Consider the following 72,089-nt stretch of genomic DNA (forward strand, 5'->3'; position numbering starts at 1 on the left):
TACCCCTGCCCATTTGATCGAGTGGCACTAGTGACATGTGATTGGACTCGATATAGTCTGACATGAATTCGCGATATTGAGTGTATAATTCATTGTCACGAGATAGTCTTTTTTCAATCGCATGAAACCGTCGTAACGCCACCTCGCGAGAACCTTGAAACATAGGATCAGAATCATCCTTGAACGGATATTTAACGATATATCTACCGGAAGTGTCACGCTCGTGCTCGGTGACAAACTTATTTTCGCATAACTGTTCTTCCGGTGTCAATGAAGTTGCTTTAGGTACGTTATCTAGTTCCCAAAACCGTTTCACTAACGAGTTTAACTCGTGATCGATACTGAATGATAATGTATGTGTGAGTAATGCCGTGCTATGATTCAAATACGTTTTACCAAGGAGAAGCCAACCGAAAATCGAATTAAAAGCCGTAGGTTGATTTTGACTTCCCTTGATTTGCTGTCCTAACAGCGATTCGGCAAAAACATCAGCAGCAAACAATATATCAATCGGTCCGGGAATATCGAAACTAGGATCCGCTAAAGTAATCGATTTAATGTGCGACCATCGAGATGTATTTAATTGAGCTATAGGTTGATCGCTACATATTTTAGAAATTACATGCATGTTCAATGTGTAAACAATTTTATTGTTTGTGCCTACGCAACAAGTGACGTCACCGTTAATAGGTGCACAAGCATCTCCGAGTCCGCTAACACTAACTGAAGTTTGAGTAGGTACCAATTGCAAACGCTTAACAGCCGATTCCGTTATAAAGTTACTTTGGCTTCCCGTGTCAAAAAGTGCACGAAAAGATTGCAAGTCGCCGTGAGCGTCCTTCACCTGCACAATAGCGGTGGCTAGTAGAACAGTAGGCTTCGACTGCGATCTTGTAAATAAAGATGATGACACACTGGGCGCATCGGACTTATCGCGGTGAAGCAATGTGTGATGTTTGCGTTTACAAAACCGGCAAGTAAAGAAAGAATTACAATTTTTAATTTGATGAGATGACTTTAAGCAATTATAGCACCACTTCTTTTCTTCAGCTATTTTTATACGTTCATCGATAGATTTTTTACGAAACTCAGAACACGATGAGATTGAATGTGTATCATTGCAATATGAACACTTCTGAATGGGTTTTACGTTATCACTCGAAGTTGCAGGCCGCCTATCGTTCGCAGCCACTAAGGTGTGCGACACACTAGGGCGTTTTATAGAATTTTGAATAGGCTTCGATTTTGATGTATCCAAAAAATGTGAATCACGTATTAAAGCTTCACATTTAGATTGCAAGAATAGTTTCAATTGGTCATACGTTGGAAACTCGATATCACAATACTTTTCTTCAAAGCTACGACGCATGGTTGTATCTAATTTCGATAATAAATGATAGACCAAAACAAAGTTCCAATTTTGAACCGGTAAGTTAATAGTTTTCAAAATACTTAAGTTTTCGTCTACTATGTCAAGCGATTTACGAAATTCCCTTGCATCTTTAGATTTAAACTCAATATTAAGGATTTCGCGCCAACAAGTAAAAGCAAGATCGCGTTTATTTTTATACCTGCCGCATAAGGCTTGGTACGCATCATTATAATGCTCGTGAGTTAATGGGAATGCTTTAACTATGGACAATGCGTCGCCGCTAAGAGATGATACCAAATAGTGAAACCTTTCCGTGTCGGTGAGTGAGGATGAATTGTGAATTAAAGCGTTAAATGTATCAAAGTACTCCGGCCATTGTTTGATGTTACCAGAAAAAGTAGGAAGCGTTATTTTTGGCAACCGAATATTAAACGATGACGAGACGTTTTTCGATTGCTTTAATTCAGCATCCTCACTCCGAGTTAAAGTACGATAAATAGATTCGATTTTGTAATAAGTGTCATCAAATTGCTCCTGCATACAAGAATCCAGGTCGTCCGTATCATCCAAAAGTTCTAATATGTTGAAGTGTGCGTCTTCAAATGTTTCTGCTATTTGTTTAATGTCTTGGTGATAAGAAAAGAACAAATCGCTCTGAGAAGGGTCACTTGTCGCTAATTGACCAATTTCCAAAGCTTTGTTCAATCGTTTAATAGAAATTGTTCGCTTTCGGCGCAAAGACGGTAAATCTTGCATAGAATATTCATGTTCGATTGATTTAGATTTAGATTTTCTTAACGTTTTTCGCGTCGAACGTTTGCTTAAAAGTGACATTTTAGTTTATAAATACTAAATGTAAAAGTGTAAAATGAAATATGAAGTTAATAAAAAATATTAATTTTACTCAGTGTGTTACCACCCTAACGCTCGACTAGACAAAAAACGTGCGGCCGCTGTGGAATGCAGCTGCGAGTTGAATTGATGATGCACACACGCATACAGGTTACGCACAATAATGATAACAAGTGGCCGATATTTAAATGATACGTTACGCTAAACGTTACAGGTACGATTACAAGATACAAATTGACGACTGTAAATATTACAAGTTAGCGTATTCAAAATACGAAATATAAAAATTGTTTACGTTAATTTGAACTGAACTACGATAAAATATTTTACTTTTAAAATGTTGTTCGTAGTTGCTTGGCGCTGGATCGGTGCGATAAGTACGAGAGATCACCGGTGGGCGCGGAACAATGCAACTACCCGAAAGTAAAAATAAAAATGTAGGAATGTAGTTTCGATATTTAAACGATATTACAATATGTTTTAGATATTGCACGATAAATAAAACGATTACAACAAATGTACTAGATGAATGTGGATAAATGTAGTGTCTATAAATAGAATTAATGTAAGCCGATGAATAAATTAAGCACCGATTAATGATGAAAGATTGCTTAATTTGATCCTACAATAATTCAAGACAATACTTAACGATGTTTAACGATAAGAATTCGGATAAATACGATATTACTGATGTGACCCGTAAGCACTGATACCGCACGATGTTGGATTAAGTAAATACTGATTAAATAGATTAACTCTGCAACCAATAACCGATGAATGAAATGAATAGATTTTACTAATTGCCGAGTATTTTAACCAGAAATACCACGATATTCGGAACGCGATACAGTACAATTTACAGGTGCTAGGTGGAAACTGTCCCGGGTTTCGGCACCAAAAAGGATGTAGCAAACGCACCACGATTAAAAGGCGATTGGTGGCTTCCTGCTACACCTGGATCAAACCGTAGAAGGCTTGCCGGTAAAAAGGGATCGATGTTCTGTACGAGCAGTACGCAATGACAAAATACTATGCACTCACGTACCTTGAGCAGATCGTTGACAGTTCCACCTCGAGTATGGGCAGCAGCAGTTGGGAATTCCTTCGGTTTCTAGCACATTTGGGCGTGTAGATGATGAGGTAAGTTGAGATCACATGGGAGGGTGACTAGCACACGCGTCGACGGGCCCGTTCGATACGAATAGAAGATGGCGATGTGACCGGTGCGGCCTCCAAAGCGTGACTGCCCTCAAGTTGTCAATAAAAATCCAACTCGAAGGACGGAGCGCATAAGCAGCCTAGTTTGACTGCGTTTTGTCACTACATCGATACTTATGCAGAGACATCGATACCCGCGATTATTATGAAAATTAAACGAAAAGTTACGATGACGGAACAATAGTGTTATTGATATAACTCGTAAGGGTACTCCTAATTTGAATAGTCTTAATGAACTATATTGTAAAGATAAAATTTTATTTAATTGTTTTTATCATGACAAGTATTGTGCGTTACGAAATGTTTTAAGTTTAAAGAAATGGTGTGTAGATAACAATGTGTTTAATTAATAAATATTCACTTTACTGTAATAAATAATTGAAATATGGAATTAAACTTTGTGTTTATTTTTATACCTAAATATGTATTCCTAGGGAACTGAGTAAAAACATCGTTTTTGCATAATAATTTATTTCATTACATTTACAACTATATTAAAAAACATAATCAATTAAAAGTTAGAACCAGTTAACTTTTTTGATATCTTCTTAATTACACATTCTGTCATATCCATTATTTCGTCCACTGCGTCATGGACTACGTATTGGGCACTAAGTAACACGCACTCGCTGTCAGCATCTGACGTAGATGATGATGAGTTCGAATTTGCTCGGTCACGCTCGCAGACCAGGTCCACCACCTTTATCTGGATCATTTTGAAGCCTTTCTGTTCGTTACACACCACAAAAGATTTTGGAGTTATCCGCTTATTATTTTTTGGAGAAACTCGTTTTTTACGTTTTTGATCAATTTGCGTCGATTCCACCCCAAATAAATCTTTGTATTGCTGAGTGAACTGTTGTAACGGGTCTTGAGCGTATTGAGGAAAATCATCATATACGTCAGTCATTTTCTGTAAAGAATAAAGAGAATAAATTGTAATAAAGTTGCTTTAACTAATAATTAGGTAAATAGTTAACCACACAATAAAACACTTAAAAATACTAAAATACTACATACCTGATTGATAATTAATTATTTCCCACTCACAAGGTAGGTCTTTCGTTGCGGTCTCGCAGTTTGGAACTGATGTGCGACATCAGTTGCAGCGCGCTAAAATATACATCATCACAATTTTCGTACACAATGTATTGAGTTTTTGCACGACTTTGAATGTCCACTTCATCGTTTGACACTTCCACTGCTTCCATAATTTCAATTTTAATTACGTGCTTGGGGACTCTACTATCGATTGAAAGAACGTAGCTGGCTTGTGGTGAGGTAAGATGACTGTGACTACGTTGAGCCATTTTAACTTTTAACCCAAACAAGTTTGAACGCAACAAAGTCGAATTGATAACTAAATAAAATCTATTGGTTGCTTATATCAAATAGGTAACATGAGACGCACCGGCTATGCCACGTGCTATTAATTAACTTCATGTCCAAACCTGTAAAAGTTTCCTCAGCGTTGCAAAATAAATGTAGTAAATTGATTCCTAACGTGTGATCGATGTCATATTACGATCTCACCGTTTCTATGCGATGATTAATATCACACTTTAAAACATGTCTGAACATGATCTTATTGAGTTAACGTGAACCAATGTCTTTACGTATAAGAAATAAAACCCAAGTAAATAATTTGTCATCATTTATTTATAGGTAGGTACCTTATTAATTAATTACATTTATTTGAAACTTAATATTATCTTAATTAGCTTAGGTTATCTATTATAATAAAGAAAATCGTACAACTAAGGAAAGTATTATAATTTAATTTTAATTACCTAATTCTTGGTTCAATGTTATGCTTAGTTAAATGTTTAGAATGGGTGTATGCCCCCAAGCTCTTGTTGACACCTTGTCAGCCGAAACAAAACGTTTATCATCATTACTGGATAGCGCTACTTTGTTGAGACTGCGAGTAAAAATGTTGTGTTTGATTGACTTAAATAAAATATTTGTTTTCCGCACTATATTGCCGTGATACAAAGTTTTTTTATAGTCTGATATTTGTATATCGCGAACAACACTCTTCTTTACTCCCTTTGCTTTTTTAATTGTAGTATTAATGGTCTTTACACAATACAACTTTGAACGTAATCCAACAAACTCTGTTATAATGTTTCCTCCCATTTCGTCTTTGAAAAGTCCAGGAATCTTTTTATTTAGAAGCGGTAAGCCATATACATTTTCTTTGAAAAAATTGCTTGTGTCGAAATAATGTAAGAAGGTTTCTTTTAAATCTTTGTAAAAGTTTTCGGTTTCAATTTGGTAAACGAAACTATCCGTATCCGTGTAACACATTTGTAATTTGTTTTTATACGATGGTTCAAAAACTGAATAATGAAAGTCATACATGTGGCTTTTAGATAACTCTAACACCGTAAACCCTATGTATATTGGCTTATCCAAAATCACCCGTTCAGGTTTTGTTTGTATTGCGACTAAATTTTCAGTGAAAATTGAAACACTGTGAAAACTAGAGCTTGCAATTAATTTATTGGCAGTTATTTTCTTTTTTGTTACATTATTGTGGTCACTCCATTCGTTAACTAAATGTACATTAACTCTTTTTTCGCTGTTTTCTAAGGTTTTACCAAAAATGCTGTTATTGAGCAACTTAAAAAAGTCTTGTTCAAATGTAGATTGAGCCTGTTGTCTTAAACTCGTATTTAGATCGATATATTGTTTTAAGTAAGGACTTTGTTGAAACGTTATGACTCGATGTATTTTTTTTAATATCAGCCCATGTTTCAAACATGTTTTCAAGTGAACATAGTGGATGACGTAGAAGTACTTGTCGTAAAGATTAGGCACGAGCTTAAAAGTCTTACCCCCCGGTGGAATGCATTTCTCAGGACAAAATGGTAAATCATTGTGCCTGTCATGTAACTCTTTCGGATAGCTTAAGTCAACCTCAAGAATGAAACCATACTCTGCATCAGCAGGAACATTAACAATATCGAGACATTCAATTTCTGTCTGGTTTAAAAATCTAAAATTCGACAGCGGTAGAGATTGACACATACTGAATCCGTATAAGTTATTGCAATCTATGTAAACTACAAAGGTATCTGGTTTTAAGGGATCGTATTCGTTCATGTATTTGTTATTGGCGTTGGCATGCCTGTGCGAACACATGCATACTCCTCCTCTGATGCCTGATTGAATCATACGCACTATGGCAAGGTCATCTATGAGCTCCAACTCGACTCCAGTTTTGTAAAGCATTGCATCGAATGATAAACTAGGAGCGGTTACATAGAAAGCAGGATCTAATTGATAATGAAATTTGCAAGTTTTTCTAAACTTTTCAAAAATATCAGTTAACAAGAGAACGTCTGTTTTCAAATACAATTTAGTGTATTGACCCAGATTTTTGATGTTAAATTGTGACCAAACTGATTGAGCATGTTCATAATCTTCATCAGTAATATGCTCATTTGTAAGGGAGCTGTAAAACTCTTTTTTTTCTGGTAAACATCGCTCTTTAAACCGATCCCAGTTATCCATGTATTCGTAGGGATATATACCTTTGCGAGTAAGTAAATTAAATTGGGTAGGTATTGGAAAATGCGTGCGTAAATGATCAAACTCTTCTTTTTTAATAGTTTTTGCTAATTTATCTAAGCTAGTGCCAAGAAATTTAAATGAATCTACGAAGCGCAATTGCATAAATTCTTGATCAGAAATCGGAACAAATTTCGTAAATGACACATAATTTTCTTTAGTTTTAGGTATAATCTTAATATTTCCAGGCATTTCACCTAATTGTTTTATGAACAAATGACAGTCATAACCTGCCAAGTTGTGGAAAAATACAGGAATAAACTTAGGTATTTTGTATTGTAAATTACAATATCTGTGGGCTGCACCACGATATAATCCTGTTATGTGGCAGTGATCGCGCACTTTGTCTGAAAATAAAAAGTTATCACATATATGACAGCGAGTGGCTTGCAAAAATTCGGATGCATCTTTTTCGGTAAAAATCATAGGCAAATTTTTAGATAAGATTGCATGAATTTCACGAACATCACGGTAAAGAGATTCTATAAATTTTGAAACACAGTCAGAACCGAGATATGATACATACCGATTATAGCTACTGTTTACAGTACAGACTATATTGTACGCAAACGCTGAGGGTATATGGTGCTGCAGCGTTTTTGTATTTTGCGTATCAGATTTGTCTTTGTGCACTTCTAAAATTGTCTCAAAATCTGCATAAATGACGAATGGAACATTTTGTTTACGGTCATAATTATTAAATTTTATGACGGTCCCCTTTTCAGGTAATACAGTGACGATCCCGCTACATAAATGATTTTCTAGTTCATCAAAAGTAGTAAAAAACACTAAGCATGTATCACAGAAATAAATTTTACCATGATGAGCTGTTATTTGATTTCTGACAAGCCGCGACAAGTCCTTGATAAGACAATAATGTGACGTCGCGTCATTTTCTAACATTAGCAAATGAATAGTTTTTTTGTTTTTGGTATTTTCAGATTTATATACGGGGCCAATAATGGTTTTAGAATTTTTTAGACCATAAATGATAAAACTTAACTTAGGATTGTTTTTCTCAAAAATCCTAATATCTGAGAATGTGACGGGATAAGATATCCCATTGATATTTAGAACATCTTTAAAATTGGGATAAGACGAGACTCGTTCAGGATGATTTCGAGCAGGGTAAAGAGCTGCTGTTACGCTCCATAAAAAGCAACACTGGTCTTTATTTTGAATATTTATACATGCTTTCTTATTTTGAATAAATTTAGGTAATTTTAAATAAGATGACCCACCTAATGGTTGGTACTTATTGACATTTATTTCTAAATGTGAATTACTTAAAAAAGCCCAACCACTATCGCTTTCCTCAAACTCTTCCATTTTCTTTTTCAATATACTCACTAGTTTAGAAAATAAACTATCAAAATCATAGTTGTGGTAAAGTATAAAATTCTTTGTAACAAAAGATTTCATTTCCTGCATATTATTTTTGAATAACAGGAAAATGCTAAATAATTCAAAATTCACTTTGATGCAAGTATGTACTCTTAAAGCATCATCTAAAAGTGATTTTATTTTGTTATGAATAGAATTAAAGAAAATATCTATAGAAGTTTGGTCAAGTTCACTTGCAACTAATCGGTAAGAAATGATTCGAGAGCGAAATGCAGAACCTACGATTTCCACACCATCACTGTGTGGTTGGGTGGAGTTCTTTTGTTTGTGCAAGCGACTCCGCAAGTGTCCTACCCAAGAGGTTGAACCTATGGACACGTTACAAATAGTACAGAAAGGCATTTTAGAACCAAGAATTAGTTAATAAACAATAAAGTCTCTATACCTACCTACTAGAAATAATGTTGAATAATTCGAATGTAAAAAATAATATTAAAACTGTGTAATAAGTAGGGTAATTCAAGTGCAATCTGTCATTTCAATCTATTCTATTTGTCATTTAGCTTGTTTAATCTGTGCTGAATAAAGTGCACAATATTTAAGCAGGATATGGTTGCACGCGGATTTTTAGAGAGTTAAATCTTTTGGCCAATAGAAAACGTCATAATAGTTATTATAAGAACTGGGATTGGTCAATGACTTTTGAAATTAAAATCCGATGGCCTGAAAAAATCGGTTTTCCAACAAACGTCAGTTACGCGCAAGGAGGTTTAGCTATTTATCCATCGAAGTTAATAAGGGAGAAGACATAAGACTAATTTTATTATTTGCCTGCCGCGACCCGGTTTTTACGAACAATGACGATGACGAACGATGAACCAGTAACGAGGAGCACACTTAGCAATGCTTCCAGGTTGCGCCTCGGTATCAATTAAGTAACATTTTCCGTTAAGTTTACTTTATGGCCAACTAAAGGACTTTTGCCGTCTCCATGGACAAACTCGAAGTATGATAACTACAGTCATTGTCAAAATTTTGCACTGCCATTGCCGCTGGATACCATATATCGCTACTATATTCATAGATAATAGACTTTCAGTTAATCGTCAAAATTGACATTGTTTTTTAAATAACAACAAATGGTATGAATTTTTAAATGTGATATTTTTATAAAGGTAAGTCCCCAAAACAACATTTGATAGCCTATTTTCTTTCGTTGGCATCTAAGTTCCTGTTTTCTACATATATGTTACTACTACCTATTGGATAAGTAACTAAGAACTTTGTCGTTTATTCCATGTGAACAAAATCCCTAAAAGCCCATTTGTAATAATATTCTTACTAAACACTGCTGAAAAAGGACTAAACTTCTGAGCTATGAACGTATAATCCAGTAGCATTAAGTAGGTAGGTACGTATAGCGACGTTGGAACTTGATAATTATAGAAGTTAGCTGTTTTATTTTTTTTTTCACAGCAGAAATCTTTATCTTTGATCTTAATATCTGATCGTACGTATTGTCTTTTAAAATATTACATTTGCCTAAATAAAAATAACCGACCTGCTGCTTATGTAAATTATAATTATTTATAACCCTACTTACAATGCATAACAATCATAATTAGGTATTATAACCCTACTTAACAATGCATAACAATCATAAGATAGTTTGGCGTATAAGTAGGTAGGTAGGTACTATCTAGGCCGAAGGTGGAAGCGATCGACCCGGAAATATTCTCAACCATCTCAACTATCATAATATCGCACACCTAGATCTAAACTGAGACAACTCAAAAAAGGGCATTTTTCAGGAGGCGAAAAAAACGTATTACTACATTTTTTGTTAGGGAAGTTATGAAACTCAGTTTTATTTTGGATTATTGATAGGCTGTGAAATGACCCTGTGTATAAACTGGGTCAAAAAATCTATCCTTTTTACCTTTAATCGCAGTTTTTTTAGTTGTTACATTTTAGGGGAATGACTTTATATAAATAATAAAATACATTTAGACTTGAATCAGTTTTGTTTGGACATTTTGAGATTTGAGTTCTCCTTTTCCACTCTTAAAATTTTTATATCGTGCCATTTAACTTGATTCCGATTTTCGTCTACAACCAAATTAGTTGCCCACATTTTTTGCAAGATTTTAGTGTCATAAAACTTTTCAAATGTCATCTCTTCCACGTTCTTTGGTCCTCTGTATTTCAAAATTTCAAGATGTGGCTGAGTCCTCTTTTTGCACTATTAAAGTGTTTAAATTGAATGTTTCGATATCCTTAATCATCAATTTAGGAATTGTTTGAGAAAACAGTTCTTTTTTAACACGATTTGGATCAGCATAAGAGATATAAATGAAGATTTCATGACATGGTGAACATGATAGGTGTTTGAGTTTCTTCAGCCACTTTTTCTTAGCATCAGCTGATTGACATGTTTATTTATAATTTATTTACTTATTATAGACCTTTTTTCTAGATTATTTTTTATTTCTACATTATAAAGAAGGTTTTATCTCTTGTGCAGACAACAGCATATCAGACTATATACTTGTATTACAACTACATTAGTTACTACAGTGTTTAACTTGAAGTGCCGTCGTCTGTACATTGCCATTTTAACTATCTTTACACTGTTCTCTCAAAATAATAATAATAATAATAATAATAAAGTTTATTTATTTCTCTTTCACAATATAGTCACTATAAAATATTGTTGTGAATACATCAAAATGCTTAATAACTATATTGTGAGAGACTGGTGTCCGTACTAGGTAAGACCTGTGTTACAGATTACCAGGCTCCCACCACCTCACCGCTAGTAGATAAAGAATAAATTAAGGAAGATTCAGACATATTATGTAAATCCAATTTTAGAGAAATTAGAAGAATCTAATAATTGAGCCTCTAGGTACTGCATGTCAGGTGCATTGTGTGTGTGTGTGTGTGTGTTTGTGTGTGTGTGTGTGTGTTTGTGTGTGTGTGTGTGTGTGTATGCAAGTGTATGTGTGTGTAAGTGATTGTGAGTATAAGTGTTTTCGAGTGTGTTGTTTTAAATAATAGTACGTACGAAACGATGTATTTTAGTTTAAGGTATGTAGTAACTGTTCTGTATCAGTATATGTTAGGTCTAGTAGCCACGAATTTATTTTTCTTTTACATTCTATCGTATTCAGTGGGTAAATATTTAAAAATCGGTTAGCTGTATTGTATAAGTGGGGGCCAAGAAAGTGAAAAAATCTTTGGGTAAGCTTTAATTTAAATTTTGGTTTCGAGAAAATTTTATGCTTCCGGCGTTTGTTTTTGTTCAGAGTGGGGTCATATACTGATTGCGAGTGTTGTTTCAGTAGGGTTTGTTGGATAAAGATTTGACGGACTGTTAGGACTTTGGTTTTTTGATACAGTTCAGTGGTCGGGAAGAAGAATGGGAGGGAACAGCAGACCTTTAGAACAGCTCTTTGAGCACGTTCGAGCTGTATGAGGTGGGATTTTGATGCACCACCCCATGATGTGATGCAATATGATAAAATAGATTGACACAGTGCGAAGTAAATCATTTTTATAACCTTTTCATCCGCCACATGTCTTAGGTTTTTAAAAATATAAATAAGTTTACGAGTCCTCTTGGTTAATTGCTCAATGTGGGACTGATAATTCAGATTTTTGTCTATTATTACTCCAAGATATTTTATAGTGTCTACATTTTGTAGTTTCTGGCAGGAACACAAAGTGGTGTATGGATCAATGCAAGAATGTGCTATAATAAAATGTTGTGTAAGGGTGTAGGGATGGTTAGCATTGTTTGGAGAAAAAGCGATATATTTTGTTTTGTCAACATTCAGGGTGAGTAGGTTATCATCCAGCCAGCGCGTTACCTTGTTGAGTCCAATCTGAGCAAGTCGATAAGTTTCTTCCCAAGTATCACCAGAGAAGAGTAAAGCCGTGTCATCCGCGAATGTAACTATTTTTCCATTTTTAAGTGATAGGTTGCAAAGGTCATTTATGAAGGCAAGGAACAGTGTTGGGCCTAGTATACTGCCCTGTGGAACTCCGTAAGAAATAGGAAGGTCATCACTATGAATACCGTCGATCGTAACACACTGTGTCCGCCCTTTTAAGTAACTATCCATAAGTTCCAGCTGTATTCCACGTACACCAAGGTTGTTCAGTTTATGAAGAAGTAATGGGATAGAGACCGTGTCAAACGCCTTCGCGAGGTCCAGGAATACGGCAATAACCTTCTTTTTATCGTCCAGCTTAGTGACTAAGAAATTAGTAAGTTCATGGACAGCATCGCTTGTTGATCTTTTTGCACGGAATCCGTACTGGGAGCTTGATAGTAGGTTTTTTGTCTCTAAATAATTAGTCAGTCTTTTGTTTATGATTTTTTCTAAAATTTTTGAAAGTGCCGGAAGTATAGAAATTGGCCGATAATTACTGACACGGTCTCTATCGCCATTCTTATGGATGGGATGAACTAAAGCGCGCTTAAATGACGAAGGAAATATACCAGTCATCAAGGATAGGTTACTAATGTGGACCATAATAGGAGCAATAATGTCTTTGTATCTTTTGATGACAGCATTCGGGATATTATCTATACCAATTGCACAAATTTGCTTTAGATTATTTATTATATTTTTAACCTCGTCCACATCAGTGGGAAGCAAGCAAAGGGAGTCTGCGTTAGTTAAGATGGGAGTCAGCGCTAATGTGGTGGGTTTATGGCTTTTGTTGAGTATGTTTTCAGCTAGGTTTTTTCCGACATTCACAAAATATTGATTGACTAAGTTTGCCGAATTAACAGGATTACTATTAGTTATTAGTTCTGTACATGAAAGTTTTGGGTTTTTTAGGTAGGTTATGTTTTTAATAACTTCCCATAATCTTTTGCTGTTATGTTGTGCGTTTTTAAGTTCAGTTTTTTCATGTTCTTGTTTCAGCTTTTTAATAATATTGTTACAGTGATTACGGTAGCGTGAATAGGTCAATTTGAAAACTTCATTGTTAGGATGTTTTTTGCATTTAATATGTAGTTTGTCTCGATTTTTCATGCATCTTAATAAGCCTGGCGTGATCCACGGTTTGATTATTTTTTTGCGAAGAGGGACTATAGAGATCTTGGTAAATTTGTGGAGTGTACTTTCTAGTGAGGTAATTAAAAAGTCAGCTGCATTATTAGCATCAGTCATGGCAAAGATTTGGTTTAAGTCTAGTTCGGAAAAGGCTGAGTCTAGGGCTATGTAATCAATTTTCTTAGTGGTTTTAGTGAATGATCCAGTACTATGAGCGGAAGATGCAATACTAAGTAACACAGTATAGTGGTCTGTTACCGTAGTGTGAGCAATATAGCATCGTGCAGGAAGTTTTGTCTTCATGATTATATGGTCAAGACAGGTGTGTGTGTGAGTGGGGAGTGTGTGTGCAGGAAGCATACTGTGAGAAGCCAGTAAGTTAAGATAGGTATGTGCCCTAGCATCAGTTGAGGAGTTAGAGATATCAATATTTATATCACCCGCTAAAATTATTGTTTTGAATGACTTTAAGCTGGATAGCTCTGTGTTCAGTGATTCGAAGAACTTTGTAGTGTTCTTTTCACCTGGTGGCCGGTATATTGCAAGGATCACTGTAGTGTTACTAACTTTTATAATTAAACTATTTGCATCAAGTATTTTGGCTTCATAGATTTTGTACTTTAAGGTTGATTTATAGTACACTACTACACCTTCATTTTGCGTTTTATTGAAAAGAAAACGACCTAGCATATTATTTTTTTCGGAAAATAAAAAAAATATCCACTGTAATTTTTACTTATCCAACAATAGTAAGTTAACTCAAAACACTCTTCTCAAACACAACAGTTGAACAGTTTGAATAAAACTAACTTTATTTAGAAACAGGGATTATCATACTGTACCTGATTTTAGGTGAAACATGCAAAACTACGCGTTCTGTATAGAAAAACATTGAATTGAAATTTGTTCCAACAAAACTACGCCAACTAGAAAATCACAAGTTGATTCATCAAAACAAACTCAACTCAAAATAGTAACAAAATATAAGTTACTTTATCAAACAAAACTGGAACAAGTCAAAATGATCTGGTTGACTATTGCAGAACAATTCATCAATACTGTTACTACTCAAATTAACTCATTATATATTTTCTGCTTAACTGTAACAAATCTAAATATCCGCGTTTTCGTTTATTTTAATACGTGCATTCTCTGACAAAACGCTTGTTTAGGTGGAAGGGGTTGACAAGCGTTGATTCAACAAAAGTAAGTTATCGCCATCTAGCGGCAAATGGATCAAGGCTTTATTAAACCTGTTATGTTGGAAAGATGCGTATGATAACCGAGTATTTGAATACAAGCATAAGTCAAAATTGGCAATTTTTGAGTTGTCTCAGTTTAGATCTAGGTGTGCGATATGTATTTAGAACAGTCCCTCCTTACCAATGATATTATAGATAATACCATTGCTCCTTACCATCAATGCAATCGAGCAGACAAAGGACATTGATAAAAATCGCCCTAAGATTTTCAAAGACTTAGTATGTACCATAATTTTATGTATATTTTATTTATTTACTTGCAAGTGTCCAAACCTATCGGACAAGTTGCAGTTCGAAAAAATATTTTAAAAGTATTTAAACGAAATCAAAGTCACCGACATATTGACAGAGCAGAGACAGAGATGCGCTTTTTTAATTCGATTTAAGTAAATAATGGTATGATCGATTAGACTAGAGTCTAATCATTAGACCTTTAGACGGGCGCAGATCCGCCGCGCCCGCAGCGCTTCAGTGGATTATTGCATTTTATGTATATTTAATCACATTTATTTACCTACATTTACATATTTACTCTTTTCTTTAAGTGTAGACACTGTTTATGGGTCATTCCATAAAAATCTGTATATTTTCGACGTCATTTTGTCCGTAACTTTTTTAAGATGCTTTTGAATACTTTATTAGTGTAAATTATAGTTTATTAATTAATTATGTTATGTCTAAAAGGGCCAGTCACTTTATGCTTTATTTTAGGAGAAATTATAATTTTAAATTTTTTCATACTACATTACTCCTATATGACTTCTAATAAAGTATAAAATATATAACCTTAACATTTATAGATAAGTTAATATACATAATGTAGTTGTTTTGTTATTATCACTATATAAAAAACATCATTCCCTAACTAGTAATTTAGTCCCAAGTGCCGTTTAAAGCTAGGGCCTGACGCTCTAGGGACTGACGATTTGGAGTAAAACTTAACACAAATGCAGATTAACTTTATATTATAAGATGCTTAATACGATGTGCCGAAAATAGCCAAAAAGCCACACGTAAATACTATTAAATTATATACAATTTCCTATTGTAATCAATAAAGCTACTCAACTAGGGACTGACGAAGTGACTGGATTAACACATGTTTCCGCAACAACTGGCACGTTTGCACTAATTCAAAAAACGGCTACCGCAAAGCCAGTATGGTCTGAGGATAACTTCGTATCGTACTTTAAACTCAACTAAATGTCATTCACTCTAAATACATATTAAAGCGCAAAATTATAAAATCAGTGCGTGGCGAGGGAATGACGCTAAAAGCTGTAGACTCTTTTTCAACTGAAGAAAATCAAATTATTGTTTATTGAAACCGTAAAATATTATTAGAATTTGGTGTAATATACATTTAAATAGATTATTCGTTAATTGAAACAAAGGATAAAGTTGATGTTTTTATAAATGTGGGTCCCAAAACACAAACTTTTGGAGTACGGACATGCCTAGGGAATGACGTTTTGGGTCATTCAAAAGTAATTTAAGATGTTTTAAAAATAGTTTCAAAAAATATAAATGGGTGATGAATAAAGCACATTGCGAGCTGTTATTTAACAATATTGGAATAAAATATTAACAAATATTTCATGTGAAATGTGGCGCGGACTAAGAGTTGACATATTTTTGTGGAATGACCCTTATGTATAAGTCCACTATTGCATGCCGTGGCAACCTATAATTAAGGCAGCACTTAGATTAAGTTAAATACGTTGTAAATATTGATTGTCTTCCAGTGTATGTCTTGACAACCAGTCCTATTAAATAAATAAAATAAATATTTATAGCAACACAATGTTTAAAAATAAAATTTTTAAAAAACGATCAATTGAATCGATTATGTCTATTCTAAATGGACATCCCTATTTGTTAGTCAAATTGTCATTCACTCGCATCACCTTTTCTCTCTCACTCACAGACTCACTCTTGCTGTGTTGCTGTCTTGCTTGATCCTTCTTTGTGATTCGTTTGTGTTTTAGCTTTTATTTTCGGAACTTTATTAACTACAAACTTGGCTATTCAAACGGACTCTGATTGATTGCAATAACGACATACTCAGCCTGGGATTTACTGTTTTTGTGTGGCTCGGCCAAGGCTCGGCTGGTGGTTCTATGGTGTTAGAAAATGAGCAACTTAATTATACACAACAATGGGCAGCACCTCGATCGGTAAGTACCTACATTTTGCTCTGCAATCTTATGAATAAGTACTAGCCTTGCCAAACTTCTGAATTGCCATTCTCATGGCGGGTTGTCTTGAAATGAATGTTCCGCTATTATCTGTGGTTCAACCCTGGACAGTGTGGACAGCCAGGCCCGATTCGATTGTAAGAAACTAGTCGATGGTACAGCGCAATGGAGGCATGAGCGAAACAACAATTATGTTGACAATCCAGCTGGTTTTGGTGTAAATCTAAGGAATTATTTACTTTGACACTATCTCCCTGCTCTCAATGAAAGCTTGTTTTGTTTTGTTTTTTGGAACTAAGACTACTAGATTATTATTTTTTGTAACTAAGTTTGTAACACGTCATAATTAATTATTATAACAACAATGCTTATTTACTAAAGCTGTTTAACCCTACCCTCTGACCCAAAATTCTACTAACAGCACATAATATTGAATTATCATTTTTTTTATGGTTTGCGGCTCAATTTATTCAACGCACAGGAGTATGTGTGGCATGGCATGCAATGAATCTATTTATTTTTACAGGTTACAGCTCATGATCTTATATGAACAACATGTTGGACCCAAGCCCAAGATACAACACAAATGCATCTACTTCAAATCTTAGCAGAAAATGTGTGCTTTGCTACTGCACTGTGTTCTACTGAACACTAGAGCCTAGAACACGTTCACATCAGCTCATGTCCCTGAGAACTAACACTCAACATCATATTAACATCAGGAACATAATTGTGGAACGACTAACTCCATTAGAGGTAATGCACGCTAAAGTCCTTATTTAATAAAATGTTATTGGCTATACAATCAGTCTAATTCTTGTAAAGTTATTGGTTTCTGTAAATTAATACTAAAATAAAATAATTTAAGTGCGGGACATTAAAAAACTGATAATTTTTTTAAACTTATTTCTAATTATTATTATTTTTAAACAGGTTACTGCAAATGACTACATCTGTGGGGCTTGTCACTCATTATTGCAAAGAGATACCACACCTACTTCACAAGACTCTCCAGATATGCCAACCGGTGCCCCGGTAGGTCACCAACAAGTTTGTGTTGGATGTGGTTGTTCATTATTGCGAACTTGAAGTCATTGTTTGGATACAGAGAATAATCAAGATATATTAAACATTGTTCGAAATTGGATTCAACCCAGAGAGGTAAGAGCCCTGCCAGTTTTATAATACATAAAAATAATTATGCCGGTTTATTATAATAATAAAAAAGGTTTTTTCCGAATCAGCCTTCCCATCCTTCAACTCCTTCCATTGCTTTCAATCTGCCACTACTCTCATCCATACAGATTATACAGGGTGGAAACGATAAGTGATCTCACTCGATTATTTCTAAACTACACAAGATATCGAAAAACTGGTTACTCATCCTGAAAGTGCTTCACAAGCTCTTTCTAACGGTATCAGTAAATAGTTACAGAATTAACTGGATCTATCCGAAAATTCAATGTTTTCAGCCTCCATACTAAATGTATGCCAGCCACACAATATTAAAAGTGTTATAGATCACTTATCGTTTCCACCCTGTATAATACAAATAGACTTATATTATTAAAATATTGCAATATTATTACTTACATAATATTAAACATAATTTTTACTATTATAAAGCCAGTTAAAAATTCCCTGAGCCAAATAAACTCAGTAAAGTTTTATTTATACTTCCTGCATAACAACAGACTACTCTTTTAAACTACCACTATTCTCACTCTCAATCCTCGTTCCTCATTCATCCCTTTCGTTTCCTCCATAGACCAATCATTCCTCATCATTCAGCGTTCAAATCATAAATTATTATCTTTCATCACTCATCTTACTATTCCGTTACACACAAAAGTCGTTAATCCTATATAAATATTGCTCTTCTTATTGTTGAACTGTGAATCTGATGTTTTATTTTATTTTCAGATTCGTCCTTCAGATCTTCTTTGCCATAGATACTATCAGAGAGCACGAATTACTACAGTTGGTGCTTATTTAATGAAGCTGAGGACCGGTGATTCAGATGACAGAATAGCTACATTACTTGGCATTTCAAGGAGTACTCTTACAAAATATGTAATGAAAGCACGCAGTATGATGGAGGAACATTTCGTACCAGCACATTTAGGGTTACAACATATTAGTAGAGAGGAAGTAGCCCAAAGAAACCTTTATGTTCCAGTCTCTTTTCGGGAAGCCAGGAAACGATTTACCACAAAGAAAGGCTATTGTCATCATGGATGGTACATACATACATTTATGTGCAAAAAAGTAGCAATTATGCATACCAAAAAAAAAACTTATTCCCTATACAAATATCGGAATCTCGTTAAACCATTTATGGTACTTTGTTGTGATGGCGACATCATTGATGTATTGGGCCCATATTTAATAGAAAATGTAGAACATGACCATTAATAAATAATAAGTACCTACATACGTATTTTCATTTATACCTACATAACTGCCTACTTACCCTTGGGTCGGAATAAAGATATTTTTGGATTTAAATGTAAGTAAAATATATTAACTTCTTTTTAAAAAATGTTTGGCTTTTCCGTAGGCATTCCTATTTTTCCAATACGCAAAGTTCTATTTGCTGCTATTCATACGGTTTGACAAAGGGGTTCTTTATCGATCTACGATTTAAAGTGTAATTAAGACGTCTCTCCTACATATTCTATACCTACTTATAATAAATCTGTAGAGAGGTCAATTCTGTACATGAAATATAATTTTCAAAATAACTATCAGGGGGTGATACTGATGCCAAAAATGCAATCAGTAAAATTTTTGTCTGTCTGTCTGTCCGTCTGTATGTTCCTTATAGAAACAAAAACTACTCGACGGATTTTAACGAAACTTGGTACAATTATTCTTCATACTCCTGGGCAGGTTATAGTATACTTAGGAATTCTCACGGGAACAGGAATTAGCGGGAAAATCCTTTTGTATGAAAAATCTAAACCGCTTAAGTTAGACGCTTTAAATTTCGCACGTAGGTACTTTAGTAAACTAATTCCCACGGGAACGGGAATTCGCATTATTATACATATAATTCTTGACAATAAATAGTTTTATTAGCAACTAGCGGCCGCCCGCGACTTCGTACGCGTGGATCCCGTTTTACCCCCTTCATCTATCTTACGCGGTTTAGATTTTTTCGTTCAAATGTTTTTTCCCGTTCACGTGGGAATTTTGCAATATCCTGTTGTAACTAAGCTTTAAGTTTATTAAGATACCTACAAGTCAAATTTCAAGCGTCTAACTAAAGCGGTTTAGATTTTTCATATTTATTTATTTATTTATTTATTTTAATTACAAGGTTAGGCTTATAATCTAACATTTCTTATATCACTAAACATAAAAATGTTTGTTGTGACATTGCACATTCATCGCAATAGCTTATAAGTATAAAAATTAATATTATAGGAAGGCGGTAGGTATCAATAAATTTGCCAGCTGGAGGTGAGTCGCACGACGCGATACTACGTCGACTCGGGTCGAGCGTTCCGCTAGTTATTTTTTTGCAACGTACCTACAGGGTGTCTTCATGTTTATGTAATACAAGTTATACTTGTTCCAAAGAAATATTTTATTTTATTTTATTTTAGTTAGTAAACTAGTATGACTGTGTAAGATGTGTAATAAGTGCATAGTTTGGTCAGAGGAAAGTTTTGTTATAGTTTTAGTAATTTATATTAATGTAGTTAAGGGTAAGTTTCATCATTGTGTTATGTTATTTGTAGTTCAATTAATATTTATAGATTAGGTAGATTAATGGGTATTTAGCAACACGACGGTATGTTGATTATAAATTATTATTAAAAAAGAACTTCCTAAGTATAATTTTTATATTTTTAGTGTTTATTTTTTCTTTTATTTCAGTTGGTAGGAGATTAACCAGTCTCGGAACGATATACTGAGTGGTTCTTGCACCGTAGGTATTTTTAGCAGATATAGTTGAGACCTTTTTATCTTTTACTTTTCTGGTTAGTTTATTATGTTTTATTGGCACGCGTAGTTCTTCTCGATGATATTGTTCTGTTAGCAAGCTATAGTATACTTTTTGGTGTACTGGTATTATTCTACAGTGTTTAAAGAGTTCGTGATAATTATCTGCAAATTGGCGTTTAATGTTTTTAGGAACTATTAACTTTAGAAATCTGAGTTGTATGGAGTATATTTTGTCTAGGTATGTTTTATATGTACGTCCATAGCTTGTGATGCCATACGAGATAATTGATTCCACAAGACATAGGTACAGGTTTCTTAGAATTGTATACGGTATTTTATTCTTGATGTAATAGAATTTTGATAGGATAACTCTTAGTTTGTTTATTAAGGTTTCTATATGGCAGGCCCAGTTGAACCGATCGTCAATGATTAGGCCAAGGTATGTCTGCTGGCTAACCCGTTCCACGGCTTTGCAGGAGCATCCCGGTTGTTCAACGTGCAGGCAATTATGATTATGAACCAGTAGGCGTGCGTACTTGCTTGGTTTGTTGTGACTGGAGTGTATATGTATCATTTTGGTTTTGCTAGCGTTTAGAACCAGACCCATGTCGTGTGACCATTTACATAAGTTTGTAAAATCATACTGTAATTTCCTTTCTGCAGTTGCTATATCTCGATCCGCCGATATAATGCAAGTATCATCCGCAAATTGGTACAAGGAGCACTCAGTCACGATTCCCGGAACGTCGTTTACATATGTCAGATAATTTAAGGGGCCTAGTACGGAACCCTGTGCCGTGCCTTCCGTGATGCTAATTGGCCGGCTGTACGTTTCACCAACCTTTACCACATATTTCCTATCTTCAATGTAGTTCTTGCACCATTTCAGTAGGGGACCTCTGACTCCGGAGTCGTCCAGCTTGTCTATCAATGTGTGGTGTCGCAACGTGTCAAAAGCTTTGCTATAGTCGATAAAGACAACTAAGACATGTTTCTTATGACCTAGATTTTCGTTGATTTCATCAGTAAATTTTGATAGTAGCATAGTTGTACTTTTGTTATTACGGAATCCATACTGCTGATCATTAAGTACGTCATTGGTTTCATAAAACGATGTAATTAGTCGACATATGTATTTTTCAACTATTTTATTAATTGATGGTAATATAGTTATTGGCCGATAGTTGTCATAGCAATTGTGAGGTCCTTTTTTATATATAGGTCTAACTATACCTTTCTTTAGGCTATCTGGATAAATACCTGTTTTTATAGAAGTGTTAATAAGATTTGTTATAACTCCTACAATGTTTTCTAATATGTGATTGATGTCTATCATACGTATTTGGTCATGACCTGGTGCTTTGTGTATGTTTATGTTTTTTATTATTTTACTGACATCTTGCCGGGTTGCCTTTTTAGGGTATATAGATCGGTCTATCCTACGAGAGTATTGTGCTTTGTCTAGTAAGGGTCTGTTACATGTTGGCAAAATGGACTTTACGTTTCGGTCAAACGATTGAGCAAAATTGTCAGATAAAATAACTTCACTTATACCGTCAAAAGCCCTACTGATGACGTCATCCACCGATTTAGTTATTCTTCCAGCTATTTTATTTAATATTTTCCACATTTGCTTAAGATTATTCTTATTTTTGGTTATTAGTTTGTTATAATATTTATTTCTAGCATCGTTAACGATTTTATTAGTTTTATTGCGTAATTTATTGTACTCTAATCTTAATACCATATTGTTCACGTCTTTTTTACACTCCTTAAAAAGATTGTCCCTGGCGAGACATGACGAAATTACTTTATTATTTATCCACTCTTCTCTTGTTTTTTTAATGTTACCAACCCTAGTTATTTTTGATTTTTCATAACATTCCTGAAGGCTAACTTCTATATAGTTATAAATTTCGTTAGGTGACGTCATGATTTCCGCGTCCTTCCAGTCTATTTTATTTAACTCTTGTGACAATACCCTATGGTCAAATGTAGTAAATTTGGGCACACTCTGTATTCGCTGCATTCCAAGGCAGGATAGTACGATCATGCGATGGTCCGCCATACAAAGGGATTTTCCCACGAATTCCAGTTCCCGTGGGAATTAGTTTACTAAAGTACCTACGTGCGAAATTTAAAGCGTCTAACTCAAGCGGTTTAGATTTTTCATACAAAAGGATTTTCCCGCTAATTCCTGTTCCCGTGGGAATTCCTAAGTATACTATAACCTGCCCAGGAGTATGAAGAATAATTGTACCAAGTTTCGTTAAAATCCGTCGTGTAGTTTTTGTTTCTATAAGGAACATACAGACAGACAGACAGACAAAAATTTTACTGATTGCATTTTTGGCATCAGTATCACCCCCTGATAGTTATTTTGAAAATATATTTCATGTACAGAGTTGACCTCTCTACAGATTTATTATAAGTACCTCTATAGAAGATAGAAAATGGAAATGTACTTCTGTTATGCTAATAACCTCAAAATCTGAAGCATTTTTCCTATTGTAACGAATCTCCCGCTTATCCGTGCTTTAAGTATCTATGTTACGGTCAAAGTGATAAATGTGAAAATTATGAATAATCGCCGGTTATTATGAATAATTACCGCATGATTTGGTAAATGTGATTAATATGAGGTCATTTATGTGTGTATAAAACTAAATAGGCGGCTTAGGGGTGGCCCAAGGGCCACCCCCGCCGCACCTTAACCTATTTTTCACTTTAAATCAAAACATTATGTTATAGACATCATGGAAAAGTAATATTATGCAAGAAACATTCCAAACTCATTAAGCCAAATTATATTAATTTAAGATATCAAAACGTTCAAAAGTTTGGCTGTACCTACACGAGCACGTACACAAGATGTTGTTCTCTTTTATGAAATTTGTTAGTACTAAGGTTGAATTATTAAATAATCACTGTTAAATGTGATTAATTTATCACTTTTACCGCGACTGTCGGTAATTATTCATAATAACCGGTTATTATTAATAATTTTCAATTTATCACATTAACCGTAACATCTACACTAATATTATAAAGAGGAAAACTTTGTTTGTTTGGTTGTAATGAATAGACTCAAAAACTATTGGACCGTTTTTATTAAATTCTTTCACCATTCGAAAGCTACATTATCCACGAGTAACAGGCTAAATTTTATTTTGGAAAATAATAGGGTTCCGTAAAATATGTAGGTACCTAATGTAGGCCACGCGCGCGAAGCCGCGAGCGAAAAGCTAGTGGAGTATAAGGTGACAATCGTTAAGTAATTTCACATATAAAAATCATTATTTCATTGCTTGGGGGTCTTGGGGCGAACGATGTATGGACGCAGAACAATATCCTTTATTTTCAAATTTAAGCAAAAAGCATTCTGTGGTTATAAAATACCTATGCTTATTTGCACCTAGTTTATCAATCACCATGTTAATTCCATGCTTTCTATCCAGTCGACTGCTCTAACGACAAGGGTGGGCAGTCGTTGAGATGACAGCGCGAAAATCGTCGGCATCCACTAATTATGACCCTTATGTACCACTATATTGACAAAGTTCTCCGTCTTCGTACGCGATATTGGAAATTTGGCATCTACCATCGGCTGATCTGACATTAGGCGTAGTCTGGCTTTGATATTCAATTTTCAACTGTATTACCTTGACAATCAGTTCAAAATTGATTACTAGAAAATTATTTGACAGACGATTTCTACTCTCGACAAATGCATTTGAATTAGCCCAAAGTATGTTTATTTACAAGTAAAAATTATTTAATGTTTATTTTATTACTGTAATAAGTCGGTTCGCACTCTTCAAAAATTACGTAAGCGCTACTTATAAACCTTTGTAGAGCCTCCCACTCCTGGGATTGTTCACCGCATTGGAGTTTTACCGCTGCAAGCGCTTTCTTGTAACGCTCCTCGGGTGGAACGTTCTTAACATCGTCGGTGTTGTAGACTTTCAAATCTATGTAGAACTCGCCGCTGGTGACTGCAGTCCGACGACACTGGCCCGAAGACACCCGCGATGTAAAGCTCGATGCGATGCTACGAGTTGTCTCCTTCGCACTTGCCCGCTCGTCCTTATTAATGATTGAAAACAAACTCTTCGTTTTCTTTGGTCTGTGAACAATAGACATTTATTTAAGTAATGATTATTTTATTCAATAGAATATATTTTTTGTTAGTTTTATTTATTTAAAGGTTTTATTGCACACACACAAACACATAAGAATGCTCTGTACAAAAAAGTTGTCAAAAGATCAGCTGTTGTACTTTAAACAATTAGGTACTATTTTACTTTAATTCGCTTAGATTTTTATGTAAGTACTTGTAAAAACTCATTGTAAATTAAAAATTTACCTTTTAGGGAATATTAAAATTAAGTGCTTGTAGAATAATTATGAGGGAGTTTGGTAATATTATTACTAAAATCTTACTATTATATTATTAATGCAAAGTTTGTGTGGATGTCTGGCTGTGAGGATGTTTGTTACTCTTTCATGCAAAACCACTGAACAGATTTTGATGAAACTTTACAGTATTATTGTTTATAACCCAGAATAACATATAGGCTATAATTTATGGCGATCTGTGATATACTAAATTTTACGCGGGTGAAGCCGCAGCCAAAAGCTAGTTAGATTATAAAGGTGGAAATTTACCTAGTTAGGGCTTCAACGTTCGCAACGGAATGGGCGGCAGGCTTTCGCTTCCTCGGCTTAGGCGCAGGCGTAGAAGCGGTTGAGGTCGACGCGCTGGTTTTGGACTTGCTCTTGCTCGAGCGCGGTGGTGGCACCACCTCTAATGGGGCCACGTCTTCAATGCTGGATGCGTACTCAGAATCCGACCTATAAAATATTAATCATCATTAGTCTATCTTCCTAATAATCATGACCACTGTCTAATTACGGTAATGACACATTTAAGTACACTACCAAATACAAAGATACATACTATGCTAGCTAGATATATTGATGGTTGCGGGATTCGAACCCGCGACCAATTAGCTTAACAAAACACATCGCGGTTCTCTACACAAATACTAAAGTAAAGAAAACATGTAAAGAAATACTCAGTAAAGAAAACATTACTTGAAAATTATTTGTCAGAACAAACTAAGTATAAAATAAATGTATAACAGTACTTACTCACATTTTGCACAATCGGGAGCTTGTTTCTTGCTATTCACAAAGAATCTCGCAAAGTAATTAATTTTATGCGGTGAAATTCTGTATTTATGTGATCAATAATAAATTGTCAGCAAAAATTAAGCTAATTAGTTAAAACTAAAGTAACAATAAAATGATATACAAATTTGGACCGTATTTTTATGTTCGATAAGCACAGAAAAAAAATCACTAGCAAGTAGGTATTACCTTTTGAATTAAAATATTACCCATACTTTGATGTTACGTTTAAAGGAAATATGATTGTGTTACACTATGTTGCAGTAAAAGTGAAATCAGAATCTAAAGTATGTAGGTTAATTTCTTAAATGGCTAGTCAAATACTAATTATGTAGTATTCCAAGTACCGAATTTCCATCATTCTATTTGTAAAGAGTTAAATTGTAATAAGCTACATTGATTTGAGTCTGCTTCCAACAGAAAACTAATAAACCAACTAATTTTACTCACGATTTTATTCGATTTTATTTTTCCTCACAATGTTTACATCTTTTTTACAATGCATTGTCATTTAGAAAAAAATTGACTTACTTTATAAAGGTAGATTTAACGGTAGAAGCATTATGTATCAGTCACCATTGAGTCACATAGAAAGATAAAAAGAATTATTAGTTTCAACTTGCAATGCAACACGAAGTAAACAATAAAAATCTAAAGTTACATGTCGTGCACACACATTCAAAGCATTTAATGCTGAATCTGCAAGTAAGCTGTGTGAGACCAGGAGCTGAGATGTTTAAATCGATGTTTTATTGAACATTTGAATAAAATGTATTTTATTTTCAGATTGGTTAAATATTGATATACATTTTCATTAAATATGAAATAAATGATTTAAAAGATTATTTTATTTTTGCAATATTAGAAAGAGTAAGTACTTATAGTAGTATAGTAGTAAATGTACAATAAATAAATGTCTAATAGTCATAAATGTACAATAATGCAAAATGTCAAAAATTCGAAACAAAACTTTAAAACCATTTTAAAATGAACAGGTTTACAGATAAATATATAAAACTCTTACTCTTGGACTATAAATTGCAGCTCGTACATTCCCACGATCCACGCGATGCAACGTACAGTGTGACATTAGATTTCATCGAGTGCAAGTTCGTCATGTACGTAATAATTAAAAAGTATAAGTGCACATTTTAAAAACTCTGTGAAACCAGTGCAGTATTTCCTAAAATGTAAGTGTAATTATATATTTCATATACTTTTAAGTTTATAGGATAACTTTCGGATCATGATTTTCGTTTAACTTGCGAGAGAGATTACCATTTTTTTGATACCTCTTTAAGATCATCACTCGCTTGCTGTTCCCAAGCTATCTGGGGTCAGTGCAGTATTTTTTCTTTTCTATACGTGGTTAAATTATGAATAAATAAACCATTTTTTCATTGATTTATAAAGAAAACTTTCTTCGCTTTGATTATAGTGTTATTCAAAATATTTAATATATATCACAAATAAAAATCTTTAAATACTAAAATCAATAGATAATTGTTTGCTAATATTTATTACAGATTTTATTGACGATTAAAAAAAGTTCTCTTTATTTCAGGAGTACCTACTGCTCAGCAAGACAATTAAATATCTACAATAATAAGCAGAAAACGTCGTTATAGATCTTGGTTAAAACAGGTAACCTTTTTATTTATTAATAACGTTGCAATATTGTTAGAAGTTTCGGTTCTGTATTTAAACTGTTCACAATTTATTTAAAGCATTATTTATTTTTTCAGATCCCCAGTGACATGATTTAATTAATAAACTAATTAAATCGTGGATAAGAAACTTCGACGAGAAGAATTGATTTATATCATCAATAATCGTAGTAAAAAAGGTCTTAATTTATTTCAATTTATAATAAATTATGGTTGTGGTTGTTTTATTTGAATAAAAAATCTCAAGGTATGGTGTTACATAAAGGTGATGGTATGGTTGTGCTAAAAACGGTAAAGGTAAAAGGGTAAGTAATGGTAAACGGTAATAAAAGGTAATAGTAATCAGGTACCTAAGAAAGAACATTCAGAGATAGAATCTTGACATAGCTCTTCAGCTGTGTATGTTAGGTAGGAGGACATTCAGTGAGAGAATCTTACCATGGGTCTTGAGCTGAATGTGTTAGGCAGAACAAACGGTAAGAGAATCTTACCATGGGTCTCTGAAGATACTTACCTCGGGTCTTCAACCGTTTGTGTTAGGAAGGACATTCAGTAAGATAATCTTACCATGGGTATTAAGCTGAATGTGTTAGGCGATACATTCAACAAAGGAATCTTACCATGGGTCCTGAGTTGTCTGTGTCATATTAGGCAGGACGTTCGGTGAGAGAATCTTACCACGGGTCTCTCTGAAGATACTTACCTCGGGTCTTCAGCCGTTTGTGTTAGGAAGGACATTCAGTAAGATAATCTTACCATGGGTATTAAGCTGAATGTGTTAGGCGATACATTCAACAAAGGAATCTTACCATGGGTCCTGAGTTGTCTGTGTCATATTAGGCAGAACGTTCGGTGAGAGAATCTTACCACGGGTCTCTCTGAAGATACTTACCTCGGGTCTTCAGCCGTTTGTGTTAGGAAGGACATTCAGTAAGATAATCTTACCATGGGTATTAAGCTGAATGTGTTAGGCGATACATTCAACAAAGGAATCTTACCATGGGTCCTGAGTTGTCTGTGTCATATTAGGCAGAACGTTCGGTGAGAGAATCTTACCACGGGTCTCTCTGAAGATACTTACCTCGGGTCTTCAGCCGTTTGTGTTAGGAAGGACTTTCAGTAAGATAATCTTACCATGGGTATTAAGCTGAATGTGTTAGGCGATACATTCAACAAAGGAATCTTACCATGGGTCCTGAGTTGTCTGTGTCATATTAGGCAGAACGTTCGGTGAGAGAATCTTACCACGGGTCTCTCTGAAGATACTTACCTCGGGTCTTCAGCCGTTTGTGTTAGGAAGGACATTCAGTAAGATAATCTTACCATGGGTATTAAGCTGAATGTGTTAGGCGATACATTCAGCAAAGGAATCTTACCATGGGTCCTGAGTTGTCTGTATCATATTAGGCAGAACGTTCGGTGAGAGAATCTTACCACGGGTCTCTCTGAAGATACTTACCTCGGGTCTTCAGCCGTTTGTGTTAGGAAGGACATTCAGTAAGATAATCTTACCATGGGTATTAAGCTGAATGTGTTAGGCGATACATTCAGCAAAGGAATCTTACCATGGGTCCTGAGTTGTCTGTATCATATTAGGCAGAACGTTCGGTGAGAGAATCTTACCACGGGTCTCTCTGAAGTTACTTACCACGGGGCTTCAACCGAATGTTTTGATCAAGATACTTATTTAAATGTATTCAACACTCCGTTCGTAGTGTATTATTGGGCATTCTGTCAAACCAGAGTGAGCGCAGCGAACGGTCGGAAGCGAAGCGGACGACTGGGGGACAGAATGCCCAATAATACACTACTTATCTTTTCATTGATTTGCTGTAGACTATTTCGGAATCCCATAAAAAAGTCTAACAATAACAATTTTTCTTTACTTTTTGTATTGTGAAATAAAATAGATATCACAAGATTTATTTATTTCTGGTTATTGTATAACATGTCCCAGTGATCGTCATAAAACACGCATTTGTATCAACGAAAGGCGCGTATTTAGGCTATTCTTAGATGAAATATGATCTCTATAATCAGCCAATAAGGTTCAAGTTATAACGGTGTAGTCTTCAGGGTTTGGACGGGACCTTTTCACCCGTTCTATTATTAGATTGAAAATGAATGTAACGGATAAACTGGGACAAACGATTGACTTCTATGACAAAGGGATCAGCCATCTGAAATTAATTCAATAAGAAAGGTCACAAAGTTGTATTTTATTTAGCACGAAATGTGTCCAACCGTGGAATAGGCACGGAAATGTGTTTGATGAATAGATTTTCAATTTGTTCAATATAATATTATTAATTATTGAAAACAAAAGAATCCATTCTTTTCACATAATTATTTTATAGGTAGCGCATCATATCTCCGTCGTCTGATAAAATTATTTATATTATTTTCTTACTATTATATTGTTGTTAAAAAACATAACACAGGTACCTACTATTTAGATAATTATTAATTAAGTATTATATTTTTAAAAAACTTTACATATTCATTAAAAAAGCTATCATGACTTTTTTTCTAACAATCAATTCAGTTTCGTTTTGTTATTCAAATGTTTTTCCAAGATATGTTTTATTATTTATTCATATTTATGTGGAGAGTTGACACTTTTAATGACCTTTGTCATTCACTGTACCATGGTCGTGAAGTGTGTGACCGTGTCATCCTATACTCGTAATGTTTCAACAATCCACTACATGTATTGCCAAAGCTTAATCATTAACCCGTGGGGTGACAGTCCATCCTAATCTACCTTTATCTCGAAACTCGGGAACTGTCCCAAAACTAAATTGAAATGAATGGCCCCAAGTTATATCCTAATTAGACGGAAGAAGTTTATATGTACGTCTCCTTAGAGTGTCGAAATTAGAGTTTAACCACAGAGAAGAATGGGCACAGTAGACTCAGAATACGCCACACCAAGAAACCGCTGTTCGATTTTTCTCGATGTTCGTAATTTTCTAGAATGAATCGGTTTTAAGAATATCGAAGTACCTATGTATTTATAGGCTGTATTGCAAAAATACTCATGGCTTGTAATAATGTAAGATAGTCGAAACATTTTTATTTTCAAATCTCGTTTACAGTTACTCAGCTCACACTCTGTTACTATTATTAGTATAACAGTAATGAGGGCTATCGTTTTAGCGCTCACCAGTTGGCGCCACTGTAGAGTAAGGTCCTGTCACTTGCTAGTAGCGAAGACAGTGGCGCCGACTGGTGAGCGCTAAAGTGGTAGGAGGAGTATCGCATTTGCACTCATCAAGATGGCGCCACTGTAGAGTAAGGTCCTGTCAATCGCCAGGGGTGCCAACTGTTAAGTATAAAAACGATAGCCCATTGGATGTAAAAAAGACGACAAATTAAATTCCAACCATTCATCATCACAAAAAAAAGGCTTCCCACAATGATTTCCACATCACCCGGGTGGTAGTGGCCTGCATCCAGCGCGTGCCTGCTACCTTTATGAGGTCGTCGGACCACCTTGTGGGTGAACGTCTCACGCTGCGTTTTTCGGTAAGATTATGCGATTTTTTTAAAAGGTTGTTTTACCATTTTCATTCACTATTTTCGCTCGGATTGAAACAACTGTTACTATCTGCAGTATGCAAAACTAAACTTGTTTACCTTTCTACAGAGCGGCATAAGGAAGTTTCCCAACGCCGCGGGTAGTAAGATTTCGCTAAAAGTGCCACAGTGGAAGTTTTTGCCCCGTGTTCCCCGTTATTATAGCTCGAATAACTCCCCTTGCCTATTCCAAGATTATTTCTTCAAGCTTTGCAAGAATTATAAAGTTTTATTCTTGATTTCAAACTTATTTTAGAAGAGGTTTCTGTTGGTGAGCTAGTTTTAAAACTAGGGAGAAATGTGCAGGATTGAGGTAAATATTCCGTGAAGTGGGTGAATTAAATACGAAAGTTTATTTTAAATTACTTTTTTCTGTATTTTCTAGTGTGTAACTAAATATGGTTGAACTTAATTTTAGTTTGTTTAGCCATCTCAAAGAATTCAATAAATAATAATTAACACTAAATAGCCCGGAAAGATAAACACTGCCTTGCTCTCGGAGTAACCCACTAGCTCCGATAGTAAGTGCAAACCGATAGCACTTCAACAAAAAAAAAAAACTTTTTGCGCATGGTATTGTGTCAAATTTCACCAATTTATTCCTATACCTACCGATCATCATTCGGTCTCTAACAGTAGACTGAATAGTTATACTCTAGAGATCCATATCCCTTAAATGGAGTATTATTTTCTGGGAACACACCTGCCTATTTGCGCCATCCAATCTTAGCAAAGCTACCAAATGTAGGTCGTCGCTCTATAAAATTATTAATAGTCTCCTATTCTATTTATATCAATAAACGGCTCCAAAACTCTTATATTATGTATTAAGCTAGAAAACGCTGGCTTACATTTTACTTCTTATCCAGTCCCATCTTATCACGTGCCAATTTAACCTTTCGAAGACTAGTGCGCCCGTTTGCTAGAACGGTCGAACTTTTTATAGATTCTGACGTCTTTCAAACTGAGAAATTGTAGTTTCATATTTCAATAACTTAACGAATAAATAGTGCCGTTTTATTTGTACTGTGTTTGATGTTGGGCTTGTAGTGTTGTAGTTTTTTGTAGGAAGGCAATAAAAACGTTGTGTGTTTTAAGCTAAGTTATAGTTTATAAAGTAGTGCTTGTAAATTGAGTTCGTTGTCGAGATGAAAATAATATTTTTAACGTAGAACAAACATTCACTTACACAGATAGTAATTTTTATAATACTTAGGTATTAAAAAAAATACCATCTGCATTAGCAAAGTTTAAAGAATCATTAGCTAATGCGCTTTATGTGACATGATAATAAAAAGGAATTCCTAAATAGTTATTGTTTAAAATGATTACCGAAATTTGCTGCGCGTGAGTTTATACAATATGTTACAAAAAGTACCTACTACTACACATGCCATAATGTTCATTTGAATGTCTGTGTCTTCGCGTCATAATGTAGATCTGAGAACTCATATTATCAACGGGGCATATTAAGTTCAAAGTTTTCGCAACTTAAACCATAAAGACTTCGGTTTGTAACGAGAAGCTGTAGAGCAAAGAAATATATAAGCGGAAGTTACTGCGGTCATTATATGAAATAACTTCACTTTATTTAACTTAGGTACTAGCTAATTTACAATTTTCGTTGAGACATTTTCTGGTTACATCTCATCGCAGGTATACATACATAGAGTCGCATAGTCTCTCTATGTGACTCTAAGAGAGAGACACAGAGTCACATAGATAGTATCATTTTTGGTGGCGATTGTGTGACAATAAAAAATTTGATGTATAATTTTACACCTCTAATTACTTATCCCAACTTTGGTATTATTAACGGTACTGTATTTGGTTTGGTTTTAGTCACGGTCTCGTAATACCATCAAACGCCAGATAATAATCGTGAATAACTTAAGACACTACAATTTCGACGTCGCCCACACAGAAATTGATGTAAGCCCTTTAAGAACTTGAAATTCATATGTTCAGTAAGTAATAAACAATCGGATTAACACACTAAACACGTGTTCAATATACAGGAAAAGCTTGTAATTAATTTATTTACACCTAAGAGTAGTCAAAGTCGAGTAGGAAAGCTTTTGTTATATGAGAAGTTATTACTTTGATCAAAGAAATGGAAAAAAAAACTGGATAATTGGATTCTTGTGAGATAACCTTCCCAGCAATAATATCGGTACCAGCAAGTTTTCGAAATATGAAATCGCCAAAATACCTATTAATTTTTTCAATTTAATGAAGGTATATTTATAAATGTCAAATTTTTAGATGCAGTGTATACGAGTATGATGAATAATAGAGAAGTTAATGTTTAATAATAGTTATATTTTTACTAAGAGAGAATACCTAAGTTTAAAGTCATTAGGATCATTAGGACTGTTGCCATAAAAATATAGATAGAGTTCCATCAGTAACTAAGCTGATGCAACAATAGGCTAGTTTCCTAAAAAAAAATATTAGACACACGTGTATTTTTATTCGACAGTTAAATAGTCAGTAATTACGAAGATTTATGATGAGTTCCGCGTGACGTCACAAAGTGCTACACTTTTAAGCACGCCTTGACGTCACGGGAGTCACTGTATTTGGCACGCTGTAGGTATCTCTTTAAATTTTCATTTGTTTAAAAAAGTGAAAAATACATGACAACTATTTTTTGATAAGTTAACCGACGGACTAATTCACTCTTGCTTTTTTACCCAGGAAATATCCCTATTGCCATGAATTATCAAAGACATCAAGGCAACATAAGCGATCAAATGTCAACCGAAACAAACAGAGTGGTATGCAAAACCGTAATGTTTTCACGTGAGGTACCTATAACATTTACATATCTGTCGGGTAATGAAATCTGAGCCGGGATATGGCACATACGGAACCCGGATTATTGAGGCGACGCGTCAAACTCCCTCAGAGAGGAGTATTATTTACTTTGAGATGTATCTACACTCGGTGTAACTTTTGTGCTCGGATAAGTACTCGGCAAATTGACAGCGGATGGAAAGCGAAGAGAAGACCGGGCGAGGTATTTTTGCTAGTGCTATTATGGATTCTATGTTCACAGTACGAGGTAAGTGAAACATTATCTTCTTCTTTTACTTACTGACCTAGTGTCATCTTTATAAAAGTGGAAGGTTGTCACTGACTGACTGACTTACTCACTCATCACGAAATCTCAGAAACTACAAGTGCTAGGAGTTTCAAATTTTGCATGGGGGTTCCTTTTAGAACGTAGGTGCTCACTAAGACGGAATTTTGCAAAATTCAACTCCTAAGGGGATAAAACGGGATTCACGCGTACGAAGTGGCGGGCGGTCGCTAGTTTTTCATAAAATGGCATAGCTAGATGACCAACAGATTACGTGACTGCCAACGATAAATTAAACATTCTTCGGACATTCAGTTCGCACAGATTGAGTTACAAGAGCCTTATCTAATTGAAAATCAAATGTCTGACGTCGAGTGTGTGAGTGCAGATTTCACAACCCTGCTCAAAAATTAAGTCAAGTGAGATATAGATGGTTTCGTCCACGAAGACGCGCCCCACCATTCTTCCGCTAATGTTTGAGTGTTCCGGTACACACTAAATCATCCATGAGTGCCACACGCACACTACTATAATGACGCTCGGATTGCTCGGATCAAACTCCCCGCACACCGCGTTTCCCTCGACCAAAAATTGGTGGGGCACGTCTTCGTGGATGAAACTATCTATACTGTCTAGGATGCCCTGTAAGTACAATAAATGTATTTTATTACCAAAGTTTTAGTTCCAAACGGAATTTAATAAACAAAGTATACTGATAAATTATAGTCGTATCAAAGCGAACAGGAGGTAGAGCATTCTTGCACTTATAGATTTCCGTGCACAAGTTGTAATAAAAGGCGAATATTTAATACGTTTCAGTAGCTAGGTAGAGCTACAATGAACGAGTTCAGAATATTCCAGGGTGCAGTGCAACGGAATGCGTGGGCTAAGAGTTGGTTTCCACTAAATGCAGGAACTTTTGTCTAAAAACACTATTATATTTTCAACTCATTAACGGCTAAGGCACCGATTTGGTACTGACTATCCCATTAGGTATTACACTGATTATACCGTTTAGTCTGCGGTACCCATAGAGATATAGAGAGATATCAGCTAATGCGCTGAGTTCGAAACTCAGTGTCGCATTAGAAATTCACGCACACATAGTACCCAATCAAAATATATTGTGCTCAATATCCACTGCGGTATCAGTACTCAACGTTCGAATAATCTTTAGTACTACGCAAGCAATGTAGACTGTTAACATTATGACGTCGCTGCTGTCATCATTGCATTCACGAGAAATGTGTTCTGTTTTTAGGCATATTGCTGCGATACCGGCCAGGCCCTCTTGTCATATATCTCTTTAGTTTGTGTGATCTGTGGCGTTACCGATTTGCTGTATCCATATTAACTAAATTTTATTACTAACTGACTCGAAGCGCAGGTTTTTGAATTTATATGGAGAAATGCTCCATAAGAAACCTCAGATCATAGAAGGGAATAGATGTGAAACGGGGGCGTGGCGCGTGTCTCCGCGATATGCCCAGAAACGAACATCGGCTGCGTTAGCTAGGTTTAGCTAGGTTAGTCGCGATTCAGTCGTACTAAGGAAATGTTCTCAGAAATTTTGGATAATGCGTCGTTACGTGCAATAAAACAAGTGAAACGAAGAACTACAGGAACAATGGAGTCATTTACTACATGTAAGTATAGCAAATCCATTGGTATTTTGCTTATAAATAAAAAAAAAACTAAACATTTTTACGAACGAATTCAGTGCCGTAACAGTTACTGCGATATCGAAATCAGTGGTGATAAAAATTCTAACACACTTGTACATTGACGATTTAGTTAGCAACCACTTTATGTCATGCTCAACTACTGCGCAATGTATTTAATTTCTTTCGATATCCACTGTCGTGTGAAAATACACAGTACGGCCGCATGTGCCGGTCGTAACATAGTGCCGTGCTCGTGTTCTAATGCGGTTTCCAATTATCGATAAATAGAAGTAAATTATAATTTTCTATTTTGTAATTTTAAATAAAAAAATGATGTGTTACTCGCGATTATAAGATTTTACAAAAAAAAAAAAATAACAGTAGAAGTAATTAGTAACTGTCAACTATGTAATTACTATAAGAGCTAGTTGAAAGCCTAATACAGGCATTAGGGATGTTTCCTGGGTCAAAAAGCAAGAGTTTTAATTAGTCCGTCAGTTAACTTATCAAAAAATACTCTACACGTATTTTTCACTTTTTCAAACTAATGAAAATTTAAAGAGATAAAGCGCGCCAAAGTTCATAAGAAGAGGCCCGTGACGTCAATGCGTGCATAAAAGTGCCGCACGTTGTGACGTCGTGCGGAACTTCAACGCATCATAACTATGTAATTATTTGTTAGATTGACAAATAAAAATATATGTGTCCAATATTTTTTGATATTAAACATGTCGGATAATAATAAAAAGGTTTTCATACATAAGCATTTTGTGAAACCAGTTTCGAGCCTTGCCCCTAGCGATTTAAAGTATCGATATCTTGTCGACTCCGTTTTATCTTTGTTCTCTCACTAGCGTTTTCAAAGTGTGCGTCACGTCACGCGGCCATTGATTGGCCATAAGGCACGCCTTCTGGCCAATCACAGCACTTTTAAGCCGGTTGCACATGTTGTCGTAGACTCTCAGTCGCTTTGTTTTTACACAGTTGAATGTGTGTGTGGGAGCTGTGGTGGGGGAAATGTAGGGACACTGGTTCTCGTTGTAGTTACGCGCGACTTCATATCTATTCTCTTTCTATGATCTGAGTAAGAAACAAAACTAAGTACTTCATTGCTTAACACGGCTTTTTCTCGGTTCAATATCGGACAAGTGGAAACGTACCCTAAGGCGAATTGTTTCAAATTAGAACATACTTTGTAGTAAATTTCTCGGAACAAGCTCTGCACGTTCGTGTTGAAGGAACTAGCGACTTTCGTGATTTTGTCCGGAAACGCTCGTTAAAGTTGCCTATTGGCTTATTACGGAAAAATTTAACGTAACTAGTCTAGGGCTAGTCAAAGGTTAATTGCAATTTTCTCACTTTTTGACATCACATAGGCTGATATTACGTTATAGTGATTGATTCTCTGTTAGATTCTAGTAGGTACTACGTTATTTTCAGTTTCTAAGCAATTTTTTATTCGTAATCATATTATTTTCCTAAGGATTCGCATTAATACTTATACAGATGAGGGGAATAGAAATCGTATCAAATAAGGAACCATATTCTATGAAATCGTTGCTTTGAAATAGGTATACCAAGTTGGGCCTTGGTATAAGTTTAGAATCGTGGCGTTAGCCTATAAAGGTTCTAGAAGTTGATGAAGCTTGGAATTTTTTTGATCACAATGACCTTGGGTACTCGAGTAGGTAATTGGATGACGATAAAAATGCAACGATATTATTAATTCACTGTTTTCCTTATCATCAACATTGAAATTAATCCCAGAAGATGGTACTTAAACATGCATGAGCCAAGTTCCTCAAAGTAAATCCAGCCTAAGACTTTCATGGGAAAGGAGCCCGTAAACAATATTAGTATTCAGGTGATAGAAAGGGAGACGTAAGACATTAACCTTTAAAAAGGGGTCAATGCGTGAAGTTGTGTCCCCTTATAACTTATTCTGGTCGACGATTTGTTCTAGAGCTGTTTGGGGTACAAAATACAAACTTTGAATATTGATGCTGGACTCATTATGGACACAATCAAAGTTAACTAATGAGCGTTTGATTGGTGGTGGAGTTTCTTTGTGATTTGATGTTATTTATTTAAATTAATAAGTTTCTTAACTAAAAAATAGAGACTAAAAAATGGTTTAAAAATAGCTGAAAATAAAATAAAAAGTGTTATTGTCTTCCGATTCTATTTTTCGAGTACTAAGTTTCAACTTGTTGATTGGATTGAGCTTTTTAAATCAAAGGCTATTATAGAATGTATTTTGTAAACATTTTACCGTCTAACCTAAAACTTATAATATCCGCCTTCATTTTATTTATTTATTTAGCTAAATAAATACATTTTATAAATAATTATAGATACAATAAAACATACTTTACGAACAGGTGCTTCAAAAGCAATCGCCTACATTAAACTTTAATATACCAAGAACAAGCAAATCCCGAATCGATCCCGCGTCGTAACAATAATACTTTAGAGGAAAATCTACTTCCTCAGTACATTCTGCTGGGAACTTGAAATGGCGAGTGACTTTGTCAGCTGAATAATAAATGGCGGCAGTCGCTGTGCTTTTATTTCTGTTTTACTTGTCGCGGCGAGCTCTAAACATACCTGGGTCTGATGAACGTTTGAGATTATATCCGTACCGCGCGGGAATAACTTGACATGTCATTTTTGCGTACTTTTCAGGGGAGCGATTTTAAAGTTTAGAGTTCTCTGGTAAATCGGAATTAATGATAATTGATATTTTTATGATTGAAATAAGCTAATTTGATGCGTATCTTTCGATTGGCGTAAGAATTTGATTAAATTATCTTTTTAATCTATTAAAAAAAAGACTTGTCAAGTTGTGTACCGACGACTTGTCAAGTTATTCACCAAAGAAAAACAAATATTTAAGGTGTGAAAATTGGATTTAAGTTAATTATTTTGAATGAAGTTTAAGTAAAAAAACAAAACATAAAAATAGAACATATTTTTATCACTTTTGCAATGAAATAGTAACAAATTTATTAGAAAAATCAAATATAATCGCAGATTATGATTGCTTTTGATCAGATAATTGTACGTTTGCTTAAAATTAAAAAAAAGACAAATAAAAGAACAAAAGCCATGCTTCATAACAAGCACAATTAATTTTAATTATTTTAGGCTTACCATTAAGCTTAAAATAATTAAAATTAACTGGATATATTTTTGCGTAATGTCGACACGCCCTTTCGCGTCCACCGTCCAGTTCACGTCCAAATGATGGATCACTCTAGAACGTAAGCTATTGCTATGATTCCCTGAATGTATGACAGGTAAACCCACATTAAAAAAATCTTATAGCATGCTACCGTTTTTGCCAAAAAATAAATCCCACGTGAGCAGGTGCGCGTTTCAAGGTAAGTTTTTAATATATTTAGGTCTAGTTTGGGATTTACCGCAGTCTCTAAGCCTTAACCATGAACCATACAATACGGATAATGATATCGGTGATTGTACTTTATTTTAATGACACTTAAAATAAGGTGGATGCGAATTTACTACAATGAAATTTCCACTTTGCGTCAGAAGTGATCGCGGTCTGGTCTAACTGGGTCTAAGATATTAAAATATACAAAACAATGCATGTTGTATATTATTTAAAACGTTATTTACATAACTTATCGAACACAAAGGTTTTTTTCAGTACTTAGGCCTTTTCCTGGACGCTAATACACGCTCCAAATGTAGCTTACCCTTTGTGATAGCCAATTTGAGTCCACATTATCACGACAATTTTTTAAATAATGACCTTGTAAATAATATTAAAAAGCAAACTGTGCCTAGAGAGGAGACCATATTACAAATTGAGCCATACTATTGAAATTTAAAAAAATGAAATAAACTAAAATATAAATGTATGTTTATAATTATTAAGTGTGATACCTAAATATTTTGAATACCAATTAGTAAGATTTTATCTATTTTTTTTTTATTTCCATGCTGTTATTAATTATTAGTGATTTTGAATGCATTTTTTCTATATTATATTAATATTACAAAGATATTAAAACTTCTAATGGTTTAGAGCAAGTTTAATACTATACTTATAAAGACTAAAGGGAGCATAATGACAACAATTTTTCGTTCAAAATGATTACGAAAAATTTTTTATTATTTTTATTCCTCAAATCTACCAACTCACTAAATGGACGAGATCTGGCGTATCGACCCTACTTACCTCATCATTATTCCTAATTAATGTCATTGATGTCAATAGACTATAAAAAATATCCGGAACTTAAAGTTGACCTAAAAGTTTATTATTAGATTTTTTACTTATATTCGATTGTCAAACGAAATCTGTTATGAAAAAACATTAGTAGATAGTACCTACCTATTGACTAAACTTATCCTTCTATTTTCAACTTGCTATTTAAACGTTAATTTAGTTTTAAACTATTGAAAATAGTAATAAAAGTAATAATTAACGCTTAAATATATAAAAATATATTTTCAGGGGTTGCTAAGTAAAAAATATTTAAAGACACTCGAAATACTGACAATGTTATATTTTAAAAACTGCTAATGACACATATAAAAATATGATTATACGAATGTAATAGCTGGGTAACTCCAAATATCCAAACTCTTGACAGTGTGCATAACTAGACAACTGCACATATCATGGATATGTTTAGTACTCAGAGGGGAACATAACTTGATAACTGTTTTTGTCAAATTAAAAACGAAAATCCATAAATGTGTAAGTCGAGATATTAACAAATACATGTTCTGACATACATTGATAAATCGAAATATAAATGTTTGTACGAATAATATTAATTGGATATATCGTTATGTCAAATATTTATTGCCTAAATTAGAGATATTTACTTATGAACAAGAGCTGTATTTCAAGTATTTTTGGGTATTTCGAGTTGAGTTTTTTATACCAGAAGGGTATAAGGTAGAGGAAACGTTTAAGCTAATATAAAAAAAAAAGTGCAGGTCGAGATGTCAAGTTATTCCCGCGCGGTACGGATATTGCTGTTTCATTGACCGAATGAATGTATGTAAAAATAATGGGATAGTAGTAGTAATAATTGCATTGAGTTACGGAAAAAAAAATTTTTGATGAACACGAGTAATTTTGAATTTCATAAATCATTTTGAAACAATTATTACAAAAATAGTAAGTAAAATGTAAAATATCAAACACAAAGACAATTATTTCAAAGGTTGAAACTTTTTTGTGCGAAAAAGAGGAAAATATAGTACCTTACATAAACCAAAGTTAATTTAATTAAGTAGACACATTTTAGAAATTAATGACATTTATTTCAAATAAAATCTCACAACCAAATAATTTGTCTTCGCCTTACAAAACGTTTGAACAGTAACACATTTTGGATACATTGAGGACTTAATAATGCGAAGACATCAAAACCGTTATTAACACTGAATAGCATTGAGACCAGCGATAAAACGCCCTCATTTACCGAAAACATAGCTCGTTTACAACAGCCTGCAGACCTAGGATGCGCCAAGACAAAATTTTATCGAGGCATTTTAATTATCGATTTAACACCATAAGCCCAATAAATTTGTCTTCTAAAATCGATCGGCTAAAATGACAAATAGTTCGTAAATCTTTTTGTCGAAATGTTAAACATGTGATGGAGATTGGAGACGTCACTTTTTAGACCAAGGAAAATTAACATTTAACAAGGCAAAGGAAAAACTTTATTTTGTACATAAAATTTTTAATTTCCTAACTTAAAACACTAGTCTAGGATCTCTTTATTGTATTTTCCTAAGCTATTGTTCAACACAAACGACAGCTAAAACGAATATTAGTATTTCATTTACGGAAAAATAATTTCCTATAAATTTTACGAGCCTTAATTATTTTGATTATTTGACCAAATAGAAATTCAAATAGAAATATCTACTAATACTTAATTAACTACATTAAAATTAAATCACTTATAATATTGGTAGTATCTGAAATGTGTACTCAATCGAAGAAACGCAGTTACAAAAAAATGCCATTTTGATAAATGGCCCTATGAATTCGGATCATGTTGTAGATGAGTGGCTGTATTACCTTGACATCTGCAACGATCCACACATAACAATGTTACACACATGAGCTGGAATACAAAAGCTGATGCTTGCTTTACGAGTACGTTCTGACAATACCAATTTTAGAGCCTCGTCGACTTGCAATAGTTACCGGCATTGTTCAGATTTTACGATCTTGTCGCGTTGGACGTGCGAGATATATTACGTTTGTGATCCACGAAATGATTAATCCAAATCCAATAAACATACACGTTACCATTTAAATGGATAGAATTTTTACGAGTAAATAACAGTACCTATTTATTTACAATTTATTCCCCAGCCTTCTGGGCAGCGCTAACCATACTGATGGATCTGGGGATACTGTTTTTAAGATGATATACTTTTTATTTTACTTTATTTTTTTTTGTAAATATTGCCTTATCTATTTATGTATAAAGTTTTTTTTAATTATTGTAAATTAATTGTAATCTTTATACAAGATAGATTAAAAAAAAAAGATTGACATCATACCTATTAAAATATGTAGTTCGGTCTTGGAACAAAACCTACCTTCTTCAAAGGTTTGTGCAAGAATCCATCATAATACAAACCCGCTAACGGCTTAAACTGCCCCGAATTATCGTAAAATGTGTCAGAAGAAAAGTTTTTCCATCTCTCATCCCCAACTGGTGGAAGAAATGTATCGTTTTGGTAAACTGGCGTCGTTAGTTCAAGGTTATTTACCGCACTATTGTCATATATGGCAGCCGGATAGGGACCCCAGTGTTGCGTAGTTGAAGTATGTAGACTGCCATTTACTTGTGTAGCATTTGACACAACATTAGTAAAGTTTTGCCACCTATTATCATCTACTGGAGGAAGATCCGACCCTTTATCACTTTCTGTAGTTGTCAATTCTACAGAAGTGACGAATTCATTATTATACACAGCCGTTGGGTATCCAATATCTGGGGTTTCAGTAGTATTCGATGGTATTGTAGTTTTATCTTCAGGAACATTTGTGGTAGTTTCTGTTTGAGCCTGAACAGTTGATGTATTGACAGCTGTTGCATTTTTCGTAGTAGCTCGTAACAAGTCGTTAACTTCTTCAAATTCATTTTTATTAATTTTTGGTTCAGGAGAATCTCTGCTTGAGGACTGATTGAGCACTTCTACATCTTCGAATTCGTCGTTATAGTCGGTAGAGTTCGTTGATTCAGGTTTAGCCGGTTGTGAAGATTGGTTGTTCTTTTCATTTTGGTAAATCGTTTTTAGTATACTAATGCTCTGGTGTTGGTTTATTGTTGGCAGTATTATGATTGGCATGATTGGGGGCAAGTGATGTCCATTATCATATCCAATTTTATATCCATGGAGATATCCCAATAGTGCTAGTAAATTTTTGTCTTTTTTGCTAATAGTTTTACTTTCACCTGCAACAAAAATAAAGATATTAATATTTTTTAACTTTTATGAAACTGTGTTCTTCCTAACACAATTTTATGCCAAAAAATTGACTACTGTCACGATTTACATTGTTCACTGGTAATTGACGCAAGAACTAAATAGATAAAAAAAATATGAGGCACACAAACACTATTCATACATTTAAAAAAAGTCACATGAAACTTACAGAAAATTAAAAAGAAACAATACAGTGCAATGATTAGCAGACGTCTGTTCAAGAACATTTTGAGCGAATAAATGGTAATGTGTGTTATTTTTATCATGTAATGCACTATCAGTGGGAGTAAAAGTGAAATTTTAACATAAAACATTGCTACAACATAAGTTTAGTATGCCAGGTAGGTTATAAAATTAGCCTTTAATGGCTATGGTATTCATAAACATTTATTTAAGAGTACTACCTAATTTAAATTGAATGTGAAATGTGTGAACATCTAAGAATTAAGTATGATAATGAACAAGCCATACATTTGCTGGAATGAATGGTCCCAAGACTAAAGTTATACTATCATAACTAAAGATTTCTCGCCTAAGTAAATTATCCTGTTTTCATTCAATTTAATCTGATTATGCTCCCCTTTGCGTATACTAAGTGAAGTGAAATCGAAAATAAACATGAGGCGTATCAAAATGCGGGCTCGTATGCATAAGCACTATTGTTCTTTCAAAATTTCGCTTTTCTTATCTGAACGTAACTGATATCTATGAGCTTGCGAAATTCCGGTATTTACCTTAAAATATAAATTAAAATACGAAATTGCATCTTAAATAAATTGTGAATTTACCAAACATGAATCTTTATGGAATGTTTATACGAGTACTAATTTGAAACTTTTGTGTTTCTCACTAAAACTAAACCAATCAACTTAAAGCTACCAATATAAGTAGAACTTACCTGTATTTAGTCGTTATAATTCTTGTAATCATAAGAATAACAACAAATTGTTAATGATATACGATTTCAAACCTTTACTAAATCGAACTGTTACTGTCCCAACAAATACAGCAAAAAGCCAGACCGTGAAGAAGTATAAAACATCCATTATTGAGATCTCCTCAAGACAAGGCTTCTTTTATTTCATTGTCGCTTCTACTAAAGAAAATATCCTTTGATACAAATAATATTCAAAGCCTAAGGGAGACAGAGATATGAATGACAGGTAAGAAACAATCTGGTGTATCTGATAGTACATTATATTGTATACAAAGCACGATAAGATACTTTGCTAGAATAATAGTGAAAGAAATTAGTGAAAGAAGTTAGTCAGATAGACGCGTAGACGATGTTTGAAACTGAGTGGAATTCAGATTAATTTTTTTTACTCTACTGCGCCAGGAGGACGACAATCCTTCTTTTTTTAAATACCTAAAGCACACTTCAATACTTAGAACATAATACGTACCTATTACTCACAAAGATTGTACCTAACATAAACTAATTTTGTTTTAGAAATTAGACAGTAGGGGAGGGACATGTTGTATTAATACCTACCTAAATTTTGGCACATACAAGTTTTATTTTGATACGCTTACTAAGTTATTGATAAAAGATACCAACTTTCTTACTTTATAATAATTATGGTCTTAATGTTAGGTACACTCAATAAAACACAAAATAAACAACTTCCAAGTATTAATTTAATAAGATCCCTTCATAATGTATAGCGAGTTCCGACTCCACTGAAACGTTTCAAAAATATTCGTATCCAGTGAAAATATTTTTCAATATGCAAGACCCGTTATTAGTAAAATGTGTCATATTCCGAACCGGCATGTTCGTGATAGACAAGATTGCGATAAAGGCGTGTCAACTGTCGCCGCGTGACGCCGCGTGACGTCGTGTGACGTCGTCAGCAGCGTGTCACGCGTCACGCCGCGTTGTGTGATGCTAATTAACTTTCTGCAACGTTTGTGTTCACGGTAAACAATTTTCACCTGTTTACCATATTAAAAGAAAGATCACCTGAATACTCAATCATAAATGGAGTTAGTGAAGAAATATTGGATAAAGACTCAAAGGTTTTTAATTCTCAACGATCCAACGGTACTTACAAATTTCCAAGGGACTATTTGTTGGAAAAAAGCTGTCAAGGGTCTATTGATTAGAGTTTTACTCGATCTGAATATTTAGGTAAAGTCTGAAATAATTTCATTATTATGTTTGATGTCAGTTTGTCAAAAAAAATATGCATCTAATATTCTGTGCTTGGGATTAGGAATAATTCTTTCTTTTTAAAAAATCATACAGGAAAAATATAATATTAATGTGTTCATTATTCTACATTACATTTCAGCAAAAGTGACATCAACAATGGAAGGGTGCCGTCAACAGATTTACCCTGGGGGAGTGTCATCTGTCATGACTGCGAGAGTCAGCAAAATGAGACGTCTGTATGTGTGAAAACCTACTCGTAAGTAACGTCCACATAATATTTACGCCAAACATTACTTATGAGGTCTCACAGTGCGCGTGGACGCACAGAGTGGCACACGAACCAATCACAGAGCTCTATTTAACGCTGTGCGTTTGGTTTGCTGCTTCACTTGAGCAAGCGTCGTTTGTGAATACGGCCGTTAACGTCATTTGGTAAGCAAATCCATACCTTTTTATGTACAGTCATCGTCATTACCTAAATCGTGACATCCAAAGTGGCCAAAAGTTGACAACACAACCTTATTCCAGTTGTAACAAAGATGTGTTGCGAACTCTGTGGCTAAAAAATTATGATGCGAAAGTAATTTGACTGTCTGTTACCTATTCACGCTCAAAGTAAACAATTTATTTGAAATTTGGTATAGAGATAGTTTGATACCCAGGGGAAAGTAAAGGATGGTTTTAATCCAGGTTTTTAATAGTTCTTATCTCGGTTTTTAAATGTTCATCATGACATACCTACTGCGCGCGATGTAGGTAGTATTTTTGTGTCTAAACAAAATTCATGTGAATCCAAAGGAAAAGTTAGTGAATGTTCTGTGCTTCTCCATATTGTTTCTGTCTTAACATTTTCTATTTTTAAGCTCTAACAATTGAAAATTTACTTGTCCTTTTAATTACGATGCAGTTCTCTCATTTTCACTCTTAATGCAGATTTTAGCAAAATTAGTTCCTTAATTCTTGAAAGCATAGCACGGGTGAAATCTCGGGTGGATTTTCATATATTCTAAAGCGAGGATGAAAGGCGCACCGCAGAGTACGCATCGCAGCATCCGTCTTGTGCAATACAGACGCGCCATTATGCAAGTAGTCTGGAGAGAAATTAGTAAAGAAAACAACACTACTTTTGTGTCTCCAAACACTGAGCTCGACGACAATATCGCGAAGAATCTTCTTCAGAAGTTTATTAGTGAGAATTGTTACTAAATATTGAAATTAAATGAAATACCTACTTACTAAACTAGGTAAAAAGATCAAACGTGTAACACAAATAAATCATGATATAACAGACACGATATTCATATCTACAACATCAATGTAGTTAAGTTACATAAATTCGCAGCGTTATTGTCATAATTTTTAACTTTTATTCTTCGGAAGTTTCACTTTTCTGTTGTTTTTTGTAACAATACTTTTTATAAAAATGCACTACAGCAAGCAGTAGCTAGCATCATTCCTTTTCTACAAATTCCTATACAGTTCAAAATGATGGCAAATTGTAATGCCTAAAATTATTCGGTCGTTACCCACAATGCGACAGTGCATTGTAGATGCATGTCCAATTTAGTCCAATATTCTAACTCCCGTCCTATTACCAACATGAGGAGCAAGTTCTGTCTTATAACTACACAAGTTCATGGGCAGTATTGTAAATGTTCCAGTAAGTTTGGTAAGTAACTGCCTAATAATGCTTTTGGGACGGTAACAGGCCGTCATTACTGACACGACTGTGGTTCGGTACCTAATGGTAATATTGGTAACAACGATATGACTTGACTACCAAATGGGCAATAGATAAGGCACAATATTGTGATTTAAAGATAGCTTTATGTCGACTCACCGTGTCAGTTCTTGATATTTAGAATTCTGTGCGTCAAAAATTCCCTAAGTGACATAGGTAAGTAATTTAAGCATTGTCAATTTAATTTTAATTCTGATAAAATTTTAGGTAGCTGATTATTTAAAGTATCTTCATTATTATTTCAGATAATCATGTCCGTGATAGATTGGGACAGGTAACCACAAGATGTGTTATCGATTACAAACCACTGATAATAAGAATGAACCTCTATTATATCTGCATAATATACCAGTTAATTTTGCCACAATAGTCATAGCTAAGTATAAAGTTTGGAGGAGTGTGAGTGCTGGTCAAGGTACAGATGATAGACCATCAAGGTAAGTGCAATCTTAAGCAGTTGTGATAAGTACTATTTTGCGTTAAAACTGTGTATTCTGATGTACTGTCGTCAGTACATCTGAGAACTGACTGAAGTTGTAGGAGTTAGTTATGCACTTACGAGTACGTCTGCAAGTTCCTTGGGCAAGTGTCTAAAATGATCTTGCCTTAGAGAAACTTAACGGACGAGTCTATTTTGGTCTTATCTTGAATAAATCGTTTTGTTTATAATTTCATGTGTACTATCAAAACATGATTAAGAGGAATAAATTAGATTAATCCTCTATGAACGTTTGACAATAAATTAGCCAATTCTTCATTTCTAAAACAAGACAAACACAATTTTAATTTACTAAATTAGAAGACCCAAATTGCGATAAACCTACTTAAACCAATAAAAGTAGCTACTTATTAAGAAATAAGTTAGAATTAATTTAGATCTCGGACTTTTAAAACTGTAATTTTGTCATGTTAGGCAGTCTGCTTTTGACGAAGTTGGGTGTAATTAAAATCTAAATTAAAAATTTGCCAGGACACTTTCCAGCGTAGTTTGTCTTTTATAAAGTTAATTTGTTAATTATTTCTATAAAAAAGTTAATTACACTTTTATTAGTAAAAAGAAAAATTAAAAAGTTGGTCACCCAGGAGTGTCCGTTTAAGTTTTCTAAAAAAATGTTTGCTCATTTAAAAAATATACCTACTTAAATTTCAAATTACAGACACGGCCGAAGTCTTCCTTTATAGCACCAAAGCGTCAACAAGACTGAAGGGCTCAATTACCCTTACAACATCTATGATTCTAATTGAGTTATGGAGTAATAAAACCCAATTCTACAGTTTACATGCGGTGAGATTTATACAGCAGCACATCAAGCTTCACACTGCAGTATCTTACGTACTTGTAATAGATTTGATTTTGCAACAAACATGTATAGCATGATATTTTGTACAATGATCACAAGGTCCGTTAGGATATTGGCATATCCTCCGAAGGTCGGCCCATGGGAACACGATACGTCCTAGTCCATACCTGCTCCCTCGCCTCTGTTTTATGGCTACAATTACCATATTTGTAAGTAATGTTTGGTCAAATAGGACAGAATACCTTTTACTTTGTTACATTTTGTGGCGTGTGCTCTTTTTTAGAAGCTTTATGGTTATTAAATTTACGAATTCAACTGTACGGGTTTTATTTACGTTCTTTATTCGCAGTGCTAAACATAAAATCTAGGGTAAGTTATTTAGATGGCTTGATCCCTTTACTAGACGCAGCTCGATATGTGTGGCTGGAAAACGGAGTGTAAACAATTTTATGCATTCGAATGTCAAGCATAGCTGATTAAGTAAGCGTAAATAACATAACACTTGGAAAAGATAAGTAAGGGGCTTGCTAATTTACAATGAGCCTACGAGTCATTTTTTGTAAACATCTACTTTTACAAAATTTATTCAATAAAGTAAAATTAAGTAAAAGAATTACAGCCTACCAGTGGACTACTAAACATTTCTATCAACAATCGTAGCGCGAACAAAAATCGGTAGATCCTCCGAAACAAAAACAAAGCGATGCGTTTGTCTACAAAACTCCATCGGTTGCAACTGTCGAAACACCACAGTCCCAATCTCACTTTCGGTTACCTTTTGTACACGTCCGCATTTACATAAAGAGCGCCCGGTCCTTGGGGCCTCCTTCCTTGTTTCCCATTTTGTGCCCGAATGAAAACAACCTCGCCGTGAATCTGATGGTTAAAGGACGTAGCACATTTATCAACCCGGAAAGGGATCGTAACCGTATCAACTCGAGGCGGTCAGTATTCTTTGTATGAAACTCCATACTGCAACGCACACTTATCCGCGCCGTAAGGTAGACGCCGTAAGGGAGGAATGGCGACGGATTGTGAGGCTTGCCACCGGACCTGGTCTGACGACCACGACCACTCTGGCAAGAGTGTAGCGACGAAGAGGAAGAAGGTAGACGCCTCGTTTCACAATTATTAACAACGCGCGAAAGACGATGACAGCTCGCGAAAGGCGATACGGTGTTGATCCCTTTCCGAGTTGATAAGTCTGCTATGAGCTTTACCCATTTTATTTTGGAACCACGAAAGGGTAACTTTTACGTCCATCTGTACAGTTCTTTTTAATTGGGAACTATTTTTTGCCGCATTTTGAGCTTTGAATTTCATTCAAGGTTAAATTAGGTTAAGTGCGTGGAATTCCGAGACTGGGTTAAGCTCTACTAAGAGCAAATCAACGAGATGACGATTCATCATTTTTATTTTCTATGCTTAATAGTCCAAATTGTCCAAAGATAATATTAATTCTAGAGTATGCCTCTTTTTATTGTTTTTAAATCTATTCACCACGCGAAAAAAAAACTAAAACATTAAATCTTCTAATATCAGAAAGGTCGTAAACAGTTTCAAAGTTAAATAACAAGAAAGTTGTTTTTAGCGATATTGACAAGAGTCACAGATGGTTATAATATTTCATCCAGATAACGAGAAGTTACAAAAAATTACGAATAAAATGAGAGTTCAATAAATTTAGATATCGAGACAAGTCATGTTGTTATGTATAAATAAGTCTTTGGCTTTACAAATAACCAGACATACTTATTTAATATGCTTCAAAGGCGTAATTAGGAAGTCGTACGAGTTCAATAACATCAAAGTATTGAAATGAGACTGTCGATCTACTTACTACGAAGTAGGTATTCCGCTAATGATACTTAATGGTGGGTAATTTTCTTTGCTTACATATTTATTGGTATTTTTTCCTAGAACCGATTCGTTCCTATAAATCCTATATCATTAAATTGTAAGTTCATTTCCATATCGGCATAGTCTCTTTATAATTTTAACACCAAAAGTGTAAAAACTCCTGAAAATAACAAACTTTCTAAAACGAACTAAGGACTTATGTAACACGCTAGGCTCCCTTATGGCGGGCACTTATCACGTTCATAGCCGTGACCTACTTTCCTATAATTATTGCACAACACGAGCCACAAATTCGAATTACGAACCATGGCAGCAGTTTTCACCTCACCACAGATAACTAAAAAGGTTCCATCCCCGAATGAACTATTCGCTCCTCGTTCCGTCGTTCGCGTTCGTCCCATAAACTAAGAAAATCGGCCGCGGCGGGCGATCAACGAAAGTAATCTTCACAGCATTCTACCTCCAGGCGGGAAACAATTTTCACTGATGTATTTTTTCACCACAACCTCGTGTGCTCCGTTATTCTCAAGTAATATAGGATTCGCGGCTCCCGTAGTAATTCTCCGGGTTATTGCCGCGCTACTTTTTGAAACGGTCTCGCTGTGTTGTTCTGTCACCGGAATTTCGATTCAAACTTGACGAGTTTGCGATTCAACATTTCCAATTTCGGTGCAAACGAATACCATAGTTTTGTAAACAACGTTTTTTTTTGTAGAGTGACCTTTATCAAATATGTATTGTTTGATAAACTTGCATATATCCAGATTTGGACAACGGGTTTCAGTTAGATGTAATTTATGTAACTGTCAACATGTTGTGGCCACAGAATTCATCCCAATGTTGCATGCGTTACGTCATAAAACAAATCGTTCTATCGATTCTACGTAGAATAAATGAGGGAGAAACATGCTGATGAACTTTGATTTGTAACTACATCAAACATAAAATGTAATCGCGTATAAGTATTATGCGATTTGGAAGTTCTATATCATCGATACAGAATCCCACCAGTCTAATCCGTTTCGTCTGGCTTATGTCTTATTCAGTACATCGATCGAGTAACTTTCTTTGCCTCTGAAACAATACTGAACAGTGACGAAAACTTTTAGTGGGAACTAAAGATCTCCATATTTCGAGGGGTTTCATAAATAGAATAAATTATACCATCGAGAGCGAGGTAACTTACTTATTTATCGGTTTAGGAAGGAACACAGGTGGGTATGGGCCTTATAGACGTTTTACGTGGCCCAAGGGTCCTGAGTGACGCATTGGCGGCGGGAGACCGTTAGGTCGGCGTAAGGTAACACCTACTCCGGCGGCCGCCTGGTACATTAATGTCGTGAAATACGATACACAGGTTGTTTTGACATTCGAAAATATTAGCTACATTCGCTCTGTTGATGTTCGTACTATGAATAGAAACTTGCACTATTTTTGAGAGAAGAAAGATTACTCATAGCCATACAAGTATATTTGAAGATAAGTTGACCAGGCTAAGAGTTAAACAGGCTTTCATCACAAGCCGTTAGCTTTTTTGCAACACTCTTTTCAGTTTCTCGTTTAATACAAGATCATGAATAAGTATGTCGTCAACATACGAGCGGGTAGAACTTTAATATCGCCACACTAAATTCAGTGAACAGTATGAGATCGTTAAAAGCACAAACGGACTTTTAGGTTACTTCACGCTTTTTATTCGCTGCAATATTTCCTCTTTGGGACGTATATCACTCTTTTTTTCTTGTCCAAAAACCTAAAGCCAGCAACAGCGGCCTTTGTCGTTTTAGTTCGGTTTTGTTAGCGTTCAGGTGTTGACTCAAAAATATTGCTTCAATTTCTAGTGAATGAACATCGAAAATTGGATTTTACTACAATTGCGTTAACAAGTAAACCTGTTTGAGGATTTTTTGAGCATTTACTGACACAATGCCACATTCGATTTCCTATTTATTACATACTCGTAGGTTCGTTGCATTGCAAAGTCAAAATAGTAAATTAACTAGGTACTGTCTAACTAAATACCTAGATCTCTTTTCTCATAATAAATGTCAAAGGCATGAAAACATCGATAATTTATCTAATTATCATAAACACGAGAAAGCTTAAAAAGTTATTCAACCTTATGAAGAATTGAGAATAAATACGTTTCTATTTCTGCCTTTAATTACTTTACACTCGTCGTACACAAAGCAAAATTTTCACTAAATCACAAGCAACAGGAAATTTTACCGTAATGAGATTGAGGCCCAATCTCATTTCCCCTCCCTTTATTGATCAATATCAACAGAATCAAACGCGTCAATACGTTTCAAATTAAAAATGCGAGAGTAAATGATACGATTTCCTTCGTTTCCTCGTTTTTAATTAAAATTAATCAGGATTGGCGCCTATTAACGTTTTCGTTTTATTTTATTTCCCCCACATTATTAATTTTTGTCGGCAAATGTTGTTTATTAGGTCACCGCTGCTCCGGCCAGCAGAATCTGGATCATTGATTTCCCTAGCGCATGGTAAAAACCATACGTGCTTTATTCAAGCACTGACCTTTACATAGTTCCTAGGTCTTCATACATAGAGCTTAAATCTGCTCAGCAAGATTAACGTAAACTGGCCTGAACATCATACAATAGAGTAGCTACGGCATAATTCTCTTTAAAAAGGAGGACATAATATAAAGACAAGCTGCTACACAATAACTTTTCCTAATGACAATGATAAGACAATTTTCTGTTTTAATTTAATAAACTTTCCCTGAATACGCTACCTGAAAATATGGGACTTTCAACGCTGAAAGAAAATATTATGTAGCTACCTAACATTACGGTTTTTGTCTAACTAAACTCTATTCGTGTATTTTTTTCCGAATTTGATTATATAAATATAAGCCTGAATTATCCTATTGTTCAAAATAAATTATAATTCCGAGCTTCGGAGGCGGAGGGCACGCTAAGTCGATCCAATTGAGCCGTGTCAGACGCCTATGACCGATCTTAAAGACTGATAATAGGGCTTTGACCTCTCTTGTTACACCCACACGACTGAACAGGACTAACACCCTCTTAAGATACACCTTCGCTCCAAATATTACTGTCCCTAAATCTCTAATGATACCACACAACCTCAGATTGTTCCATACACCGCCACAATTTAATTTGTCATCTAATTATACATTCCATATTGGGTTGTATGTGAACAAAGTAAGACTTATTGTTTGACAAGGTCCTACCTTCATTAATCATACCCTGAAGTTTGCAGATCTGGCTATGACGTACCCATTCCATCAAAACACCATCCTAAGCAAACGTATCACGCCTCACAATAAATTATTCAGCAACTAAAGATGACGAATTCAAACAAAGGTATTGTTCGGTTCGGGGAATTGAAACTTTTGAAGAAACTCGAGGTACACCTCGGCACTGAAGTTTCGCGTTTATAAATTTTGAATTACTAATTAAGAAGAACGTTTTCTTATTCGCAATCATTGGAGCTTTTCATTTCTGTTCGTGAAAAGGCGAACAAAGGGTCCGGAGCATCAAGCCTTTTCTAGCTTCGTTAAAACGGTAGTAACTTGGATCAATCTAGAATTATATAAAAGTTAATTCTTCCATCAATCTCAATTTATCTTAGTTACCGAAGTTGAGGCGAACACAAATATCCCTACACATACAACGTTCTTACCGATTTCAAAAATAAAAAAGTGAGGAATTAAAATGTTGACCAAAAACCAAGCGGGATTGCATTTCAGAAAACCGCTGAACTAAGGGTTGCCAGTGTACGTGAATTTCAATCGAAAATATTCATCAGCTTACGTAGTTTTTTTAGTTTTTAGCCTATAAAATTGTGGATCACGTGAGCTCTGCTAAAAATATTATGTATAAAAAGTTTTCTCTTGCCTTAGCTCATTTTTTTTTAAATCTCATGACCAACTGTGATCATATTATGAAAATGCACTTTCTATAGCTACAGATATGTATAAAGAAATCACGAAGGTATAGTCATAGTACCTATCTTTGTTTCTTCAAGTTGTCAAACAACAAAGTTTCTATGGAAGCGCGGAGATAAAGGTATTTAGCAATGTTTACTTCAGATAAAAAGTTTTCCATCCATCTAAGCCGAGGTAGGACGAGTTATTTATGTCACTTTGCCTACTTTAATCCTTTTCTTTTTCATTGATAAAAGAGGCTTTAGCCACTTTCCGAGTTTCCAGTTATTGTGTACTTTTGGGTAAGCTATGTAATCTTTTGTGATTTTATCGCTGAAAGAGCCAGCTTTTATTAATATTTACAGTCGGTTCAGTAATGTCAACATGTACTTTAAAAACTCATTACACCTTTGTGTAGCATAAAGTAGATTGTTCGGGGAAATAAATTCACACACAAGGTACCAAATATTGTATCAGCTATTCAACGTTATATCTTCTTCAAGTACCTTGTAATGTAAATAACAAATATTCGAGAAATGTTGTTGATGATGATTGAAAACTCTCTGAGGGACACCTAATAATGCAAAATGTAACTTAGCCGTAAAAGGGATACAATGTATTAAATTTCTGTTGCAAGGCAAGCTTCCAGTATATTTTTACATGCATTATGAACCCAAAGTCCCGAAGGTAGCTGACGACTTCGGGCAGGTAATCCATTAAACCGGGAAAGTCGGCTAAAAATAATATACGGCATTCTGTCTCGGCCTAAGTCACATAATTTTGCTTATTTTTTGGATTTAATCTACCTGAATTGGGTGCAAAATGTTCAGATTTAAGATATCCGATTGCTTAGCTTTTTAATCAATTTGAACAGAAATAGGTAAATAAAAATTAGAAAGATGAAAATGATAAACAGAAAATTAAATATGTAGTTACTTGAAGGATCGAGTAAGTACTTATCACGTGTTCATAAATTGAGTTAAATAAGTATAATTATTGCTTGTTCTTTATATCTCAATGCATCATACACAAGGATCGCTGATTCAGAAAGCATTACCTATTTTTCTGATCTAACTAACAATAATATTAAATAATTGCAATTTCACTAAAACACATTTCGATACAAGCTTCTCGTAGACGCAGTCGCCATTTTGTTGACTTTATCAGCAAATTCACTGACAGCTGTCATAGTATTGAAAGTTTTTGTGCCTTTGGGAATTTGGAGACGAGGGTCGCAGTCGATCAATATTACGCTGATGTTTTAAAATGTGATTTAAAACACCTTCCCTTCGACTGGGACTCTTGGGAACTATGGGTTGATGAAAAAACTTAATAAAAGCTTGTAAAAATTTTACTAGCAAGCAGCTGCAAATATTATAGCAACTTTGTATTCTTTGTTTATTAGTACTCTGTTGTAAAATCGAAAGTTATTTATTTTGTGTGAACTAATTTTACCTAAGTAGGTACAAATCGACAAATTTTACTTACATGGAGTCTTCTATACATGTCTCTTGATGTATTTTGAACATGTATTAATAAGCTTTGACTTTAACTTGATTTCATCAGACCTAGGTATTCACTTATTAGTATAGCGACTGTCAATTGCATGAAACAATGTAACAGAAGTGCTGGAATCTAAATATCTTCCTTTGTGCATAGATGTTATAAAATGCGCAAAGTTTTAAAATAAATTTGCCAAAGCAACACGCACTATCTTGTCCTGAAGACAATGATTTATTCACTAAAACGTTGTAAACGTGCGACAATATTATAAACCAGAAAAGTAAACCTCGATTTGCGATTTTTTTGAATTCCCCTTCCCCTTCTACGAAGCGCATTGGTTTATTTGTGAATTTTACTGTAACAATCGCCTTATCAGTTTTTTGTGTAATTTTTTTTTTGTAAAATAAGTATTATAAATACTACGTATCTATATGTCCGTTAAACATGCATTGTTTGATATTGATGTAAGTATAAATAGTTAAAAGACTGTATTTAAAAAGTCAGAGCATAAACAATTCTTCACATAGGTAAGTTACCCGTTTTAATCTGATTCATGAACTCTCAAACTCTAATTCCTTTTAACCGTATTTCCTTCAAATTAAAAGACCAATCAGTTTGTTGAGATCTTAAAAATTTGGATGACTTAAGTCTTATTTATCTTCTAGATAACCACAATAAACCAAAAACCAAAACAGCCAAAACGTCGCTCGTCTGCTCTGTTTACAATGTGAAAAATAAAGAATTTCTGTAATGCACGCCGCGCCACTGGCGGAAGCATCAGGGAGTGTGTCCCGGTATCTTGTCACACAACCACTTCTTTACTTGCACTTCTTATTTATGAATAAAATGTAAATACATGAATAAATTCGCTATTTGACATTATGAGATAACGCCGCCGCGAGGGACAGGGTAAAAACCGTTGTTACACTTTTGTGGGTGAAATTGTTAAATCGTTTGTTGTGATAATGTCTGGGCAAATAAATGTCTATTTTGTGTTTAATTGCAACACTGTTGGAATTTTCATTGACTGGAATATTTTGGATGGTACATATTTGCAATGGTTTTTGACCAAGTAAAACCTACCAGGCAACGAGTTATTTTTTTATGGTTTAATTCATTTTATTGTGTATTTTTGTAAATAAAAGCATACATCCAGGCCAAAGCCAACAGATAGATATTCATACTCACAAATATTTACATTCCAGTAGCCTAGAATGCGCGCCATGTTAAACTAAACGAGGCATTTTATCGATTTTACGCGATAAGCCCTTACATTGACGTTAAAAATTATCAATAAGATTTTATTATGGCGTAAACGGAGCCGCGAATTATTGCCCTAGTTGGACATTCGTTCGCAGCTCCGCCTTAGGCGTTTTTAAAAATGTCCCCTAAATCGTGGCCCAGGCAAATGCCTCGACGATGGCGCGTAACCTAGCCCAAGTGGTAGGTATACGAAGAGGACAATTTTTTTTTAATTGCCACTTGTAAATGTACTTACTATTAGCCCTCATTACCCAGTCTTCTTCTTTTCATGTCGACAACAAACCTACACAGTGTCAGCCCAAAACTCCGCCACAAGAGTGGCGTTGTCAGTAGTACTCATCAAATCCTCCTTAATTACCCAATTCTCGCATAAGACCTATAGAGAAATGGGAGTGGCTGAAAATCAGCGCAGCCTGAGTATTCTCTCTCAGGCAGCATTAGCTGAGCCACCTCCAATTGCTTCCATATACTATGTCAATCAATCAACAACATTATTGTAACTAGCTAAATAAGTTGTAGAAGCAATAAAGGACTTTATTTATTTATTTATTTGAACACTTGCACCCTGTCAGTTGTCATTAATTTGATTGGATAATTTGAGTGTTTTGCCGTTACACTGCAATGCTGTAACGTCAAGATTCACTGAGTTTAAAACGTTAAATAATCCTTTACCTAATCATTATGGGCCTAAGCTTGCGCTATCGTTGTAAATAAATACAAAACACAAATTATTTTATAACTTTGCGGAAGCGGCACAATAAAGTTCGTGTTCTTTTGTCCGAGGGGTTATTCTAAATTATTTGTTTGCCTAATTTCGGCTCACAAAGGTGTAGAAATAACCCCTGAAATTGGCCCAACATTTCAATCACGCCGAGTTTGAGCATTTAATGACTGTATAGCGTGCGTAATAATTCTAATTTGGATCCGACGGTATACAGAAATATGAAACTGCAACGTTTTCGATTGCTCAAATTCAATATTTCACCCCTAAACCTTTCCACGAATGGATTCAGTCAATAAAGTTAGATTTATGGGCACTTACAAGATTTAAAAATAATTCCTTGGGAACAGGTTTAGTCACATTTTATGGCTGCATACGACAAGAATGTAGTTTTAGGAAAAACCTTAAGAATGAATTGGACATACGTCACACAAAAACAAGTAAAATTGGCTCTTAGATCGCTCTTGCGTTTTTGTGTAGTTACTTAGCTCTGTAACTACCTATTTAAATTCGAAATTAAACATGTAACGAAATAACGTTATCTAGTTTTCATATTTTCTACGTATTCAGCAATACCATTGATCAGGAAAGGATAAAAATAATTAATGAAATTATGGCATTGAAATTGTTGCAGTTGCAATAAAATGTAACTTTATTTCACTTATCGTACGGTCCGTGTCCAATAAAGCCGCATAATAACTGACCGTGTGATTACGAATATTGTGCGTCAATGTGTAAACGTACAGGCGACAGCATATCACAGACTAGAAAAATAGCCCCTATTACATACTACATAAGACTCACAGTGTTCAGTTATCGTATATACTTATTAAGCCAGTCTAGATAGAGAAATCATCAGACATTTTGACCTAAAAGTTTTAGAAAGAACATTACGGAGGTTAATTTTGGTATATAAACATGTCTAGTCTAGCCCGCTTCATATCGCCTTGAGAATACTTAATTTTGTTATGTAAACGCTACCATTTAAGTTGGGTATGTTTTTAATATTCTGACGTCTGAAGGAAAATCGAATTAATTTCGGAATTCCCCAAATCAGGAGGAAAAAGGAACCAAAAAAAATTACGAACCACGATATTTCTGGTTTATGTTTGATTTTTTTGTAAAAACTACCTACATATTATAAAGAAAGAAACATTTATTACGATGAACATCACTTAGAGAACAAAGAAAGTACGAGTATACGGAAAAAAGACAGAAATATTACAAGGAACTAAAAAGTGAACTGAGCAGTGCCACCCTTTTGCAACAGCAATGCCAATCACAATGGGACTCCACTCAGCATATGCCGTGGCCCACGGTGGGGAAGGCCATTTAATTACCATTGTACTAAATGCCGATCTTTCGAATGAAATTGCTTGCAGTTCCAATAAAATGTTATTCCATTTCCCTGTCCAATAATAGAGTCGCATGATAACTGCGAGCTGTGTGATTATGATTATTCCGCGCCAGCGTGTAAATGTGCTCCTACAATCGTTCCTGTCCATCGCTCTTCGCTAATTAAAAGCCGATTCGTTTTATGAATCGATTGCTTACGATTCCGAGAACTTTTGCGGTTGTTTATTGTAAATTGGCTTTTCGATCGCCTGGACTACAACCTTTTGTTTCTCCATACAAACTTTGGACCCCTTTCATCATCTTACGGGATGAATGAATATTGAAGAATCCTTTATAACTGCGTGCTGAATTCAGAGCAATCTATTCAGTGGTTAGATTTGTACCATCCTAGACTGCATCTCACTTAACACCAGGTGCGATTGCGGTCAAATACCTGCCTTGTCTAGCATAAAAAAAGATAAATCAATCGGTAACGAGTACCTTTTACTATACGACAATAATAGAGTCGCATAATAACGAACTGTTAGGCCGGGCTTTGATAGAGTCTTTTTAAAAAAGGCTAATTATTCTAGCTAAAATAAAATACAATGATTGGATTTGAAAGAGGCAGCCGTCACGCACGAGTGGTAGCGAAGAACTGGCGAGCCCGTGAAGCGGGCGAGCCAACTCGGGCAAAAATGCTGATGCCGCAGGATTTTCTGGGCATCAGGGGTTTTATGTACATCAGAGGGATGTAACACCTCCCCCCATCAAGAATAAACTTAGGGGTTAAATCTCCTAAGTTTATGGGTTTCTATAGATTTCTACGGATTTTGGGGAATGAGGTTCCCGGATTCTGTTCGGATTCAGATTCTACTTTAGGAGTGATAATCGCGAGTTCGATTTGTTCGACATCGTGAATGCTGCCTGTTTTTATTTTAGTAAAATTATTATACTTATAAACTATTACAATTATTACAATTATGATTAGGAATAGGATAAACGACGAATAGTGTGCCCCGTATTTAATGATATGTGGTTATTGAATAACTTTATTTAATTCGGTTAAAATTTTATCATTAGTGTATTTTCCAAAATTTACTTTATTCAGATCGAGATCTTTTAACTTGATGTTGGGTACACCATCGGCCATTTTCTTGAATTTACGGATATTACAACAACTGTCATTAATCAAATTAAAGTCTAAGTTAGATGAAGGTAAAGTTATGTTTAATACATTATTCTTAGGTATCAATTGGGTATCTTTACAATAAGCTTTACAAGATGTTGGAATTTCTATGATTCCGGTTCCTATAATATTAGTTTCCAATGTTTCGGAGTTTGAACAATCTATTGACAATTTACTTAAGGTGGATTGAACAAATATCCACTTATTATTCCGGAGTGGTTTCCAAACGTCCAAATTACCACGGATGAATTCCGTTCGACACTGATTAGGTAGTTTTGTTATTACTTTAGATAATAGTTCACTTTCACAATTGGGGTTTTCACTGGTTGGGAACACATTCACTGATTCACAGATATAGTTTTGCTTATTGGTATGTTTGCACTTTTCGAGGGAATCCAAGTTATTGTAGTGTAGTTTGTCCTTTGTTATAAGGATATACTTATGGCTAGGTATTACAACGTTGAACGAGTCTGGTCTTGTTAAGTTATGAGGAGTTGGTAACGGTATATTATTATACAAGTAAAACTGGCGTGGACCTACTAGGGGCACTTGTAGTACGAACATTATCTTATTACTAACATAATAGCTAACTAAATTACTAAGATTTAGAATAACATGAATCAAATTTATATCTAAGTCTACGGCAAGTTCCAAATCACTGGGTAAGTGTCGGTAGTTATCGGCAAGCTCTCTATAAAGTTGTTGCGGAGTTATTACTGACGGATGAATAACATTAACATTACATTATCGATCTGAAACGATAAGGTAAGCAAAGATGATTCTAAATTGGTGAAAATTTCATTTATTTCAGAAGTTATTAATAGACTATTGGTAGTATCAGAGATATTTATAAGTTTGGCTGAGAGCTTGTTGATAGCTGCACTGAGATTATCTTCGTTAATCTTGATTTTACTTAATGTTTCATTATAAGCGGATAGTACAGATGTAGTGATTAATATGTGATCTTTCATTAATGAAGCCAATCTCTTTTGGTTGTTTTGTACATGTTTTATAGCCGCATCGTATTTGATAGCATCATCTTCGTCCAGAGTACCGAAGATCTGCTTCATAAGGGAGCCTATTCCGGGGATCCATGCGCTACGTTTTACTCTACTGTCTATTAAATGAGTTATTGAAGAATAATCTTTGATTATATCTTTAAAACGGATTGCAAAAGGTTGAAGGATGTTAAAGCACTCGGAATTATCTAGCGGTTTTATTTTTTCGCAAATGAATTTGACCTTATCCAGTTCTTGATTAATATTTTGTATATGCGGCCTTATATATGAAATATCTAATGGAATCAGTATCCTTAAATTTCCACTAATGATTTTGGCTTTTCCAATATAATCAAAATAGATGCCCGAACTTGTGGGTATTGGTGTTATGAAACTTGGCGTAGCCGTAGCCGACACGCTGAAAATAAACAAATTAAAAGTAAGTTCTAACGTCTAGTGATAACTAACGATAACTAACCTATTATATTACCTAAACTAAGGAGAACTGGGAAAGACGCCAGCTAATTTCACCTCGTCGCAGTGATGTTTGACGTGACGTCTATTGATTAAAAGAGTGAGGGTATTGTTGTTGTGAACAGCAATAACCTTGTATGGACCTTTCCATATAGGTGAAAGTGCTTTACGCAGTCTTACATGATTTTTCAAATATACAAAGTCTCCCACTTTGTATTTAACTGGACGAGTCCTACTATCGTAGTAACCTTTGGATCTTTCTTTGGATCTTTCGATGTTTTCAACAGCCCGTTCCCAGGATAATTTAAGTCGGTGTTGGAGCATCCGGACGTAGTCGGGATAAGTAGTGAGGTCTTGACTGTAAATGGAATCGGGAATAAAGGCCTTGTGCCCAAACAGTAGTTCGTAAGGGGTGAAGTTCGTGGTACTATGAACAGCTGAGTTGTAAGCTAGGATAGCCGTGTAAACGTAACGGGGCCAATCATCTTGGTTCTCGTTAACGTAAGATTTCAGATATTCTTTAAGCGTCGAATGACTTCTTTCTAGAGCTCCTTGAGTTTGTGGATGATACGGAGTGGACCATATCTGTTTTATTTTGAGGAAGGAACAGGTCTTTTTAAAGAGGTCAGCGGTAAAGTTTGTGCCTTGGTCAGTGAGAATGGAAACTGGGATGCCAAATAGGGAAATGAAGTGGACCAGACAGTCGGTTGTTTCTTCGGAAGAGACACTACGTAAAGGATAAGCTACTGAGAATTTGGTTAGATCATCCTGTATTGTTAGAATATATTTAAGTTTTGCGGGACCTGATTCGGGAAGTGGACCTACAATGTCCAGGGCTATTCTTTGAAAAGGGCTAGTAGAAGTGGTGGTTATCTGCATGGGCGCCTTGTTAGTTCGTCTTAGGGCCTTGTTTTCCTGACAGGAAGTGCAGTTTTTAATATATGATTCTACGTCGCTTTTCATTCCTTTCCAGTAATAGCGTTCTTGGATTCGGCTTAGCATTCGATTGCAACCCAAATGGCCAGCAATCGGGAGGTCGTGATTTTCTCTTAGGATTTTCTTTATTTCACTAAGGCTTGGATGAATTATATTGTTGTGGTAGATATTTACTGTAATATTAGTGTCGTGGAAAAGGTAGACAATGATGTTGTATATTTTAGCAAAAGAATGTTTTTGGAATGGATTTTTAAAGTCAGGTAATGCGATTTCGATTACGTCATCTGTTGATTCTAATAAGTGGTTCCTTACAGTTTTCAATGTTTGGAATATTTCTGGGTAAGTACACTCGTCAAAGTGGTTTACTTTCGGATAGATGAGATAAATTGATTTATTATTAATGTCAGGGATTCTTTCGAATGAGTATAGTTGTTTTTCTGAATACAGTATTTCTTTGGGGTCTGTAGCTTGTTCAAGAATTTCGGAGATATAGGCATTCGATTCGTCTAAATCGATGGACGTAGGGACTAGTAGGATTTTGGCATGAGATTTCAATAGGGATTGATTATGTTCTAACACCTTTGTGTTATAATTTCTGTTTTTATTATTGATTTCTTTCAGGAATTTGGAGTAATCATCACCGAGGGCTACGTGTTCTGGACTTGAAGGTAAGTTGGGACTTAGGTTAAGTGTTTCAGGATTTTGCAGGGGAGAGTCAGGCGTTGGGAGGAGCTGAGGTAAGGTGTCTTGATTTCCAGGTGATGGATCGGGAGCGTCTAGGAGTGGCTGAGGAGGTAAGTTTTCTTGCATTTCAGGATTGGATTCAGCGGGAATGTTTTTACTTGTAGAAGGTGTAGGATCAGGAGTAGTTGTAGTAGGAATTGCAGGTTCAGAGGATTGAGTCGGGTTAGTTTCTTCAGGACTGGATGGGAATGTGATTTCACGATCATCATCTAATAGGTCAATGTTAGGTATACTGTCACTATCATTTTCAGAAGTATGCGGGAGCTGAATGTTTAGGTCATCCAGCGTGAGCGGACTAAAAGGTAAGTCATTATTTCCGTTATCAGCGGATTGGACAGGATCAAGTTGATTTGGAGCTTCTAATTGCGGTGGAGAGTCGGTAGGGATTATTGGATTTACAGGATGTCGAGATAATGCGTCAGCATTGGCGTTTACTTTGCCTTTTTTATATTGGATATTATACTCGAACTCTTCCAGTTTTAGGCGCCACCGGACTAAGCGAGACCCGGGGTCCTTGCAATTAAAAAGCCATTGAAGGGGTTTGTGGTCTGTGATGATTGTGAAACGGGTTCCATAGAGGTAAGGTCGGAATGTTTTAGTGCCAAACAGGATTGCTAGGCATTCCTTTTCAGTCACACTGTAATTGCATTCCGCCTTATTGAGAGTGCGAGATGCGTATGCAATGGGACGGTCTCGTCCCACGGGACCTTGGGATAATATTGCGGATATCGCATAGTTGGAAGCGTCGCAAGTCAGAAGGAAGGGTTGTGTAAAGTCTGGATAAGCTAAAATCGGGGCTGAGACAAGTTTGTTTTTTAGGGATTCGAATGCGAGTTGTTGCTCGTTTTGCCAATTAAAAGGCGTGTCCTTTTTAAGGAGGGAAGTTAAGGGTTTAGCTAGTTTTGAGAAATCTGATATGAATCTCCTATAATAGGAAACTAAACCCAGGAAAGATTTCACATCTTTTGGAGATTGGGGTACTGGAAATTCTGTTACGGCGTTGGTCTTGTCGGGGTTAGGCTTAACGCCATTTTCACTGATGATATGGCCAAGGTAAGCCACTTCCTTCCGGAGGAACTCACACTTGTCCGGCTGGAGTTTTAAATTGAAACTACGGATTCTGTTGAAGACGATTTTGAGGTTGTCGATTTGGGAAAATAGGTCAGGTGAGTACACGACGATATCGTCTAAGTAGACGAAGCATCGTGTACCCTGAAGGCCAGAAAGGCAGTTGTTCATGAGTTTTTGGAAGGTGGATGGCGCATTTTTAAGCCCAAATGGCATCCTATTGAATTGGAAATGTCCCTGAGGGACGGAGAACGCGGTTTTGGGTGCGTCTTCAGGAGATACGAGAATTTGATGGAAGCCAGAGGTAAGATCCAGAGTGCTGAAGTATTTGCTCTTGCCTAGCTGGTCGAGGATTTCATGGATTTGGGGAATTGGATAGGTTTCGCCTATAGTGATGTTGTTCAACTTCCTATAGTCGATGACAACTCTCCATTTTCGTCTTCCTTGGGAATCTAGTTTTTTGGGAACTATCCATATGGGAGAGCTCCACGGCGATGAAGAGGGCTCGATAATGTTTTGGTCAAGCATTTGGTTGATTTGCGATTCTACCTCCTGCTTATGGCATTCTGGGAATCTGTAGGATTTGGTGTGAACTGGTTCGTCGACTGTAGTTTTGATTTTGTGGTCGAGAGCAGTGGTGAAAGTTAATTGATCGCCTGGCAAGTGGAAGATATCTGAGTATTGGGAGCAGAGATCTATAAGAGCATCTCTCTCTTCTTGGTTCAAGTGATTATGGAAGCAATAAACATATTGAGTATTGAGTATTGAGTATTGATTTGCTCTGAGTGAATTTATAACTTCTTCAGTTCGTTTGGATGTCGTTTGTCTACTAGTATGGACAGGATACGCAGAGGTATGAAGAGGTTCCAGGTGAAGATTGAGATTTGTTTTGATATTTATTGGCTGTTCTGAAATATTGGCGACTGTTATGTTAATTTTATCATTTTCTTTGACTTTTACTAAGCAGTTTGATATTAGTAGGTTCTGAGATATATGCTGATCTAGGATGACACCTTCTTTAAGGTCAGGATTAGAAACTGAACACTCTATTACTTTCTCTGAGCGTGCTGGAACGGTGTAATAAGGATCCGTAAAGAATAACTTCAGGATATGTTTTCCAAGTTTCAGGGCTTCGCGCGTGAAATCGATGCTGCCATTGAATTGGTTAAGGAGGTCGTTACCCACGATGCCGTCGTAGGGGAAATCAATGTCTCCCACTACGTGGAATTTGTGTTTGATGGAAACTTTGGGTTTGTCTTTTAAGTATAACGCCAAATTAAGTGAGCCCAACGTTGGGACGGATTCGTCAGCAGAGTTAAAGCCCTTAAGTTTGAGCTTTTCCTCGTTCAGCGGAGTTTGAGGTTTGATACACGACTTTTTGAGTAGGCTTATTGAAGATCCTGTGTCAATTAAAAGCGACAGTGGCATTTCAGAAGCGGCTGTGTTGATTACAACGTGTGGTAACGATTTGATTGAGGGATCAAATGATATTTCGTAAATTTGTGTGTTTTTTTCAGTTGGCGGAGTCGTCAGGGAAGGCCTGCGCTTGGGTGTAGTAGATTTTGCATTTGGTACAGTGGTTGACTTTGATTCAGAGGATACAGTGGATACGGTGGTTGACTTTGATGCAGTGGATACAGCGGTCGCCTTTGGTTTGGCGGATACAGTGGATACAGCGGTCGCCTTTGGTTTGGCGGATACAGTGGATACAGCGGTCGCCTTTGGTTCGGCGGATACAGTGGATACAGTGGATGCAGTGGATACAGCGGTCGCCTTTGGTTTGGCGGATACAGTGGATACGGTGGATACAGTGGATGCAGTGGATACAGTGGGTGTCTTTTCATTTGGAATCAGGGTTGGTTTGCGTTTTGGACTCGCGGGACACCGCCGGGAGTCCACTACTCGTTTAAATTTTCTGAGGGATTGAAGTCAACTTCGTCATGACCCTCGTCGTCCTCCTGTTGGTCCTGGTTGAAGTTGACCCTACGGAACTGAGGATTTGGGGTGTTGAATGGAGGCCTTTGACCCCTCATTCTGTTATTGTATTCTCGTTTTCGACAGACGTCGATAGTGTGCCCTGGGGCTTTGCAGTATCGACATACGACAGTGGAGTTGGAACCCGAAGGTTGAGGTTGAGATTGAGATTGAGAACTTTGTTGTTGGTTGTTGAAATTCTGACGGGGTTTCGTGAATCGATTATTGTTGTTGTTGTTGGGTCTTTGGTCGGGAACAGGTTTTTTGTATAGAGTCTGTTGTATCCGTTCTTCGGATACGGCGAGGTTTACGGCTTCGTTGAGGGTTGATGGTGAGCGACATCTCACTATATTGGAGATACGGGGATGTAATCCCATTAAGAAATGGTGGAGAGCGAGATCCTCCATTGCGGCTGTCCTACCGGGAATTTCTTTGATTTTAGTTTGTGATAACGATATCTCCGTCAGGAGTTGGGACAGGCATGTCTCGACTCGGAGCGCGTACTGGCTGACGTTTTCATTACCGCCCTGCTTACTCTCCTGGAGGTTCATTAGCAGGTGCGCATAATGTTTACGTTCACTGAATTGAGTTTTCAAGAATTCCTTCAATTGTTCCCAATTGGTGAATTCTTTTATGGAGCACGCGACTTCCGCTTTCCCTTGAAGTTGGCATAATATGTATTTAAAAACTATATGTTTTTGGGTCTCCGTGGCTAAGTTGTAGGCGTTGTTGCAGTTTATGATAAAAGAGTTTAAGGTTTCTCTACTGCCATCGTATGGCTTTATGAATTTTAGGAGGATACTGAGGTCTAAATTCATTGCAATAGTTGAGGGAGCAGGTTTTCTGCCCCTTTTTTCCCTTTGGACGTCCGCTACTGGGCTTGTGGCTCTATCGTCCTCCGACATTGGCAAGTCCACGTCTACCGGTACTGGGAGCACGTCCTTGGGTACTCGGAACTCTGATTTTGACATTTTGAATTGATGTAAAGTTAAACTTCTTAAACCGTAAATGATTACAAAAGGAATACACGATAAAATTGGTCACAACGCCACACAAAGAATTGAGTCAATTGAATATTAGATAAGGTACAAAGAACAAAGGCCAGACTCACTACAATGTTGCGTAGACGGCGAACGTGAGCGCGACGACGGGAAGCGGCTGCATTCCGGAGCGATAAGGGCGTCTCAGGCACGGTGTTACGCGTTGATTGTCTTGAGTTAGGATGATATTTATTTCAGGTTGCGGCAAATCGGGATACGGCGGAGCAGGATACAGCGATGAGATTCTTCTTCAGGATGCAGTGGAGATGGTAAGTATTTTCTTTCAGGGCCAGCGATGATGGTGAGTTCGACGACGGTTGCGGGACACAGCGGGAACAGTGGGACACGGTGAGATGTAGCGGGACACGAAGAGGTACAGCGATGATGCAGTGTGATGCGACGAGAAACGGTGAGATACGGCGAGATACAGTGAGATACGGTGAGATTCTGAGTTCGAACTTGGATCACTTGCACACACACTGTTTGTTCACTATACTATACTTCGGACGCGGTACCGAGGATTTTATAAATCCCTTGAGCTGCCACCAATGTTAGGCCGGGCTTTGATAGAGTCTTTTTAAAAAAGGCTAATTATTCTAGCTAAAATAAAATACAATGATTGGATTTGAAAGAGGCAGCCGTCACGCACGAGTGGTAGCGAAGAACTGGCGAGCCCGTGAAGCGGGCGAGCCAACTCGGGCAAAAATGCTGATGCCGCAGGATTTTCTGGGCATCAGGGGTTTTATGTACATCAGAGGGATGTAACAGAACCATGTTATTACGATTATTCCGCGCCAGCGTGTAAATGTGCTCCTACAATCGTTCCTGTCCATCGCTCTTCGCTAATTAAAAGCCGATTCGTATTATGAATTAATCGATTGTTTAAAATTCCGAGAACTTTTGCGGTTGTTTATTGTAAATTGGCTTTCCGCTCGCATGGACTATAGACTCTTGTTTCTCTATTACGAACTTTGGACCCCTTTCATCCTCTTAGGGGGTGAATATTGAAGAAACCTTTCTTAGCGGATGTCTACATCATAACTGCGTGCTAAATTCAAAGCAATCTATTCAGTGTTTAGATATCAATCGGTAACGAGTACCTTTTATTATACAGACAATAATAGAGTCGCATAATAACTGGGAACCGTGTGATTACGATTATTCCGCGCCAGCGTGTAAATGTGCTCCTACAATCGTTCCTGTCCATCGCTCTTCGCTAATTAAAAGCCGATTCGTTTTATGAATTAATCGATTGTTTAAAATTCCGAGAACTTTTGCGGTTGTTTATTGTAAATTGGCTTTCCGCTCGCATGGACTACAGACTCTTGTTTCTCTATTACGAACTTTGGACCCCTTTCATCCTCTTACGGGATGAATGAATATTGAAGAATCCTTTATAACTGCGTGCTAAATTCAGAGCAATCTATTCAGTGGTTAGATATGTACCATCCTAGACTGCATCTCACTTAACACCAGGTGCGATTGCGGTCAAATACCTGCCTTGTCTAGCATAAAAAAAGATATATCAATCGGTAACGAATACCTTTTATTATACAGACAATAATAGAGTCGCATAATAACTGGGAACCGTGTGATTACGATTATTCCGCGCCAGCGTGTAAATGTGCTCCTACAATCGTTCCTGTCCATCGCTCTTCGCTAATTAAAAGCCGATTCGTTTTTTTTTTTTTATTTACACTTTTGCACATACAATTGTACAGTGGCGGACTTAATGCCAGGTGGCATTATCTGCCAGTCAACCACAGGTCGAGTAGAGAGACTAAGGCGGTGCAATAAATATGACGTTTAATTAATATACTTACATAGCATTAGATAAAATAAATAACATAAGAATACATATTAATATAATAGACATACATCTAAATACATAAACATAATAATAATATTGGCGTACACAAAACACATGTCAGAGATAAGAAAAAAGTTTTAGTCTTTAAAATAATTGCGCAGAGCCTTTTTAAATGTAAATTTGGAGGTTGCTTTTCGCAAATTCGCCGGAAGGCCGTTCCAGAGCCGTACTGCTGAGACTGAGAAGGAGTCAGACATGAAGCCGGAGGTGTGGCGAGGGGTGACAAGCTGAAGAGTCTGACTAGAGCGAAGATTTCTGTTGTGAGTAGAATGAAGGTACTGGAACCTCTCTTTTAGATAAGGTGGAGAGTCAGGATTGAAGAGAATTGAGTGAAGCATACAGAGAAAACGAATGTTTCTACGCTGTCTAATGGGAAGCCATCCAAGCTGTGAGCGAAAAGACGAGATGTGGTCAAACTTGCGGAGGCCGAAAATAAATCTGATGCAGTTGTTCAGGAGGCGGTCCAACTTGTTCAGGAGTTCCTGTGAGATGTCCGTACAACATATGTCACCATAATCAATGATAGGCAGGATCAGGGACCGCACAAGCAAGGTCTTTGTGCTGGAGGGTAGAAAGTTTTTGAAGCGGTACAGTGCCCGCAGTGTACCAATCACCTTTCTGCTGGTTTCCTTGACATGCTGAGACCAACTCAGAGTGCTATCAATGACGAGTCCAAGATTTTTCACACACGGAGAATAGTTAACAACAACTCCGTCAAAGACAACACTAGGAGCCGATCCCAGATCCAATTTAGCCAGCTGCCTAGAGCCCCCCAGCACTATCGCCTGACACTTGCCAGGATTGACCCTTACTCCGAACCTACCCGACCAATCTGCAATACTGCGAAGGTCTGAATTTAGCTGCGAGACTGCATCAGAAATATTAGAGGGGTCAGCTTGTACGTAGAGTTGGAGGTCGTCAGCGTAGAGATGAAAGGATGAAGAAAGGTGAGAAGTTAGGATGTTAATGAAGACAGAAAAAAGGATGGGTGAGAGTATACCTCCTTGAGGCACGCCGGTTGCAAGATCTCTCCATTCCGAGCATGTTCGACCGACTCGCACCGCCTGTCTCCGACCGCAGAGATAAGATGAGAACCATTCCGCAGCCGATGGAGAGACTCCAAGGTGGGATAGAATGGCAAGAAGGATGTCATGGTCCACCGTGTTGAAAGCGTTTGAGAAGTCTATTAAGACTAGTACAGTAACCCGTGACTCCTCCATGCCAGCCCTGACATCATCCACTATTTTTAGGAGTGCAGTTGTAGTGCTATGTCCTGGGCGGAAGCCAGACTGAAATTGGCTAAGGAGACGGTTTTCGAGTACAAATTTTGAAAATTGTTTGTGAGCTGCCGCTTCAAGAACTTTAGAAAGAAAGGGTAGAATGGAGATAGGACGAAATTGGTTTAAGGTGGTAGGGTTGGAGAGTTTGGGCAACGGAATGACATGAGCCAGACGCCAAGCGGAAGGGAAACACCCACTGTCAAAGGAGGAGTTAATGACATGGGTGATGACAGGAAGTAAGTTATCCAGGATCATGAGTATCATCGCTCTACTAACCTCATCCGGGCCTACAGCTTTCGATTTAATAGAGAGGATGATCTTTTTGGTCTCATCAACGGTGACAGGGGAGAATGAAAAGGAGCTATGTGTGGAAATAGGAAGAGAGTTTAAATAGGAGATCGTAGAGAGCTTAGTAGTGACGTCCAAAAGAGTGGCCGAGGAGAAGTGTATATTCAGCTCGTTGGGAGTGAAAGTTGAGGAAGGAGTAATACAAGATGCCTTGCCAAGACCAAGTGATTTTAAAAATTTCCAGACGTCAGAACTAGAAGAGGAGAGCACGTTATCATGGAAATAACGGCGTTTCGCTGCTCTAGTTAAGTTGTTGCAACGGTTCCTGGCACGTTTGTACGCGCTCCACCTATCACTAGATCGATTATCCTTAAAGCTGCGGAATGCCCGATCACGTTTCGCCATTGCCGCACGCACTGCGCTAGTAATCCAAGGGGCCGGTGGGCGTTTAACGCGAACGGATCGCAGCGGGGCATGCACGTCAAACAGCTGCAGTATTAGGCCATTAAGAATACTGACTTTACTATCAATATCATCAGCACGAGCAATAGGACTATAATCAAGTGACGATAAGTCGAGTTGGAGCTTCGCTTGATCGATCCTGGCAAGGCTTCGAAGGAAGACGGTCTCGGGTTTATGTTTGGGCGGTCGGAGCTTATAACAGAGAAAAATGAGATCGTGCCGTGAAAAACCCGGCGCGAGCAATTGCCCATGTCTGGATGCGAGCTCAGGAGAAGAAACGAGGATCAGATCTAACCAAGTGTCATCAGTCTCAATGTTGTGATGAGTAGGCTCCAGCGGTAAGTTAGACAAATTGACAGATTCAAGGATGGACAGAAGCTTACCAGTCTGTGGAGTTGGCTTGAGCAAATCAGTGTTAAAATCACCCAT

The 72,089-nt window shown here is 35.9% G+C and overlaps 2 protein-coding genes and 2 long non-coding RNA genes across 4 annotated transcripts; 2 read left to right on the forward strand and 2 right to left on the reverse strand.

Moving 5' to 3' along the window:
- The first annotated feature begins 16,641 nt into the window (after window positions 1–16,641).
- Window positions 16,642–19,326, forward strand: LOC135075111 (uncharacterized). Its single transcript, XR_010257965.1, has 4 exons — window positions 16,642–16,873; window positions 17,421–17,650; window positions 17,828–18,055; window positions 18,818–19,326. It is a non-coding gene; the product is annotated as an uncharacterized LOC135075111 (long non-coding RNA).
- Window positions 19,327–24,608: 5,282 nt separating this feature from the next.
- LOC135075558 (uncharacterized) lies at window positions 24,609–26,052 on the reverse strand. Its single transcript, XM_063969979.1, has 3 exons — window positions 26,007–26,052; window positions 25,517–25,702; window positions 24,609–24,974 (listed from the first exon to the last, which is right to left on the reverse strand). Coding segments are annotated over exons 1-3 (543 nt in total). The 5' UTR covers window positions 26,009–26,052; the 3' UTR covers window positions 24,609–24,619.
- Window positions 26,053–26,081: 29 nt separating this feature from the next.
- On the forward strand, window positions 26,082–28,591 carry LOC135075112 (uncharacterized). Its single transcript, XR_010257966.1, has 3 exons — window positions 26,082–27,231; window positions 27,606–27,685; window positions 27,787–28,591. It is a non-coding gene; the product is annotated as an uncharacterized LOC135075112 (long non-coding RNA).
- Window positions 28,592–41,911: 13,320 nt separating this feature from the next.
- LOC135075559 (uncharacterized) lies at window positions 41,912–43,754 on the reverse strand. The gene is made up of 2 exons (XM_063969980.1): window positions 43,703–43,754; window positions 41,912–43,502 (listed from the first exon to the last, which is right to left on the reverse strand). Exon 2 carries the CDS (start codon window positions 43,393–43,395, stop codon window positions 42,604–42,606), a length of 792 nt encoding a protein of 263 aa, XP_063826050.1. The 5' UTR covers window positions 43,396–43,502; window positions 43,703–43,754; the 3' UTR covers window positions 41,912–42,603.
- Between the last annotated feature and the right edge of the window lie 28,335 nt (window positions 43,755–72,089).

This window comes from Ostrinia nubilalis, chromosome 10 (genome assembly GCF_963855985.1).
Source record: "Ostrinia nubilalis chromosome 10, ilOstNubi1.1, whole genome shotgun sequence".
In the NCBI taxonomy this organism is placed as follows: domain Eukaryota; kingdom Metazoa; phylum Arthropoda; class Insecta; order Lepidoptera; family Crambidae; genus Ostrinia; species Ostrinia nubilalis.

Coding starts and splice junctions, on each gene's coding strand:
- LOC135075559 (XM_063969980.1), bottom strand. CDS start 43,395: ATGCCAATCATAATACTGCCAACAATAAACCAACACCAGAGCATTAGT.
- LOC135075558 (XM_063969979.1), bottom strand. Junction 24,975..25,516: donor AACGTTGAAGCCCTAACTAG/GTAAATTTCCAC, acceptor TATTGTTCACAG/ACCAAAGAAAACGAAGAGTT.